The sequence below is a fragment of the Centroberyx affinis genome, unplaced genomic scaffold (assembly GCF_046629955.1).
Source record: "Centroberyx affinis isolate AG114_WGS23_722 - 3 ecotype Tasmania unplaced genomic scaffold, CSIRO-AGI_Caff_v1 ptg000697l_1, whole genome shotgun sequence".
Taxonomy (NCBI): domain Eukaryota; kingdom Metazoa; phylum Chordata; class Actinopteri; order Beryciformes; family Berycidae; genus Centroberyx; species Centroberyx affinis.
This window is the reverse complement of record NW_027279316.1, coordinates 31,275-98,699: the sequence shown is the minus strand read 5'-3', so window position 1 is coordinate 98,699 and position 67,425 is coordinate 31,275. Positions and strand designations below refer to the sequence as shown.

General features: G+C 38.3%; 4 protein-coding genes across 22 annotated transcripts in view; 1 reads left to right on the top strand and 3 right to left on the bottom strand.

The window, feature by feature from the left end:
- Nucleotides 1-7,166: 7,166 nt before the first annotated feature.
- On the bottom strand, nt 7,167-9,517 carry LOC139644066 (leucine-rich repeat-containing protein 4B-like). Of its 3 annotated transcripts, none has more exons than XM_071519442.1 (3): nt 9,275-9,517; nt 7,346-9,158; nt 7,167-7,309 (listed from the first exon to the last, which is right to left on the bottom strand). In XM_071519442.1, the coding sequence occupies exons 1-3, from the start codon at nt 9,515-9,517 to the stop codon at nt 7,167-7,169; spliced, it is 2,199 nt and encodes a 732-aa protein (XP_071375543.1). The 3 variants fall into 3 exon arrangements, with proteins under 3 accessions (XP_071375543.1, XP_071375544.1, XP_071375542.1); XM_071519443.1 differs by having other exon boundaries at nt 7,167-7,256; nt 7,386-9,158; XM_071519441.1 differs by having other exon boundaries at nt 7,167-9,158.
- Nucleotides 9,518-20,689: 11,172 nt separating this feature from the next.
- Nucleotides 20,690-26,332, bottom strand: LOC139644069 (ribonuclease Y-like). Of its 5 annotated transcripts, none has more exons than XR_011695120.1 (8): nt 26,268-26,332; nt 25,722-25,737; nt 25,183-25,497; nt 24,828-24,896; nt 23,052-23,249; nt 22,707-22,891; nt 21,948-22,112; nt 20,690-21,387 (listed from the first exon to the last, which is right to left on the bottom strand). XR_011695120.1 is itself a non-coding variant. In XM_071519445.1 (7 exons), exons 2-7 carry the CDS (start codon nt 25,735-25,737, stop codon nt 22,098-22,100), a joined length of 798 nt encoding a protein of 265 aa, XP_071375546.1. In that variant the 5' UTR covers nt 26,268-26,332; the 3' UTR covers nt 20,690-22,097. The 5 variants fall into 5 exon arrangements, 3 of the variants coding, with proteins under 3 accessions (XP_071375546.1, XP_071375548.1, XP_071375547.1); XR_011695121.1 differs by having other exon boundaries at nt 20,690-21,338; XM_071519445.1 differs by having other exon boundaries at nt 20,690-22,112.
- Nucleotides 26,333-26,888: 556 nt separating this feature from the next.
- Nucleotides 26,889-59,182, bottom strand: LOC139644054 (interaptin-like). Of its 13 annotated transcripts, none has more exons than XM_071519415.1 (35): nt 59,103-59,182; nt 58,875-58,918; nt 58,167-58,370; nt 57,846-58,030; nt 56,872-56,887; nt 56,136-56,573; nt 55,156-55,359; nt 54,823-55,007; nt 54,085-54,100; nt 53,645-53,842; nt 53,413-53,481; nt 53,144-53,311; nt 52,898-52,966; nt 51,877-52,050; nt 45,123-45,167; nt 44,811-44,981; nt 44,581-44,649; nt 44,290-44,463; nt 44,055-44,123; nt 43,110-43,313; nt 42,778-42,962; nt 42,268-42,283; nt 41,912-41,977; nt 41,717-41,761; nt 40,763-40,966; nt 40,431-40,615; nt 31,635-31,650; nt 31,136-31,345; nt 30,982-31,005; nt 30,162-30,365; nt 29,830-30,014; nt 29,001-29,016; nt 28,521-28,754; nt 28,324-28,358; nt 26,889-27,688 (listed from the first exon to the last, which is right to left on the bottom strand). In XM_071519415.1, exons 3-35 carry the CDS (start codon nt 58,357-58,359, stop codon nt 27,659-27,661), a joined length of 4,302 nt encoding a protein of 1,433 aa, XP_071375516.1. In that variant the 5' UTR covers nt 58,360-58,370; nt 58,875-58,918; nt 59,103-59,182; the 3' UTR covers nt 26,889-27,658. The 13 variants fall into 13 exon arrangements, with proteins under 13 accessions (XP_071375516.1, XP_071375520.1, XP_071375522.1 ...); XM_071519419.1 differs by having other exon boundaries at nt 28,521-28,742; XM_071519421.1 differs by having other exon boundaries at nt 44,605-44,649.
- A 4,515-nt stretch (nt 59,183-63,697) lies between these two features.
- Nucleotides 63,698-67,425, top strand: part of LOC139644062 (heparan sulfate glucosamine 3-O-sulfotransferase 2-like) — a 5,165-nt gene continuing 1,437 nt past the window's right edge. Inside the window, exon 1 of the mRNA XM_071519437.1 lies at nt 63,698-64,200. Within this exon, the coding sequence (XP_071375538.1) occupies nt 63,698-64,200 (503 nt within the window). The remainder of the gene's footprint in view (nt 64,201-67,425) is intronic.

The window sequence follows — 67,425 nt, the reverse complement described above, 5'->3', positions numbered from 1 at the left end:
TAATTATTATATTATTATAATTGTGATCAGAAAGCAAGTTTTTCCTGATGAGGTTAAACCATCTTTCCTAAGATGAAGCTATTACCTGTTTCTTGGATATGAGAAAACATGTAACACCACTATCCAGAACCTGACATAATGCATCCAAAAACTACCCACGCAGACACAGGCACACACACGCACACACACACACACACACACACACACACACAGATACGCACTTATACGCACCAGTAACTCTATTGCACACCACTTTTGCAATATTTAGGAAAAGTAGAGTTGTTTTTTTTCCAGGTGACATGCCTTGTTGGTGGGGTTGAGTGTTGTATCCCCAGAGAGAGACTTCAGATGAGGTGAAGAACTGCCTGGGGTTACGAGTGCTCCTGAGGAGTGCTTGGGAAGTGCACTGGATGGCTATATGGGTTATGACTTATGTGTCAAGAGTTTGGTCTACCAAATGAAAACCAAAATAGCTTCCCTACCTCTGTGTATCCCCTCTCTCTAGATTATTAACTAAGATCTTTGGGTGAGGAAGGAAACAGTATTCCCAGGTCAGAGTGTTTAATGCATGGCTCTTAATGATATTGGGGAAAGATAGGGAAACTAAAAATAGACTGAACAAAAACAAAGTATGTTCAGTACAGTATGAAAAAGCCCTCTGAGAACAGCAGTAGTAAGCTAATAATTTGCCAACACAGTTTCGAGTAATAACAGTCAAAAACAGAATTTTTAAACAAAGAGCGGACTATAAATCAAAAGGCTTTTTGGTCCCTTTTATCCCTCTTACACAAATGAAGTCTCACTGGGTCATTGTCAGCTTTTCCCCCCTTACTTTCCATAATAGTTGGGATACTGAGTCCAAGCTGAGCCTGGTAAGGATACTGAGTAGTCAGTCCATATAAACAATGCCTAAATAGGCCACAGAATCTATACTTAGTTTTTTGCTACTACTGCTACCCACACAGCCATACCAAACACACTACTCTTGTGTAAGCGTGTGTTTCTCTCCGCAGCTTCTAAAGTATGGAGAAAAAAAGCTCAACATTTTTCATGGTGCCTCAATCAGAAGAGATGCAGCCCACAGACTCTGACACCTCTGCTTCATAGTGGAGTTCATGTTGTGTCAGGTTCCCCACAGACTCTGCAGTCTGTCTGTGGGCCAAGGGAGCCAGGGGATTCCCTGGAGAAACACACGGCTGGGAGGTTATTGAATTTGAAGGAAAAAGACAGCATAGGGAAGAGAAGGAGAGGATAGCGCAGCCAGGCACAGTATGTTTCTAGAAAATGACTGCACCATAACCGTGCTAAGGAAGCAGTCTAGGAACAGGGAGAAAGTTCCATTCTGCTCTTTTCATTTTAATATATATTGTTCAAAAATTGCAAGAGGGAAATTCTGTCATGAAACATACCTCCAATGGATACAACTGTTTCTTTCTGTGAGGGCTGAAAATGGCATTTTTAATTCCCAACATCACCCTACTCCATCACATATATTCATGCTACGATCACAGTGTGCTGTAAACGTATTTGCATTTGAGCATTTCCCTTTCATCTTTAGTGCATATTTGTGTTAAATATATTCTTTTCTGCTGCATACACACTCTTTGCTCACTTTCACCCCCCTCCCCCTTCATGAGCATTATCATTTGCAGTTCCCAAATCTACCCAGTTGTTCAAAGAAAGCCAGAAATAGCAAGAAATAGACAAATCCAAGTCGTTTTTGAGCACTCACCATATGTTTGCTCTCTATTAACCAAAGCTGAAAGCCACAACGCACAAATATTAGTAATCTGCTTGAAAATTAGAGTCCCCTCAAGGTGTTATGGGGCATTTGGCTTTATATCTTTCCTTAGCTCCAGGTTAGACTTTTCAGAAAACAGTACTTGGCAGCACAAGCTATAACCATAATGTAGCCGTCATCTGTATTGCTATTTCAGTGTGCAGGCCCTTTAACATTATGTCCAGGACGTCTCACGGGGACCGAGATCTCCGGAGACCGAAGAGTAAAGTACAATCACATTCAAGAAAATTAGTTTACATAACGCCCCCTAAGACATTTAAAACACAATCTCCCTGCACAAGCCCCTAACACTTTATCTAAACATATTATTCAAATTCACGGGTTATGGTTGCATGCTCAGTGCATTTGTTATTACATGAATCCCTTGAGGTTGCAGTTTTGTGATGTAAGTTGGACGTGGGCGGTGGACATCTGTGATGGCCTATAAAATTTAAACAAGTACCTCGGGGAAGTTAAAAACTATTGCATTCATAACCTGTGTGGATAAGGTTAAAAACAATATATAGCACACTGAGACAAAAATAAGCAAATACTATTTGGTCAACTCTTTCAAGATAGGAGTAGTAACTCTGGAGTACTGACCAGGACCCTGTTTCCTGCACAATGGTCTATGTCCATGTTTGCAAGTTAAATGGTAAGGAGCCGCAGTGCTACAGCATTCAGCAACAGAACCAAAAGCACAATGAGTTGCATTTACACTTGCCATGCATGGAAGATCTTTAGCTATCCAGCAAAATGAACCGATCTTTTGTTTTCCTTTAATCTATTTGTTAGAATTGCAAAAACACAACACATAATATGCAAATAATGAAAAAGGGCACCAAGGGTTAATTATACTAATGTAACGTTACGGACGGTTGATTTATTTAGGTACTTGCCATGTTGTAGTGATTATAGGATGTAAAGATATGGTCGTGAATTTGTTAAATTAATATTACTATATTCTACAGCTGCCCCCTCTTAGTCAATTAGTCAACTAATTTGTAATTAGGGTTTCAATCAGCTAAGACTATTAGGTCAATAAGATGTTTTTATTCCTGGAAAATTATTAGCCCCCCACTGGCATTACAACACATTTTCACAAATATGTATTGGTCTTCAATAAACATCTAATGTCAGTAAATCATTTTGCATGATTACATGCATTTACAGGTCAAAAAAGTGGAAAAAAAAAATCAGTTTTACATATTTGCAAAGGAAACAAACTATTTGACTGATCAACAAAAATGTATTTGTTAGCCAACTAGGACTTTCTTTAATTGTGGGCAGCCATATTTGCTGTATTACCATAACATTTGCGTGGGCATTATGAGATACAAACACTAGCTTTTACAATATAATTGTGCACAAAGCCATAAAGGGCCAACAATTGTGCACAGCAATTGTGTCCAGCAAACACCCTGCTTTGAACGCGTTTCTTTGAAAGTAAAAGTGTGTGAAGAAATAAAATGGAATAACAAAATACAGCATATACACAATTATTGTTCAGACATTTTTTTTTTCATTTTGTTTTATAAAATTTCACGCAATAACTTATTTGAAACATCAGCATTTTGAACCTGTTAACTCATTTCTCATTTAGTTAGTAGTGGTGCTCTGTAGGATGAAATCACAACAAAGAACAAAAGTGGTATATGTTTCTAATGGCAGAATAACTCCTTACAGCGGGCGAAAAGTTAAGTCACAGAAGTAGTAAACAGTGAAATAATATACCTCTCAGTCATTGTATGACAGTCATTGAAGTGGAAATACAGCACGTGTTGATTTTGCTATAATTGGATTGAAGAAGTACAATCTTCAAAACTTTTAAATCTGCCACATTGTGTACCTGGATTAATGCGTGGAAAAATGACATTTAATGACAGTACATAAAGACCCAAATCGATAATATCACATACTGAGATACAACCAACAACTGGGAAAAAACACAAAATGACATTTTTTATTATTTTGTATTAAAGAAATCTATATTTTTCTAGAGCTTAACACTGTTCTCTCATTCCTTTTAAAAAGCTTTCAAAACAGGTTCAGATTCTTTTCATATTGTTTTATCAAACAGAACAGCTTACCTTTAAAGTACCAAAAGGTCAGTCCACCATTTAAATATATCACACTCCATTTTCTTGTCTTGCAATTTGGTGTCTTTCATTAAGGACTTTTGCTTCCGACAAACCGAGAAATGCCATCTGGGCTGAAGCATCCATTCTAAGCGAGGGGTGGTGCAGAGGATACACATATGCCAGTACTCCATCTGTGGCCAAACTGCGTCAATCACCACCATATTATACAGTGAGGTATAGTGGTATAGGTACAGTTGCCCAGTATGCACATATTCAAAGTACAGTCTCAAATTTGTGATCTTCATAAAAGGGGGCATACATTTGTAAACGTTACTAGAGTGTGCCTCCTTTTGGGTAGTATCAAGTTCTATATCTACGATGGCAGCCACTACACTAAGATGCCACAAAGCCCTTCTTCTTTGCTCAAAATTCCTTGTTAGTAATAACGATGATAACAGTGACAAATTTTCTGCATGTTATGGATGTCCAGTTGTATGAAAGGAACACTTCTGTGATTAATGACTGGGTGATTCATAGTCGTCATCAAACACTTCCACACTAGTGTTTTAGTGCAGGAAAGAGAATTTGTTACATGGTTAACATGCAGAAATTTACCCTCACACACAGCACACTAGGAGGTATCTAATATGCTCTTTGAAATCTGACGACAGAGTTACCAAATGTAGCACATCAAGAGAGCAGCCATATGTTGTGTCTTTAGCCTTCATTTATATTCTAGTTGCGTCTCTGTGGGGCTACAATTGAACCCTGCCCACTAGATCTGTCTGTTGGGTCGCAACCCACATTTACTACGGTGTTATGGTTTTGAAAGAAGAGAGATCCACAGCCAACAATGTTGATACCAAGTTGAGCCAACACACACTTGCATTTTAAACAACCTGAGAGTTATTTGATTAATCAGATTATCTATCAGTTTCCATGTGATATTGTAGGTGCCGAATAACCAGACGTGACTTAATGCAGGGCTTAGTTGTTTGGCATTAAACAGAATGGCCGTGGTGTGCAATAATCTCAAAGCTGTTCCTTTCATAGAGTTGTATTAATATGTGTTACCTCTAAGACTATAGACTCTATGACTATGAATGCATTTTGGCTGATATCATCACTCATATTATCATCATCATTATTACTAGTCCTCAATGTGAATCCTTTTCCTCCACTGACTGTGGGCTCATTGCTGATAAGAAAAACCATCATCACTCACATAAAGCAGCTCCTATATATATGCAGGTCTGAGGGAGGGGTGCAACAAAAAAAAATTGCAAAATCACATACAGAGCTGCATTATAGTCAAAAATCTTGTTCATATGATTTTGTTGATAATCCTATCTCAGTTCCATTTATCTGGAATAACTGGTTGCATGTCCAGTTTGTGCTCAATTGCAACAAACATTTTAAGATCCCCCTTGAAGCATACAATCTTGTATCCAAAATAGGTCATTCATTCAATGTGTCTCTTTCCTCAGTCCATCTTGTATATTGTTTTAAAATGTTTCAAAACCAGTTTTGAACCCATATAAAGAATCACCATGGGAGAAGCATACTGAAGAGTAATCTGGGTGAAAAGTGCCTTCATTAAGAATAAGAACAGTTATTTCTGTTGAAAAACACTCGTTTGGCGAGACCAGTAGTGCCAGTAGAGCTTCCTTAGGACAATGACTAAAAACCTGTCAGAACATGTTAATAGAACAGATGGCACCTATCATTACCAAGATGACTAATGGCTAAACCACAAACCATACATTCAATCCAGGTTTAGCACAGAAGCCTGCATAATGTCTCACTCTCTACAAATGTTACTTATGTGGTTGCCATATTGACCCGCCACAACCCAATATATGATTGATTTATTTCACACGTAATGATACATGGCTAGACAACTGTACACATTATATCAAACTAACAAAAATAAAGAAATACATAGTTGAAACGCAAGAAGCGTAAATGGCATTTAACATATGAAAGTTACACTGTAAAAATGTGGATCTTACAATTGTCATACAACCAGACATTACTATTATTATTATACTGTACATTTCCATTCATTCCAGTCATCCTAAGTTGGATGTCAAATCCCTTCTTGAATGCTGCTGTAGATAGATAGATGTCTAATCATCTGTATGACAGCATTGTATGGCATGACCATGGTAACCATGAGCAAGGAGGTCATATCAAATTCCTATCTAAAAGCAAATATCTGGCTACTGATCTGATTCAAATAACACATTGTCAACACTTTATTTTACCCATACAGGTCTTTGCATTGGATTACCTTACTGTGTTTGTGGAACATCATTTTACCATTATTTGATGCTGGCATTTAAGTATCAGAGCTGTCAAATTCAAATACCAAGTAGCTGGCTTTTACAAAATACATAATATACTCTCAGAACACAAAAGTTTGTAATGATTACTACTGAAGCAACAGACGAAAGTTTGTCAAACAGAGATTTGCATTTACTGTTCTACAACCTAAATGGAGTTTATGTCACAAAGCCAATTCAAAGATTCACAATGAGTGTTGCAATTGAGCCCTTATGTTTCTGAGAAGTAGCCAAACTCAAAACATGTATCATATAACCAACCTCCACAATCACCGCCCCTGATTATTCACAAAGAAACAAACTATACCAGCTTATACATCCACCCCAAAATATCTCTGCATTGGAGTCTGCAATGTTACATATTTAAATGAAAATATATTTATATAATTTGTGGATTTTTCACAGTAGTTTGTACTGCACTGTACCTTTTTGTCCTTCTATTTCTGCCTACATAATTGTCACCTTGAGGGAGTCTATTGAGTCACTTGAGAGAGAGTGTGTCTTGTGTTTTGTGTGAAAAATGTCTCTTGAATTTTGTTCTGTAATGTCTCCGATCTTCAGTGTGGTAAGTGCTGTGCATGTCTTTCATCTCAGCTGGCCAACAACGATTTGGGGATTGAGTATTCTGAAAGGCTATTTTTTCCCTATGAGAATACAGCTTGTAGAAACTGCAAGAAACATTTGCTTTGGCACAGATTTACATTGTAGTAATGTCCATTCCTTTATCTCCATGGCCATGATCGTTACTACAAACACAAGTGGCCCATTGTGGTAATCCTTGGCTCAGTACACTGTCACTGACCAGTCTATGTGTTTGTGTATTGCCGTGTCAGTCTATCCTCTCTCCTGGTGTAATGTCAATGCACTCTAGTGTCTAATCGTTCCGCGCATAAACCCAACATCAATCCCCTCTCTGTCTTCGGCTCTTGCTCACTCTCTCTCTACACTCTCGCTTTGTTTTTAGATCTGAGTCTCTTGGACGTTTTCCTTCGAGCTCCCCTTGAAGAGAAGAGGCTCCATTTGGGGATTCTGGTTCTGGCCCATGAAACCCTTGATCGATCCATGTAATCCCATGGTAGGCATGGGGAGTGACATCGGCAGCGGTGGAGACACAGAACTGGGGTTGGAGTTGGTGCCATTGCCAGACGTGGTTAGCAAATTGGATGTGGAGATTGGGACTGAAGTACAGGAGATGGGGATGTCCTGGCCTTGGATGTTCTTGTTATTGAGGATGCCTCCTGGACCCATCCCTTCAGAGCCAATACTAAGACCCATCACATTGTTGTTGAAATGATGGGTCTTGTAGTAATGGTTGAGATTATCTGATCGGCCAATGTTAGGAAGGTTGACTATTTCTGGATGATGTATCCGTAGGGTTCCTTCTCCACCACTACCAGAATTCATGGTTGATCCACCTGAGATGCCACTTCCGGTTCCAGCTCCAATCTCATCTTCTACATTGATGATTTCAATGGCTCTGGCAGGGCCGTGGTGCTTGTGCAGCTGGTGCTGCTTCCGAAGCTTATAGAACACCACCAACATTACGGCCGCCATAAAAGTAATGGCCACAAAGCAACCAATGATGATCTTAGTGGTTTTCATTACGTCATCTAGGCCTGGAATGTTAGTTACATCCATTATAGACACAGTCACTGCCTTTTCAGTAGCTCTGTTGGCTCGTGGGGACAGTGAGGAAAGGGAAGAGAGAGAGGGTGATATGGTGATACCAGGTCGGCCTTCCAATACTCCTCCTTGAACAGTAGGACCCGGAAATTCTATGAAGGTCTCATTAATATACTGCCTTGCTGAATTCTCCTCTTGCACTGTCTCCACGGTTTCCACAGTGACAGTGGTGAAATAACTATAGCTGTTGCTGGGGTCTGAGGCAGACACGTTGAGCACGGCTGTTGCGGTGGTATTTCCAGCGGAGTTGGTTACCATGCAAGTGTATTGGCCAGTGTCTTGCACGGTCACGTTGGTGAAGTTCAGTGTTCCGTCATGAAGCACTGAGATTCGAACTCGGTATGACCCATGGGTCATCAGAGTGCCGTTCGGAGTGAGCCAGTTCACTGAGGTCATGGAGGTTCCAGTGCGACATTTCAGCTCAGCAGCCATGCCCTCAGTGACATTGAGGTCGGTGGGTGGTTCCACAATCACTGGAGCGTAGCAGGTGAAGTGGCTCTGGTCCAGTTCTCCAATATACCTGCCCTTTAGACCTGGGGGTGCATGGCAGCGAGCACAGCATGTGGTGTTGCTGGGCACTGTTTCCTTCAGCCACCAGCTGAGCCACAGGACATCGCAGTTGCACACCCAAGGGTTATGGTTGAGATGCACCCTCTCCAACTGGTGCAAAGGGGTGAAGAGGTCATGGGGCAGGGAGTGCAGAGAATTGTGGGAGAGGTTAAGCTCCTCCAGGTTTTTGAGGTCATCGAAAGCATTGCGTTCAATGACTGACACCCTGGAGTGCATTAGCCACAGCTTGCGAAGTGACACTAGGCCCTGGAAGGATCCAGGTCGGACTATCCCCAGCTGGTTCCCTGACAGCTCCAGCTCCTCTAGTCGCACCAGCGGGGTGAGGTTGGGGATGTCCTTCAAGCCACACATGCCCAGGTTCAAGAAGCGCAAGTTGACCAGGCCTTCAAAGGCAGCCTCGGAGATGAAATCCAACTTCCTGAGTTCCCCTAGATCAAGACGGCGCAAAGAGGGAACACGGTGAAAGGCAAAGGCCGGCAGCGTCTCAATGGGGTTGTTTCGTAGCCATAGCTCCCGTAGCTTGCTGAGGTACTCAAAGGCTTGTGACGGTACCACTGTGAGACGGTTGTCAAAAAGCTCCAGTGTGTTGAGGTTGGGAAGGCCATTAAAAGCTCCCACCTCAATCTGCCGGATGTGGTTCTTGGAGAGCTGGAGGATTTCCAAATGCCGCAGGTGCTTAAATGTGTCAGACTTGATCACCTGGTGTGGGCAACAAAAACATGGAGGCATGTTGTAGCAATATCAGATTTATTCCTATAAAAATATATTCCTTCAGTGTGAATGTATGCCCTGTTTGTAGATTAAGCCATATTTACCTGAATGGAGTTCTCTTGTAGATTGAGGTATCTTGTGTTCTCTGAAATACTGTCTGGGACTTGCTCTAAACTCTTCCTTGTACAGATGACACGGCTCGCCTGATTGGAGCAGGTACAGGGGGTGGGGCATGGGGGTGCTGCCTCTGTCAGCTGAGGTCCATGGTTGTGAAACCACAACAAAAGCTGGACCAACCAGAGGAGGGGGGAAGGGGTACAGGGGTTGGTCACCATGACAACACGCATGGCAACTGAGTCATGACCCACCCCTATTTCTATGATGTTGATAAGTCACGTCCAAACAAGGAAATTTAAGTGCTTTTCTTGATATTCATATTTTATGCTCTTATTCTCTTTTTCTCTTTCAAACAGTCACTTTAAAAAACTGAAAGAGTGTAATGTTATATTAAACACTATTTATCATTAATGGATTCTTATTTTACTTTGCTCATGTTTGTTTGACTATCGAACACCGTATATTTTTCAACATGTCATTTTAAGGAACTGCGTATTTTTAGTTCCCATGACAATTATTAGAATAGAAAATAAATTTGGGGGAAGATTTGCTCTTGAAAGCGGTGTCTCTGTACAGGCTGATGCTCCTCACTGTAAGGGAGAGAGAGAGAGACAGAGGGAGGGGGTCAAATAAGTGCACAGTGCAATAGCTTTAAGATATTAGCCTAGCATACACATACAAGTATTCTCAGCACTTAATCTCAACTTTAAAACAATTCATTGTCCTATTGTCATGTGAATACATATGTGCCAGATTGCATTAGACAGGTTTGCATTAAAGGTTGGGTTTTCTGTTAAGACTAAAGCATTGGCTCTCAAATCATGGCCTGCAGTCTAACTGGTGAGTCAGCTGCCATTTTCTTCATAGGTTGAAGCTAACATCTGGGTCATGGTTTGAAATGGCCACAAAAGTCGAAAAGCTCAAGCAGGGTCGCAAGTGTCACAGCAGACCCATTAGGATGACAGCAATATTAATTTTAGACTGGAGTCTCATCATATACTGTATGATATGTATATGCTATTGGTCAGATAATTGTACACAGTGCTAGTATCTCATGTTTAGAAGAATGCAAAGTTGTGTTGAAAGAATGAAAAGCATGACAACTGACTCCTTGTAGACAAATGCCAATGAGAATCATCTAGGCCTAGGTCTAATGAACTTTGAGATGCAGAGATTCACATAATCCACCATAAGGCAGAGGCACAGCATTATAACTAAAAGTGGTGTGCACTATTTAGTATTTAAGAAAATAAGGGATGGTATTTGACTCCTGAAACTATGCTGCAAATGTAGTATACATTGCATACAATCAGCCATGGATCAATCACATCAGATTCCTAATCACTAAGTTAATGAATCAAATATGAAAATAATAACTAGATTTTGAAGAAGAAGAAGAAGAAGAAGATGCAAATTCTTTTGCTTTTCTGTAATATATAAATGGCACTTCTGTATTAGGTTTTTCAAATGGGAATGTGTGTTTGGCTGAGAGAGAGTTACACACTTCTAGAAACAGAAATGGCTGCAAGCATCAGCAGACTCACTAAATTTAGAAATGGTTGGGCCGTTTCCCTTGTAATGATTAGACCAAAGAGAAAGTGTTCATTGTTTCCTCAAACATGTCGTTTTCTACCCAAGACTCTTCCAGTCACAAGCCTATGCCGTCTGTTCAAAACAAATAGGGGAATCTTTGTCATCTTTGTCAGTTACTTTTGTCCACTATGTTAACATTCTCTACAGGCTGTTGTATTTTTTATGAGAGAACTTTTGGTTGGATTTCTCTAACAATTTTGCTCTGTAATAAACATGGTATTTTAAAAGGTTTCATGCCAGCCCTTAGCATCCCCTCTCCTATGCAGCGACGATGCATGCGCTCCTAGAAACACGGTTGCTGTGGCAACCTGCTCACTCACCATCTTGTGTTTCACTGTCCAGTGCCCTATTCCACATTACTGTGTTTAGCTGAGCTTTATGAGCATTCGTTCTTCAAAACTGATCAGCAACACCTTTTTGGTCAATATCCACCTACATCTGAGTTAAAATATTACATTTATTCCCTTCTCTAGCCTTTGACATTAAACCAGAAGTAATGGTTTAAAATCAACTGTCTTTACCTCAGTAGAAATACGACAAAATAAAATAGAGGGATAACCTTCAGATAAATATGCCTTCAAATGAGAAGAATGCCAGTAAGTTTTGTAAATCAAAATATACATTGCTCATAGCGTAGAAGTTCAGGGAATCTGAAAAAAAATTGCACACAGAGCTTGAACCTTGGCCCTCACTATAACAACAAAGGCAACAAATGTGCCATGAATCTTAATATCTACAAGGTCTGAGGATTAGGTCAACATCAGTGTTTATTAAAACATAGCTCTGAGAACTCTTAAAGCGGCCATTAAGAAAGCTCATAAGGGAATGCATGCTAAAAATAGACTTTTTGAGATGCTCTACTCCACACATCCCACAAACACTCTCCCTCTCTAACACCCACACACTCACACACAAGAACATTCACACATATACACACATACACACAAACAAACACACACACACACACACACACACACACACACACAATCACACATCCATATTGTCAGCCATCCTAACTGTAACTGCAACAGAGAAGAAACACAGTCAATCTTTCATAAAATACCCAGAGAAATAATAGACTCATAAATGCAAATGATAGACCTAAAGGTTATGCAGCACCTTTGCAGCATTACTCATTATGGTGTTCCTCACACATTGTTGTCCTTCCTTGAAGAGTCCTGTTCTCATCCCTATCCACCAGGTAATTATACAATCCATAAATTTGACTGTGTTGGAAAAATGTTTCTATGTCTGTCCTATACTTCAGTGTCATTTCTGTTAAAGTTTATCATCCAGAATCTGATAGTTAAAATGATTAGCTCTTCAGAAAAGTGACTCATGGAAGCATAAAAAAACAATCATTGGTATTCAGTTAGTCAAAGACTTGGTCACACCAACGATCTCAAAACTGAGAGATTTGCATACTTAGAAATTAGCTGCATGGAAGTTCATCCCCACACAGGATGAATGGCCAAAGACATTACCTTAACCCCAAGAATGATTGTTTTTTGGGGCTTGAAGATTCAAGGCTGTGGCTGTAATAGCAAGGATCCTAATCCCTAATTCCTCCCTCCCACCATTCTTGAAAATAACAAATACACAGGTAAATGGTGACGTTTGCACAGATACAAATCTTACAGATGAACTGTTGCATTCAGCAGAGCTAAAGGTGTTTCATTATATTGCAGGTATATTGCAGGTTTGATATTTGTTAAACTGGATTTTTTTTCTAAAATTCACCTCCACTGCAGTTATTTCTCAAAGTAACATCAATGAGGGAAATAAACTGAACTTTCTCTTTGCATTTTATATGGCACAAAACTACAAGAGAATAACCCTATGCAAAATATCACACAGTAAGATTCTATTGTGGTGAAACCTTGAATCTGGAAGCAGGCTGCCTGTTGCCTTGACCTCTCATCTTCACAAGTTCTCCACTTGGATCTTATATCTACACCACATGACAGCAAAAGAGCAATGATGAACCGTCTCTGTTGTTAAAATATTGCTACATCTTGACTTATCTGAAGGCCAAATCTGTTGCCTATGGCCTTGATCCTCTGTTATCAATGTGCATCATGTGTTTTCTTTGCGGCTGGGTTACTGCATGGCTGAAATGTATATTTTTTAACCCATTTCACTCAAACGTATTTCTCTTTCTTGATCTTAGTAGTTTTCTCATGTCAAGAGCAGATTGCAACCATGTAGATATTGATTACTCAATCAGGCCTGAGAGAGAGCGCTCAGTCGTGAAAAGACAAATTAGCTGCAAGCTGCTGACCAATTGCTACAAACCAATCACATCATCATGGTCGCCTGATTGTATCAATGCCTTTTTCTCCACAATTGACTCATTATGGTTTATATGGAGGCAAGCATTGTGTGGTGTTTTTGATAAACACTGAGGCTCCAGGCTGTGGGAAGTTTCCTGTAGCCTACAGAAGGCCCAATTAGACCTGATGTATTTACAGCTGGTCTAGATGAACACAAAGCGACACAGGTGCAGCAGGGCTAACATCATCTACTGTAACTATGACAACACTAAATTGATTCAGGACGTGGGAATCAGGGGAAGATGGGACGCATTTCACCAGTATAGTAGCAGCCAGCGCTGTTAGAGAAAGGGAATTACAGGTTCATGCCAAATAATTCCCCCAGTTTCAACTGATGACAAGTTAGATATTTTCTAATTCCTCAGATATCAACACATAGAAATAAAAAAAAAACCTACCTAACCATTCCTTTAGCAGTCGCAACCTCTCATCTGCAATCTCTCTTCATCATATAGCCTCTAGCATAATATCTCCCACAATTCAGAAATAACAGAATGGCCTTATTCATCTATGCAGCTGCGCTCACTACGGCGCACCTTCTCTGGAACGCAATTGAAATTCTGAATAGGCCTAATTCTGCACATGCTGCATTACAAAATGGCTTGCATCCATTCTCTCTTCAGGGTAATGACAACATGACTGCACCCAAAAAGAATGCATAGCCTCAATCTTTCTTGGGAAATAATTTCTGTGGAAATGTGGAATCATTACGCTTACATAAGGAACCGTGTTATTTCATTACATTTGCAGGGACTATCATGTAAATTCCACTGACATCGACATGGACTGTATCTTTTCGCAATACAGACTGTTTTTCTAGAATTGTTACATACATATTTGCAATCTTGGCACGTTCAGTTATTTAGTCATTCTCATATTCTCATCTAGCCTAGTGATTGATTTCAGCGTCAAAGCAGATGAGAAATGAGAAATGCAATAATTACGCCGGCCATTTCAGTCCCTTCTACCTGTACATCCAATATACACGTACCTTAATGTCTCAGCGGCTGCGGCGTAAGGTCGATGTTTTCTCTCCTCTCGTTCCCTCTCCTCTCGTCAGTTTTCCAACCTCGCTATCTATCTCTCCTTTTCTCTTCCCTAAATTGATTCGCTCGTTTCCACGGCTATGAGCTGGCTCTTGTTCTTGTATTCCGCAGCGCCAACGCAACGCGGGTGGCTACAGTGATGGCAGGTTAAAGATGAACACAATCCACACACACGGGAAAATACAGAGATCAGGCTGAGGGTGTTGGAGAATATGATGTTATTATTATTATCACACTCAGGAGCGAGGTCTGGGACGAATGCATCCAAGCGCCTTCTCATCCTTGGAGACGAGCGCAGGCAGCAAACGCGACGGCGCCCGCTGGGCAGAGCATTTTGCGTCCAGCATAAGCGGCTCTTTACGCACATTCCGTATGTTTCAGTCTGAATCCCACTAAGACAGCATTAGAAGAGTAGATGAAGGACCAGCGGTTCATGGATGTACCTGAGTTCATCTGATGCTTTGAATGATTAAGCTCAACATCCAGTGCCATGCAGAAGCGTTATGTTTTACTGAGCTAATTAATGTTTGCTTTGTTTTCAGTTTGTAGTCTTGGTTTGTGATTCGGCCCAGATCACTGCTGCAACATAAGCTCTAGGCATGTAATGAGCATGTGGTCACAGAGCATATTCATTAATATGACTCAGCAGCACTCCATGATCAGCAGGATGAATTGAGTCAGTTTGTTTTCAAGAGTGTTTTCAGTGAGGCTATTAATCTGTTACAATCATGTAATGGACAACTGTTTTACCACTGTTGGACCAATAGGACAAAATCAGCAATAGGAAATATTTCTGGCTATTGCAGTCTTTGAGAAGGTGTGAAACTCTTTAAACCTGATTATTTACAACTCTGCATATTTCTAATAAATGGTCAGTTATGCACTGGCATTTTGGTAATGACCAGATTAAATCTGGCAAACTAATAAGGTCTGTTTTCTGCAGACTTTGTAGTGATATGATTAATTATTTTTCCCCAAACAGTTCTCAGCTGTGGATTTAAACCACATAATGCAACCACTGTCACCACTGACTTGCCTAATACACCATTCAGAGTTGGAGAGCAAGCCTTCTGCAGCCCTGCAAGGCTGTAGCCTATGTTATTAAAAACCCAACCCTCAAATATTCGCAAAACCTGTAAATGTACTTAAGAAATATTTAGTGAGCATTATAACAGCTTCCAGTTCCATGTAGATCTTAGGTCAGTTCCTTGGAGCCTACTGTTTCAAGTCATCATCTGAATGCTGTTCCAAGTTATCATTTGTTTTCCTCCAAGTTCATCTATGTTCTGATATTTAGTATTTCCTTTGGCTGGTCAATGGCATCTGACAGGGTTCCAACAGGGGGATGTAGTCACTACTCGTCTCTTTCCAGTAAATTACCAAGTTGATGATTACCCAATGTGGCCTAGAGAGAGGAAGTGTTGTAGGCCAGGCTGCATCCTGTTAACATGTAGCTAGCCCTATAAATATTACTGCAGAGAGAGAGAGAGAGAGAGTCGGGATGACCTGGCTGCATCTCCCTGTTGGAACCCTGTCAGAGGCAAATGACCAGCCAAAGAAAATATATAAATATCAGAACATAGATGAACTTGGAGGAAAACAAATTATAACTTAAAACAGAAACCAGATGATGACTTGAAACGGTACGCCCCAAGGAACTGACCTAAGATGTGCATGGAACAAATAAACTCGATGAATAACATTGCTTCACCATTTCAACAGTCTGCTGTCTGTGAAAAAAAAAATACTCAATGCTTCTTCACTCTATCTCAGCTCATACTAAAGGTCAAAGGACAGAGCAGACCATGCTTCAGAAAGACCCCCGAGATATATACTCTCTCTCCTCTCTCATCTCTCTCCTTCATTCCTTCACCCTCTCCCTTGCTCCTCGGCTCCTCCCCTCCCTCTCCGTGAATGCCGTAGTGAGCATTGTTCACAACCACTAGCTTTTGCTGAAAGCCGCACAGCAATGAGGTCTCTGTGCCTTTTGCCTCTCTCTCTTCCTCTCCCCTCCCCCTCCTCCGCCTCTCTCTCTCTCCCCCACCCCTCTACCTCTCTCTCCTTCCCTCTCTGTCTCCCTCTCTCTCTCTCTCCCTCTATTAAATTTCCAGTCACACAGTGGTGCAGAGGATATTCCTCCTTTCCCTCTTTCTCCCTCTTCCCTGGCTCCCTCTCATTCCCTCTCACTCATGCTGAAATCTTAGCCCACATCCACTCTTGCTCCCATCCTGGCTCCCTTTCAATGCTTTCCCTCGCTCTCTTCTTCCCTCTGTACATCTTTTTGCCTTCCAACCCCCGCGCCATTTAAAATGATTCCACGCCGCCCATGCCAAACCCACCCAGTGCCTCTGCTTCCCCCCTTCTTTCAACACTATGTCCTCACTGTGTCATTGCACATTGAATCTGATATTCCTCTTATGCATGTTTTCTATGCATGTGTGTATGCACGCAGCCTTGAGTGTGTGTGTGTGTGCATGGGGGCAATGGAGTGAGGGTGGGAGTGAGGGAGGGAGGGGGACATGTATTTGTGCACAGTAAATGAACAAACACTCATCGCTGTATTGCTTGTGTCATCAGTACGGGAAAGCTCTTGGAGTAGAAATACAGCGGAGGGCACTAATCCCACTATCGAGAGAAGGAGTGCACGGCGTTTCCAATACACCCCAAACCCCATAAACTCTTAATGCTGTGTTAGGAGCCACAGGGGAGGAGAAGGGGAGGGAGATGAGGATTTGGCAGCGACATGCTATTGCCAAGACATATGTGGCATGCTGATAGCACCAGAGAGGTGCAGCTCACACTGTGAAGAAGCATAGGAGGGGTGCTGATACACATCCATCACTTCCATCGTTTCGGGATATTGGATACAGGCCTCACCAGGCTGGTGGTGGGTGGTTGAGTCATCGTAAAAAGTTCAAAGCAATGATTAAGAATATGGGTGATATTTGTAGCAGTAGCGCTGATCTTAGATTTGGGTGAAGGGAATTAGTGATCTGTTTGATGGCCGTAGGCATCCAATAGGGCTTGTGAACAAAATGATATTTTCTATGGTTATTTTTAGAAATGTAACTGAAAAGTTGGAATGGTGCTCATTGCCATCTGTGCTAGAGAGTAAGAGAGATACTTGGGAGAGTTTAGAGTTATTCATGGTGACAACGCTATGTGTGTATGTGTGCGTGTGTTAGAAAGAGAGAGAGAGAGACAGAGACAGAGAGAAAGAGAGAGAGAGAGAGAGAGAGAGAGAGAGAAATCCTAGTGTCACAGTATCTTAGCAACTGCCTCCATCTCCTTGGAGACAAGAACTGACATCATTTCCCGTCTGTGAGAAATCACTTTTGGTTTGTACACAGTGTGTTTGTGCTTATGTGTATGAGGGCATGTGTGTGTCTGTTTGTGTATGTTTGTTTGTTTGTGTGTGTGTGTGTGTGTGTGTGTGTGTGTGTGTGCGTGCGTGTGTGTGCGCCTACATTGGCGTGTGTCCACGTTCATGTGCAGATGTGAGCCTGCAGTATGTGCACCGATGCAGACAGGATGAATTCCAGTGTTCCAGTTGGGGTACATGCAAGAATGTCACTCATTTTGTCTGCAGTCTGCAAAAAAAGTAATGTAGCAAAAATTTGATTGACATTGACTTCTACTTAAAAAAAAATACTTCTTGTTCATACGTGGACTTTTATTTTAGAATAAAACAGAAGTTTAAAATGACATAGTTAAATCATAATATTAATACTAATACTTCAAACGTTCCAAAGGGTATTTTTGCTGTGAACCATTTCAAAGCCATTTTCTTGATTAGTATGAAGTTAGGTCCTTCAGCATAGTTTACACCCTGAATTTGAAGTGGTGGAATGTGTGTCTGTCTTACTGCAGGCCATTTTGTTTCATCATAGCCAGCATTCCGCATTTGTGCTATCAAGTTTGTCAATAACAGGGTATCTAGAGAGTCCGCAGTTGATGTACCAAGTAGCCTCCGTGTTGTCATGTAGAGAAATGCTGTCCTCAACTGCCATCTTGTGAGGAGAGTAGTGAACCACAATCAGTAAGAATAAAAAAAATATCTAGTATAACCTGAACTGTCATAAGTGGAAAAAAGATCCAGGAGGGTTATAAGGAAATCAGCAGTGCTATTGACTCAAAGCCTCTCTTGTCCCCAAATCTATATCAAGTCACCAGTCACCTGTGGGAGTCACTTCATCAACTAATTACACTCTAATTCCATGTAATGTGTGGTACATTTGACTCTGAATCACCGTCAGATAATGTTTTACCTTGTTACACAATTCTGTTAAACATTTAAAAGATAAGCACCAAACCTAAATTAATTTCCCCAGACTGTTAACGTTGACAAGGATTTAGGCTTTTTAGCAATGGAATATAGACTCAAAACAGAGTCAGGATTGACTGGCTCATTCTTGGGTTGATTTATGCCAGTCCCTCATGGCTAACTCACCACTTTCCCCCACAACAGAGCAAGTATGGTACTCACTATTTTGAACAAGTAGACCTAACAAATTATTTACTTGAAAGCTTTTTGCTGTGGTTCAATAAATCACTGTTTGTATAAAATATGACCTACATCATTAAAATTTTTGCAGTAAGGCCAACAAGTTTTCATTTTCCTCAGAGTTTGTTAGAAACCTCCCTCACTGATTTCACATGGGATAGACGGGGAAGTAAAGTCATCATGTTGGCACCTTTTGATTACTCTCCAAGCTCTGTGAGAAAAAGCTTGACCTCGCCGTAGGGAATAAGATATAAAATTATGCTACACTGCACATGAAATGTAGTGGTGCTTAAATTCCATATTAGAACAGTCGTCTTTAATTGACTATGAATTTTCTCAAGAGTGAAGTGGCTTTTAGAGGCACTAGTTTGTCACTTCCCTTTAAAGTTTAACATGAACCTTCAAACTCCACCCAACATAAGACTTATTATGCCCCCTAGTCAAGGAAGACAAATTCCCAAATGGGAAGGCCGAAAGACAGCGTAACAGTAATGCCGATAACACTCAACCATATGCACTAGTAGAGAAGACACTGCAACAAGAGGCATTATGTCACTGCACTCATTTAAGTGATAGATCACCGCACACCAGAACAAAAAAACACACCAACCTACTTAGCTGTTTTAATTTGAAGTCCAAACTGGCCATAAACCCATGGAAATGACAATGAATAAACCCCTGGCTGAAACCTCACTCAGACTCCAAAAGATGCTACTGAAGCTATAGAAATACATGAATGTGAAATGAAGAAAACCAAAGGAATTCTATGTAGCAGATGCCTTGAGCAGGAACTACCGAAAACACACAGAGGCAGAGATTGATGACACTATTAAAGTGTGCACAATCTTGTGTTTACCAATCACAGAAACAGAAAAGGACTGTGCACTGAAAAAAACTGAAAAGCCTCATTATGAAAGGCTGGCCTAAAGAGCAACAAAGAGCCAGAGGAAGCATGGCTCTTCTGGGATTACAGGAGGGAATTGACAGTAGAGAACAAACTGATACTCAAAGGTAACTGAACAGTAGTTCCAGACATTCAAAGAAGCTTAATGCTATAGAAAATACATGTCAGTCACTAGGACATAAAATAGACAAGAAGGCTGGCAGAAGACATCATGTTCTGGCTAGGTATTTCAGCACGATGACTCTGTTACATGATTACAAGATGCCAAACACGCAACAATGACAGACGCCAAAATAGCGAAGAGTACAAGATAGATCATGACATACCACAGAGAACCCGGCAAAAGGTCGGATCAGACATATATGAGTTTGATACAAAGCAGTACCTTCTACTAGTGGATTCCAGCTTCAGAGGAATCAACAAAGTCAGCAAAACAAAAGAGTTAGACCATCATACAGATATGCAAGCAATTTGAAAGACATCGGCATCGAGACTTAGTGTCCGGCGACAATGGTCCAGCTTGTGCTTCATGCATGCTTCAGCAAAGAGTACCGATTCAAGTACACAACTTCATAATCAAAGTACCCTCAGTCATATGGAAGAGCAGAAGAGGAAGGCAGCAAAGTGACTGCTCAAAAAGGCAAAGGAAGACAACCGAGACCCACATTCATCCCTGCAAGACTACTGTTACACTCCCTTAGATCAGTGGTTCTCAACCTTTTTGGCTCGTGACCCCCATCACAGGTTGCATATGCAGAGTGGTGAACAGTTCAATCAAAGAATAACTGAACTTGAGTCAAATCAGCTTGATGCCCCTGATGCTGATAAACTAGAGTTCCCTGGCCACCTCTGTTCCCCCGGTTTTCAATGCAGCATCCTACAGAAACTGCCGCTGACAACTCCAATAAAGAGGTGTCACAGTTTAACATGAACATCCAGACTCCACCCCGGAACAAAAAAGACCAGGACAAGCGAGCATGTAAATATTTATTAGAGATTTTACAAGCATACATTTACCTCCATCCCATATTTTTTCTTTCCTGTGAAACAAAATGTGCAATTTCACCAAACCGAGCAAAAAGAATGTCTCAGGAGCACACTGTACATTCACATAGACATCAACAGCACAGCACATGCTGAATCAGCAGTCTAACAAAATGCAAAAATTACAAATAATGATAAGCAAACAAGCATTTACATCATTTATTGAAAGTCACACAAAACAACTTAGAAAATAAGACAAAAAGTGAAATGATCTTAGCTGGTGTAAAACAAATAGAAAGAATCCAGCATGATATTCCAAATAGGTTAAACAGAAATAATTAAAAACAGCCAAAAGGTAGTAAAAGTAAATGAAAATAATATCAAGATCTCAAGGAAGGAGAGTTGATGTGATAATAGAATATAAAGGACTCTATTGTAATTATGAGATTGACATTCATGAATACCAACATGTAAGCCAGTCACACAGGATTGCATATTTGTAATAGCATCGCAAAACATCAACCAGTAATCTTCCATTAACTCATTTTGATAATAAACAGCACTAAAATATCTTCATTGCAAATGTGGAAATCAACTGCAACTGTGACATCGGCTGAGTTTCTGGACACCACCATCACCCTCAAATGGGACAAGAACATGAGGCTGGCCCAATGTACGATGTTCCTCCTGAGGAAACTCAACATCACACAATCAATACTGGTCCAACTCAACAGATCTGAACAATTAAATGGTGTACAAACAGAACAGCTGCGTAAGCAATAAACTGTGCAGTCACAACATTAATTTGTGTGCATGTGGTGGAAGGAAATTGTGGGCCTGTTTTGGATATTGGGCGCACATTATGTATGTATATTGTCCACAAGCATTAGCATCTAACACACAAACAATACTTTGTTACAAAAAACCCTTGTTTTAACCTCAAGTACAGCCATTCTAGTTATTTTTATTCATTCTATTATTGTTTGTTATTCCATACTAATGAACCAAATACCATTGCAGAAATCCTTACAATATACAAAATAAGTTGTTCCGAAAGTTCCGAAATGAAATGTGAGGATAGTGCAATCTCATCAGCCTATTTTAACTGTTGTATTACTGCTAGAGTAAGTGACATTGCAATAGGTGACATTCAAATAATAGACAAGTGAAGTGAAGAAGATCTCTGGGCTATAACCAGAGAATCAAAGTCACAGTTGGCAATGGTATAAAACAGTAGACAACAGTAGATTCTCAGTATTGATGTTCTCCAATTTACTGTGTATTCCAGTTGCCTACCTTAGTATTGAATGTGCTTGTTTCTCTCCTCCACTCATTTGTTGTTCATGTCGGGGTGTTTATGTTTTTCTTTGTCCTTTTCTGCGAACGGATTGTGGTTTGGTTCTTTGATTTTTGAAGTCCAAGAAAATGATGGGACTCATTGTGTGTTCAGTAGGGGCAGAGCTAAAAAAAAAAAAAAAAAGATTTACCCTTTGGAAGAGTCACATGCAAAAAAAAAAAACAGCATTGGTGTCAATATAAAAATGCCATTTTGCTAAAATCTTTGCAAACAATACAAAAGTCAATAATTTATTATAGATCATTGATATAGTGCAAACAAATTATTGTCCTGGCTGGTCTTGTTTAGATAATGATCAAATGATCAAATCTCTGTTTATTCATGTGATATATACAGTAGGTGAGTGTGGGTCAAAAACTGGAATGCAGCAGCAAATTTAAGCATCTAATGCTGGGTGAATGGGAGTAATAGGAGCAACTGCAACATGTTTCAAAATTTAGGGAAATATCACTATCATTTAGTATAAAACAAGATTATTATTATTACCAGTATCACGTACAATACCTGTAAATACTGTAAGTAATTGTTTTAATTATATTGTCAGTTACCCTTATGATTTAACTGGAACCAAACCATATTATACTCTTCATCTTAGTTTGAAACCACTGGCCCTAAGAATATGACATGAAAACAGGATTATGTTTCAATGATTGGATTTTGACTCAAGGTTAATCAAGATGCTCAGAAAGTGTGATTACCTTCTTAAGAACCTCACTGACTGCATCTTTATTGCGTTGGCAATCAAAAAGTCCCCTGGATTCATAGAAGAGACAGTCCACAACGAGTACAACAGAACTGTTGTTCACCACTCTGCTGCTGTTTGGTACAGTGTAGTTTGGGTTGAAGGTGTGGTGCATCACCACCAGTATCACTGGATTAAATCCTAAGAGTTATGTAAAGACAAACAACACAGATCATCCAGTTTGCAACAAAAAGCTAAAAAATAATAATACCCATGGGTATTACCCATGTCACTTCATGTGCAATGAATGGCAGTTTTATGTTTATGTTTTAACTAATCCTTGGGATTTCTGCATGTTTACCTGAGATGTTAGATAATGCTGCAGCAATGTTAGTCTGAACAGAACTGACAATGGGACAGAAGACTATGGTCACATCACTGTTGTCAGGTGAGTCAACTTCAGTTGCACCTCCTTGGATGAGTTGACGAACAAATGTCTTATGAGATTCCAAAGTTTTGCCGGTTACAAGCGTATCAAATTTTTCCATTGTTGGTTTTTCTGAAAAAGAATAGCTTCTTAAAGTCAAAGGACTTACTGGTACAATCACCTAAAGCTCAAGAAAAAAAACAGTAAAGGCCCATTCACACTTAGAGCAACAACTATAAAGATAACTATAAACTATAACGATATGCTGTTGCTCAAGCGTTCACACTACAACGATATCGACACTGAATAGTCTGAGAAAAAAAATGCAGCATGATTACTTTAACATGCTTTTATTTTACTCGCTCTCTAAAGTAAATAACGACATAGCCGAAGGTTTTGGGTTCATGGATTGTGGCAAAAGAGGAGATGGCAGATGATAATGCTCTTTTGCAGTGTTTTCATGACGTTATTGTCCTTTGTTTATATATCTAGTGGTAGTCACCAAGTGAAGCTTTTCATTTCTTTACCAGTAGGTGACTCTGAACACCACATCTACTGTGGATCAAAGAGTCATGTCTCCTGTAGACCATGTTGAGAGAAACACCTGTAACTTCACCGTGGCTAAATGGGTTTCAACCATGGTTTCAACAGGCTACAGGAGGGACACATGTTGTTACCTCCCGGTCATATTAAAAACATAGGATAATAGCGCATTTGCGGTCACGTTGGCCAAGAGATTATGCTATTTTCTTGGCATCATGCTAGCAAAAGTTAGCAAGTTAACTAGCTCCCAGGTCAGTAAACACGCCTTACCGCTAATCCCAAGAGCTCTTCCGATCCCGACCGGTATGTCACGTTTCTTTTCAACATTTTTAGAAGCGATGGTCTTTGTCAAACAGCGCTGGGTTCCTCTGGACTTGCTCAGCAAGCAGTTCCATCACTGGAGTGAACTACTGAATTCTCCCACCCCGTCCTTTGTAGAACTTTAGTTTGATAGGTTGAAAATGTTTTAACGTTGTCTCTACCGTCAGAAAAATCGCTCTGAGATGGAACCAAGAATATAGTTATAGTTGTCGTTTTGGATGTTTTTATAGTTACAGTTGTGGTGTGAACATAGACATTCTATTTACTTAGAATGATTGAAATCTTTTTGTAGTTGTCTTTATAGTTATCGTTATAGATGTGAATGGGCCTTAAACGTATGCTTTGGTGCATGAGGCTTGCTGCGGTTCAGTGTGATGTTTTACCTCCAACTGGCCACCAGGTGGTAGTATTTTTCATACTACTTTATTAAGATTTTTAAACAGCTATAACTAGAGACTGTAGGTCAAAATTGGCAATGGTCTAGAACAGTAGATAATAAAATGATATACAATATCAACAGCCACTCTGCCTTTAGCAAGACACCAAATTCATATCTGCGCAGTAATTGTAAAACACTCTGGACAAGACCATCAGCTAAATGCCTCCACTGTAAACAGTAGTATCCTAAATGTTTCCATGTTATGTAAATGACTGGAGGGTGTGGAAGTAATAGCAGCAGAGCATTTGAGAATTAGACCTTTTCCTGACAAATAAAAATCAAGTGTATACAATTTACATTCACTTAATTTTAAAAATGATTTCATTCTTATTAACGACTAACTTAGTTTTGAATGGTTAATGGTTTTATTTTCACTACAAAAACCGAGATCATCATCATCTACTCACCAGGTGTCGGGGCTGAATTTTCACCATTTAGTCTCTCTATTTCAGTCATGAGATCATTTATCTTCTGTCCTGAAATAATATTGGAAATTGTATTATTTTTATATTAACTGTTAATATATTCATTTAAGCGCTAAATTAGTTAATATACAGATTGTAATGTCTGTATATAATCTATATAATAATATAATATTGTAATAATATTAGACATAGTATTATTTTTATATTAATGAACATTGATATGTGAATTTCATCATTAAATGAGTTAGGTTCATTTGCTTAATATGCAGATTGTCACAAAAAGTTTTGATTCTCTGTACTGATGTTCTCCAGTTTAATGTGTATTCCAGTTGCCTACCTTGGTGTTCAATATGCTTGTTCCCCTCCTCCACTAGTTTGTCTTTTATCTCAAGTTGTTCATCTTTCTCTCTCAGTTGTTCCTTCATTTTCTTTAGTTCATTCTGCAGCTGCTTGTCCTTTTCCACCAACAGAGTGTGCTGATGTTTGTTCATTTTCAGTAGCTCATCTTTCTCTCTTAACATATTTTTGGTCCTCTCCAGTTCTTTGTCTTTATCTTGCAGTTGTCTGTCCTTTTCTGCCAACAGAGCGTCGTTTGGTTCTTTGCTTTTTGAAGACCAAAAAAATGATTGAACCCATCGTGTCGCAGATGAACCTGTGTCCAGTAAAACGAAAGATATGCTGTCACAGGAGGCTAGCTAAATATATAATTGGAGTTGGAACAGGAGATTAACCACAGTAAGGTCCAAAGTGACCAACATATGAATATAAATCATTAAAAACTATGGGAATTTCAAGAGAACTATAACTCATCTCCCCTTTGTTGAAGGATGACAGGCAACATATTGAGAATTTTTTCAGAGATTGGTTCAAATTTACCTTTTGGAAGATCCATCTGCAAAAAAAACAGTATTGGTGTCAGTATCAAACTCTTTATAAAATCTGTCTTATATAGGTGAATATGGAATCCTACTTGTTGTAATATAAACTGTAAAAACTGGGGGAAGTCAGGCATTTTTGACATGAAGAAATCACAAACTCAGTCACTACTATCATTCTCAGACCAATAAAAGTGAGCAAAATGTCCAAAATTATTTCTGATCAAAATGTCCAGGATTATTTTTGATGAAAAATATGCTTATCACAATTCTATTACTGCTCTGTCTTTTTTGCTAAAATGTTTACAAACGATACAAATGTTAACAATTTATCATAGTTCATTGTTTTAGCAGTCCATCAATCAGTTTGAGTGCAAACAAATTCTTATCCTGGCTGCTGTTCTTGATCAAATTTCTGTTTTTTCATGTGATATAGCCTATAGTTGAGAGTGGGCCAAGAACCATCAAAAACTGGAATGCATTTAATCAGCATATATTTTCACTCAGCTACATGATAAAGTTAATTTCAAATGCAACTTCACAGTACCTTTTAGGCGTCAAAATGTCCTCTTGTTGGGATTTTCAAACAATGACTTCAAAGCTCCAGTGGATAGTCACCCCTTCTGCATTCACGGGAAATCACAATGCCCCACGCTTTCACTTTCCCTAAGCACCAAGTTAAAGTGACACACACACGCAGATGTATTACAGGTTGATGCATTGTCATAATGTTACCACCAGGTGTCAGTATTGCTCTATTGTTTACAACTCTCAGGACAATCAAAGCATCGAAACCTGCTGATAGTATGTTAGACACCAACTACTCGTTAGCAATGCACTTGCAAGTCAATGGGGATTAAAAATAACTTCTCAAAATGCTCACATGCAGGCTATCTATTATTACTGATATATCATCTATCAGAATTGATCGTCCTCTAAGTAGCTACAAAACTCCACCTGTGCCCAAGTGTGACACTACAACATAAACACTGCTGAATCTGTTCTTAATCACTATCAGCATTTGGACTGCTGGACTGTCTTTGGTCATCAGAATAATATCGGCTTGTGCAAATCATTAATATGAACAGTTTTCCCTCTTAAGCTGCATTCATAACCTAATGAGGTGTCAAGTGACATTTTGATTGACGCACAAACATCAAAGATTGGTAACATTTATTAGACTTGGGTGGGCACTGATTTACAACAGAGTGTGTACAGTTTATGATCCACATTACACCATGTGCTATCTGTGAGACTGATTCTACATGAATCTGTAAAGATTCTGTATCAGCTGTATCTGCAATGAGCATCTGATCAGAGTGAGTGAATAGAGATAGACAAATAGAGACCACATCCTCATAAGGCAAACAACCAGCAATATTTTGTATTTTGCAAGTGCACACTTACTACAATCCTATATTCTACCTGCCCTATATTCTTACCTGTGAAACAAAATGTAAAGTTCCATCAAACCGAGCAGAAAGAATATCTCTCATGAGCTCACTGCACATTCACATGGACATCAACAGCACAGCACATGGTGAATCAACAGTCTAACAAAATGCAAAAATTACAAATAATAATAAGCAAACACAACTACTTGCATCATTTATTGAAAGCCACACAAAATAATCTATGAAATAAGGCAAAAAGTGATAACAAGCCAATCTTTACTACTTCAGTTTTGACAGGCGGTCATTAACACGGTTAAATTGAGCTCACTTCATTATTAAGTGACCCTGAATATGTGATCTACTTAAACATTTGAAAGATGATGATGATGATGATAATGAAGACTTTGTTTGGTTCTCCATATCTCGGTTGTCTCTTTTCACACAGTGGGAACTAGTCAGACTATAAGATGCCGTCCAATAAGGCGATGCAGAGTTTCCATGAAGGCTCTTCAGGGTCTGACAGCTTTGTACCTCCATCATCACATTAGACTTGCTGACAGCTGCTCTCCTCCCCCTGTGCAACACATTACAGCGCTCTGATCAAGACATTGAAATGATCTTAACTGGTGTGAAACAAAATGGAAAGAATGCAGCATGATAGTCCAAATAGTTTCAACAGAAATAATTAAAAACAGCCAAAGGATAGTAAAAATAAATGATAATATCAAGATATCAAGGAAGGAGAGTTGATGTGATAATAGAATATAAAGGACTCTATTAGATTATGAGATTGGCATTCATGAATACCAACATGTAAACCAGTCACACAGGATTGCATATTTGTTAAATAAAAAGTATTGAACATTCATATTTTCATATTCATCTAAATACTTTATATAGAGAGCAACAACCTAAATGTGCAGCCAGCCTTCCACAATGAGCCAAAGACCACTGCAAAAATCCTTACAATATACAAAATAAATTCTGCCTACAGCTGGTACAAACATAGCTCAGATTTATTATGAGTGAAATGTGAGGATATCACAATCTTATCAGCCTATTTTGACAGAGTTTTGACAGAGTGACATACTAGATAATATTAAGAATGACTTCATTCTTACTGATGAGTAATTATATTTTTACCTGTTAAAACAGTTATTTGTTTATTATTTTCACTACAAAACACTGAGGTCATCATCATCTACTCACCAGTTGTCTGGTCAGGAGATCATTTATCAGCTGCCCTGAAATCATATGGACATAATATTATTAGTATATTTATTAACTGTTAACTATCATATTAATTTAAGCATTAAATGAGTTTATTTGCTTAGTATGCAGATCGCCATAAAGTTTTGACTCTCAGTATTGTGTTCTCCAGTTTATTGTGTATTCTAATTGCCTACCTTGCACTTCAATTTGCTTTTTCCCCTCCTCAAATAGTTTTTCTTTATCTCTAAGTTGTTCCTTCATTTTCTTTAGCTCATCTTCTTTCTCTCTTAACTTATTTTTGATCCTCTCCAATTCTCTGTCTTTATCTTGCAGCTGTTTGTCCTTTGCTGCCAACAGAGTGTGGTTTGGTCCATTTCTTGATGGTTGGAGCTGTGGCATGTTCGGTAGGGACAGACCTAAAAAAGATGCTTTAAATGATATAATAATGAGCACAAAAGCTAATGAGGAAAGATGAACTTGTGTCCAGCAAAAACAAGGAGGAAAGACAGATATGTTGTCACAGGAGGGTAAATAAATATATAATGGGAGTTGTAACAGGAGATTAACCACAGTAAAGTATTTCTAGACACTGTAGCTCATCTCCCCTTTGTTGAGGGATGACAGGCAACATATGATAATAGTGAGAATTATTTCAGAGGTTGGTTCAGATTTACCTTTTGGAAGACCCATCTGCAAAACAAACAGTATTGGTGTCAGTATCAAACTCTTTATAAAATCTGTCTTATATAGAAGATAGATATGTAGCCCTACATATTGTAATATAAACTGTAATATAAATAGGAAATCATGCATTTTTGACATGATGAAAACACAGACTCAGTCACTACTATCATCTTCAGAGCAATAAAAGTGAGGAAAATGTCTAGAATTATTAGAGATGGAAAAATATGCTTTTCACAATTTTATCATGCCACTGGAAATTACATTTTATAGCACTTTGTCAATCAATTTGAGTGCAAACAAATTCTTATCCTGGCTGTTCTTGTTTAGATAATGATTCAATTATCAAATTTTTGTTTACTCATGTGATATACAGGTGAGAGTGGGTTAAGAACCATCAAAAACTGGAATGCATGGTTTGGGTAGTAAGCATACAAACATCAGCAGAATTAAGCCTCTAATGCTGGGTGAATGGGAGTACAACTGCAACATTTTTCCAAATTTAGGCAAATATCACCCTCATTTACCAGTATGACTTACAATACCTGTAAATAGTGTAAGTAAAATTTAAATGGAAATGTCATTTACCCCCATGATTTCATAATAGAAGTTATTATTTATTTCTTCATTTATTTATTGTTTGTTTGTTTGTTTGTTTGTGGGACAATCAGCATATAGGCCTTATTTGGTCAAGCCCAGGCTATAGTCTAAAATTGTCCTCTCTAATAGAATTTGAATGGAGGCTGATGGAGGCTGTACAGACAGCAGCTGAATACTGTTGTGACTCAAATGCTTAACTTCCATTAATGGAAGTGTGATTACCTTGTTAAGAACCTCACTGACTGCATCTTTATTGCGTTGGCAGTCAGAAAGTCCCCTGGACTCATAGAAGAGACAGTCCACAACGAGTACAACAGAACTGTTGTTCACCACTCTGCTGCTGTTTGGCACAGTGAAGTTTGGGTTGAAGGTGTGGTGCATCACCACCAGGATCAATGGATTAAATCCTAAGAGTTATGTAAAGACAAACAACACAGATCATCCAGTTTGCAACAAAAAGCCAAATTATAATAATATTCTGTTGTCCATGTTACTTCATGTGCAATGAATGGCAGTTATGTGAGTACTAATCTTTGGGATTTCTGCATGTTTACCTGAGATGTTAATTGATGATAATGCTGCATTTATGTCAGTTTCAACACGACTGACAATGGGACAGAAGACTATGGTCACATGACTCTTGTCAGGTGAGTCGACCTCAGTTGCACCTCCTTTGATGAGTTGTTGAACAAATGTCTTATGAGATTCCAAAGTGTTGCCGGTTACAAGTGTATAAAATGTTTCCATTTTTGCTTTCCCTGAAAAAGAATAGTTTCATTTAGTCAAAGGTTTTACTGGTACAATCACCTAAAGCTCAAGATAAACAGTAAACATATGTACTTTGGTGCATGAGGATTGCTGCTGTTCAATGTGATGTTTTACTTCCAACTGACCTCGTGGTGGCAGTATGATCTCTTACCACTTTGTTACGGTTTTTAAATCGCTATAACCAGAGTAGGTCAAAGTTGGCAATGGTATAAAACAGTAGATAACAAAATGATATTGCCTACAATATCTACAATAACATTCTTGCAGGTTAAGGTCACAGCAGCCACGTGTGTCCATCAACAGTCATGTGTGATGCTTAAGTTTCCTTTAGTGAGAAAATCAGCTAAATGCCTCAAATTTAAATAGTAGGAAATGTTTCCATGCTGTAAATTACTGAAGGTCATGGAAGTGAAGCAGCATAGAGGATCTGAAAATTAAAAATGTGTAATTTTCCTAACAAATGAAAATCATGTGTATGCAATTTATATTCACTTCATTTTAAGAATGATTTCATTCTTATCGATGAGTAATTTCATTTTTAATGGTTACAACAGTTATTTGTTTATTTTCACTACAAAAACACTGAGGTCATCATCATCTACTCACCAGGTGTTGGGGCTGAATTTTCACCTGGACATAGTATTATTATTATATGAATGTAAACATTAGTTAGATTTATTTGCTTAATATGCATAGTCACAAAAAATTTTGATTCTCAGTATTTATGTTCTCCAGTTTACTGTGTATTCCAGTTGCCTACCTTGCACTTCAATTTGTTTATCTTTCTCTCTCAGTTGTTCTTGCATTTTCATTAGTTCTTCTTTCTCTCTTAACATATTTTTGTTCGTCTCCAGTTCTTTTCCTTTATGTTGCAGCCGTTTGCCCTTTTCTGCCAACACAGCATGCTTTTCTTTGTTTTTTGAAAACAAAGAACGTGATGGGAGCTGTGGCATGTTTGGTCGGGGCAGACCTAAAAAAGATGCATTAAATAATGTAATAATTAACAGAAAAGCTAAAAGCTGAACTTCTGTCCAGTAAAACTAAAGAAAGACAGATATGCTGTTACAGCTAACTAAATATATACAAGTTGTTCAGAACATTAACCACAGAAAGGTCCAAAGTGACCAACATCTGAATGAAAATCATAAAACCTATGATTATTTCTAGACAGACTACTGTAGCTCATCTTCCCTTTGTTGAGGGATGAAAGGCAATATATGATGTATTGAGAATTTTTTCAGAAGTTGGTTCAGCTTTACCTTTTGGAAGATCCATCTGCAAAACAAACAGGATTGGAGTCAGTATCAAACTCTTGATACAATCTGTCTAACATAGAAGGTAAATAATATGTATACCTACTTAATATGAACTGTAAAAACAGCTGAAGTCAGGCATTTTTGACCAGAATTATTTCTGAGGAAAAACATGCTTCTCACAATTCTATTATGTCATTGTACAAAATCACTGTTATAGTGCCCTGTCAATCAATTTGAGTGCAAACAAATTCTTATCCTGGCTGCTCTTTACATAATGATCAAATGATCACATTTCTGTTTATTCTGTTTATTCATCCCTCACTACTTGTCTATTGGCTATCAATGATTGGATGAACACAACTTTCTTAAAACTGAATGAAGATAAGACAGAAATACTTTTGGTCGGCCCCAAAGCCAAAAGAGAAGAACTCTCCACAAGACTTGGGAACCTGAATCCCTCGATCAAATCAGAAGTAACAAGCCTGGGTGTTATCTTAGATTCTGATCTAAGTTTTAATTCCCATATAAACAAGGTGACCAGAACAGCATTCTTTCATCTTAGAAATATTGCCAAGGCTCTTCCTAACCCAGAAAGATGCTGAAAAGCTAACTCACGCGTTTGTTACAAGTAGACTGGACTACTGCAACGTCCTTTTTACCGGCCTCCCTAAAAAGTCTATCGAGAGGCTTCAGCTTATCCAAAACTCTGCAGCTAGACTGTTAACAAAAACAAGGAAGCAAGAGCATATCACTCCGGTTTTAGCTGCATTGCACTGGCTCCCAGTGTCCTTTAGAATTGATTTTAAAGTTCTTTTACTTGTATACAAAGCTCTTAATGGTTTAGGACCGGCCATCACAGAATCCCTGCTGTTCTACATTCCATCAAGAGCCTCTTCAAATGCTGGTTTGTTAGAAGTACAAAATCCCACTCAAAAGAAGATTGGGGATGCAGCCTTTTTTAACTATGCTCCTGAACTGTGGAACACCCTGCCAAAGAATATTAGAGAGGCGGGCTCTGTAAGCATTTTCAAACGACTGCTAAAAACATATCTTTTCATCTTAGCTTTTAAATAGCCTTCATTTTAACTGTTTACGGACAGCAAACCTGTCTTTATTACAAAATTATTCATCGATTGGCGTCACGAACAGGATCCCAACAGGAGTTGAGAGGAACTCCGGTGAGCAGTTTCTCTGCTCTGACGGGATCCACAAACCTATATTGAGAATTGAAGGATTGCTTGAAGTTTATAATTGTAATTGCTTAGCTGCTCTGTGTATTGTTGTAAAGGAACATTTGACAAGTCCTATAAGGGCTGTGGGGCCTGCCTATGCGGCGGGGTAAGACCACCGGAAAGAATATGCTCCTTCTAAGAATCCTTCATGATCTCATCAAAATTGATTTCCTTTTGAAAGGAAGAATTGAGGGAGTTCACAAGTTATAGTGCTATACATATTTTTGTCCGGTGACGCAGACAAAAGGTCTTTTAAGTTGTGATTATCTTTGAAGAGGTAAGGCACACTTAATCGTATACTGGTTGACAGTGTCACCAATGTGAGAGTGACTACTCAATACCAAGAAGTAACGCCGCTTGATTCTGTGTTTCCTTTAAGGGGGTAAAAATATCTTTCCATTTTACTTGATTTGATTCTTTTAATGCAATGCATTTTGCTTGTTCTTTTATATGAATTTTACCTTTTTATCTGTCTTTTATCTGCCTTCTATTGATGTAAAGCACTTTGAGCTGCATGTTGTGTATGAAAGGTGCTATAGAAATAAAGATTATATACAGGTGAAAGTGGTCAAATTTAGGCAAATATCACCCTCATTTAGTATGAAACAACAAGATTATAATTACTAGTATCACTTAAAATATCTGTAAATACTGTAAGTACAATTTAAATGGAAACATCATTTACCCCCATGATTTCATAACAGAAGTAAGTTTTTATTTATTTATGTATTTGTTTGTTTGTTTGTGGGGCAATCAGCCTATGGTCTTATTTGGTTAGGCCCAGGCAATAGACTAAAATTGTCCTCTGACTAGAATTTGAATGGAGGCTGATGGAGACTGTACAGAGAGCAGCCGAATACTGTTGTGACTCAAATCCTTAACCTTCATCAGTGGAACCAAACCATTTACTCTTAGTTTGAAACTCCTGTCCCTCTGAATATGACATGAAAACAGGATTATGTTTCAATGATTGGATCTTGACTTCATGTACAAGGATCTTCAAGATGCTCAGAAAGTGTGATTACCTTCTTAAGAACCTGACTGACTGCATCTTTATTGCGTTGGCAGTCAAAAAGTCTCCTGGACTCATAGAAGAGACAGTCCACAACGAGTACAACAGAACTGGTGTTCACCACTCTGCTGCTGTTTGGCACAGTGTAGTTTGGATCGAAGGTGTGGTGCATCACCACCAGGATCACTGGATTAAAACCTAAGAGTTATACAGAGACAAAAAACACAGATCATCCAGTTTGCAACAAAAAGACAAATTATAATAATACTCTATTGTCCATGTCACTTCATGTGCAATGAATGGCAGTTAATCCTTTGGACCTCTGCATGTTTACCTGAGATGTCAGATAATGCTGCAGTAATGTCAGTCTCAGGACGACTGATAATGGGACAGAAGACTATGGTCACATCACTCTTGTCAGGTGAGTCGACCTCAGTTGCACCTCCTTTGATGAGTTGTTGAACAAATGTCTTATGAGATTCCAAAGTTTTGCCTGTTACAAGTGTGTAAAATTTTTCCATGTTTGCTTTCCCTGAAAAAGAATAGCTTCATTTAGTCAAAGGTTTTACTGGTACAATCACCTAAAGCTCAAGAAAAACAGTAAACGTATGTACTTTGGTGCATGAGGCTTGCTGCTGTTCAATGTGATGTTTTACTTCCAACTGGCCACCAGGTGGCAGTAATGTTCATACTTCTTTAAAGTTTTTAAATGGGTATGATGCGTTAAAACTCTTATTATGCAGGCAAGAAAATTTTAATTGTTAATAATAACAATAATAACAACAATAACAATAATAATAACAAATGTAACAGGCTGTGGGGCAAATGAACATACAACATTTTGGTGAAAGATCTCAAACTGCAGGTGAAATGTTGACTGACATTATTTCCGCTTGAAAAATTGCCAATTTATCCTGATGGTGGTGCTATTCAACTTGACCAAATGTGGTGTGACACACCTTGTGGCCCTTCGCAAACAGGCAGGCCTCAGTGAAGTTTGTATGGTCTAGCATTAAGCATTTAGGCATCAAACTTCATTTTCGCACAACGGCCATGGTTTGGATTTTTTATATTCTGAGTAATAGCCGTAATCTAGGAAGTCCATATGTGCTGTGTGCAAAATTCTGTTGAGATTAGATCAACTTGGTGAGAGACATAGTGTAAGATAGATGTCTCATGAAATTCCAAATGGCAGAAAAACTATCATGGCGTAAATGAAAAACCCTAATATGCAATGGATTTTTCTCGAACCAAGGAATCTGAGGAAGAAAAAAGATTCTAGACTAGCCGTTCATAAGTTATTGACCAAAATGTAAAGTTGCTTGTTATAGCGCCACCATCTGGGCAATGGGTGTAATTTTGAAAAGTGGAGGAGATTTCACATCTATCCACCATATTTGGTTGCTCTAGGGTTGTTTTAGGGCAGAAGAACAACAAGATGAAATACTATGACAAAGACAAAGAACAAGAATGGCAGGACAGGGAAATATTTTCAACCCAAAACCATCCGTTCAAACGTTTTAAACCTGCGTTCAGCATTTAATCTGCATTTTTGCCACTCAGCTACAAGAGAAACTGCATTTCAAATGTTACTTCACGGTACCTTTTAGGCGTCAAAATGTCCTCTTGCTGGGATTTTCAAACAATGACAGTGCTCCATCCGTGGATATTCATCCGCAGCTTCTGCATTTACGGGAAATCACACGGCTCAACACTTTCACTTTCACTATACCCAATCAGCACCAAGTTAAAGGGACACACACACACACACACAGCCGGCATTACAGGTTGATGCATTGTCATAATGTTACCACCAGGTGTCAGTATTGCTCTATTGTTTACTACTCTCAGGACAATCAAAACATCGAAACCTGCTGATAGTATGTTAGACACCAGCTACCCGTTAGCAATGCACTTGCAAGTCAATGGGAATTAAAAATAACTTCTGAAAATGCTCACATGCAGGCTATCTATTATTACTGATATATCATCTATCAGAATTGATCGTCCTCTAAGTAGCTACAAAACTCCACCTGTGCTAAGTGACACTACAACATAAACACTGCTGAATACTGTCTAAGCATTGATTCTGTGTTCTACCATTACATTAAAAAGAGGGTAAAGTTGGCTTATCTTAAGACAAAATCAACAAAATTAAAAGTTGAAGGGATAAGATGACTGACTAAAGGCATTGACACCACAACCAGTACACTATAATATGAAGCTCAGAGACTTTGTTCATGTTCTAAGGATTTACAAAGTCATTCTTCCATTCATTGTCAATGAAGAAGCTTGAGGCTATAGTATAAGAGTAGCCTAGTGGTTCTTTAGTCTCTTATTTTGGGGAATCTGTTCTTAATTGCTATCAGCATTTGGACTTCTGGACTGTCTTTGGTCATCAGAATAATATCAGCTTGTGCAAATCTTTAATATGAGCAGTTTCCTCTTTTAAGCTGCATTCATAACCTAATGAGGTCTCAAGTGACATTTTGATTGACGCACAAACATCAAAGTGATTGGTAACGTTTATTAGACTTGGGTGGCCACTGATTTACAACAGACTGTGTACAGTTTATGATCCACATTACACCATGTGCTATCTGTGAGACTGATTCTACATGAATCTGTAATGTAAAGATGTCTGTATCTGCACTGAGCGTCTAATCAGAGTGAATAGAGATAGATAAATAGAGACCACATCCTCGTAAGGCAAACAACCAGCAATATTTTGTATTTTGCAAGTGAACATTTAACATCCTATATTCTACCTACCCTATATTGTTACTGTGAAACAAAATGTGCAGTTACATCAAACCGCACAGAAAGAATATCTCTCATGAGCTCACTGCACATTCACATGGACATCAACAGCACAGCACAGCACATGGTGAATCAACAGTCTAACAAAATGCAAAAATTACAAGTAATTATGAGCAAACACAACTATCATTTATTGAAAGCCACACAAAATAATCTATGAAATAAGGCAAAAAGTGATAAGCCAATCTTTACTACTTCAGTTTTGACAGGCGGTCATTAACACGGTTAAATTGAGCTCACTTCATTATGGTTCCTATAAGTGACACCTGGATATGTGATCTACTTAATACATGTGAAAGATGATCATGATGATGATGATGAAGACTTTGTTTGGTTCTCTTTGTCTCTTTTCATGCAGTGAGAATTAGGCAGAAGATCTCGTCCAATAAAGAGATGCAGAGTTTCCATGAAGGCTCTTCAGGGTCTGACAGCTTTGTACCTCCATCATCACATTAGACTTGCTGAGGAGCACCGGACGGCTGCTCTCCTCCCCCTGTGCAACACATTACAGCGCTCTGATCAAGACACTGAAATGATCTTAACTGGTGTGAAACAAAATGGAAAGAATGCAGCATGACATCCCAAATAGAAACCATTAAAAACAGCCAAAAGGTAGTAAAAATAGATGAGAATCAGATTGAGATATCAAGGAAGGAGATCTGATGCGATAATAGAATATAAAGGACTCTATTAGATTATGAGATTGGCATTCATAAATACCAACATGTACACCAGTCACTTTTTATTTGTAAAATAAAAAGTATTGAACATTCAAATTTTCATATTCATCTAAATGTTTTATATAGAGAGCAACAACCTAAATGTACAGCCACTCACTAATGAGAACACTGCAAAAATCCTTACAATATACAAAATAAATTGTGCCTACAGCTGGTACAAATACAGCTCAGATTTATTATGAGTGAAATCTGAGGATGTCACAATCTTATTAGCCTATTTTTACTGTTGTATTACTGCTAGAATAAGTGATATTGCATTAGATGACATGCTAGACAACAAGAATGATTTCGTTCTTAATGACAAGTAATTCGATTCAATTTTTTACCTGTTAAAACCTTATTTGTTTATCATTTTCACTACAAAACACTGAGGTCATCATCATCTACTCACCAGTTGTCAGGGCTGAATTTTCACCTTCCAGACTCTCTAGATCATTTATCTTCTGTCCTGAAATAATATATATATTGGACATAATATTATTAGTATATTAACTGTTAATTATGATATTAATTCAAGCATTGCATGAGTTAGGTTTATTTGCTTAATATGCAGATTGTCCCAAAATGTTTTGATTCGTATTGATGTTCTCCAGTTTACTGTGTATTCCAGTTGCCTACCTTGGTGTTCAATTTGCTTGTTTCCCTCCTCCACTAGTTTCATCTCAAGCTGTTCATCTTTCTCTCTCAGTTGTTTCTTCATTTTCTTTAGTTCATCATCTTTCTCTCTTAACTTATTGTTGAGCCTCTCCAGTTCTTTGTCTTGCAGCGGTTTGTCATTTTCTGCCAACAGAGTGTGGTTTGGTTCTTTTTGATGAGTAATTTGATTTTAAATGGTTACAACAGTTGTTTATCATTTTCACTACAAAAACACTGAGGTCATTATATTAATTTAAGCATTAAATTAGTTAGGTTTATTTGCTTAATATGCAGATTGTCCCAAAAAAGATTTGATTCTCAGTATTGATGTTCTCCAGTTTACAATGTATTCCAGTTGCCTACCTTGGTGTTCAATTTGCTTGTTCCTCTCCTCCAGTAGTTTGTCTATCTTCTCAAGCACTTTATCTTTCTCTCTCAGTTGTTCCTTCATTTCCAGTAGTTCATCTTGCAGCTGCTTGTGTTTTTCTGCCGACAGAGTGTGGTTTGATTCGTTGCTTGAAAAACATGATGAGGGCCGAAGCATGTTCAGTGGGGTCTGACCTAAGAAAAAAAAACATGCATTAATGATATAATAATGAGCACAAAAGCTAATGAGGAAAGACAGATATGGTGTTCCAGCAGGCTAAATAACAGGTTGTAACAGGAGATTAACCTGTTAGGAGAATTAAAATCATAAAAACTACAAGTATTTCCAGACAGAGTAGCTCATCTCCCCTTTGTTGAGGGATGACAGGCAACAAATGATGTATTGCGAATTTTTTCAGAGTTTGGTTCAGATTTACCTTTTAAAAGATCCATCTGCAAAACAAACAGTATTGGTGTCAGTATCAAAAAATAAAAATATGCTTCTCACAATTCTATTATGCCACTGGAAATGAAATGTTATAGCACTCAATCAATTTGAGTGCGAACACATTCTTATCCTGGCCTGCTCTTATTTATATAATGATCAAATGATCACATTTCTGTTTATTCATGTGATATACAGGTGAGAGTGGGCAAGAACCATCAAAAACTGGAATGCATGGTTTGGTTCTCGGGTATTAAGCATACAGACATCTTTTCCTTTATGTTGCATCCGTTTGCCATTTTCTGCCGACCCAGCATGCTTTTCTTCTTTGCTTTTTGAAAAGAAAGAATGTGATGGGAGCCGTGGTATGTTCAGTCGGGTCAGACCTAAAAAAGATGCATTAAATAATGTAATAATTAGCAGAAAAGCTAATGAGGAAAGATGAACTTCTGTCCAGTAAAACTAAAGAATAAAGACAGATATGCTGTAACAGGAGGCTAACTAAATATACAGTATAATACAAGTTGTTCAGGACATTAACAACAGTAAGGTCTGAAGTGACCAACATCTGAATGAAAATCAGAAAACCTATGATTATTTCTAGACAGACTAGTACTGTAGCTCATCTCCCCTTTGTTGAGGGATGACAGGCAACACATAATGTATTGAGATTTACCTTTTGGAAGATCCATCTGCAACAAAAACAGCATTGGTGTTAGTATCAAACTCTTTATAAAATCTGTCTAATATAGAAGGTAAATATGTAGCCCTACTTATTGTAATATGAATTGTAAAACAAGGGAAGTCAGGCATTTTTGACCAGAATTATTTCTGATGAAAAATATGCTTCTCACAAATCTAATATGTAATTGTAAATAACAAAATCATTGTTATAGCAGCCCGTCTATTAATTTGAGTGCAAACTAATTCTTATCCTGGCTGCTGCTCTTTACATAATGATCAATTTTCTGTTTTTTCATGTGATATACAGGTGAGAGTGGGTCAAGAACCATCAAAAACTGGTTTGGTTCTTGTGTAGTTAGCATACAAACATCAGCAGAATTAAGCCTCTAATGCTGGGTGAATGGGAGTAATAGGCGCAACTGGAACATGTTTCCAAATTTAGGCAAATGTCACCCTCATTAACTATAAAACAAAATTATAATTACCAGTATAATTTACAATACCTGTAAATACTGTAAGAACATTTTTAATGAAAATGTAATTTACCAACTTATTTGTTGTTGTTTTTTGTGGGCCAATCAGCCTATGGTCTTATTTGGTCAAGCCCAGGCTATAGTCCAAAATTGTCCTATCTGAATAGTCGTTGAATGGAGGCTGATGGAGACTGTACAGAGACAGCAGACGAATACTGTTGTGTCTCAAATGCTTAACTTCCATCATTGAAACCAAAACCACATTATACTCTTCATCTTAGTTTGAATCTCCTGTCCCTCTGAATATGACATGAAAACAGGATTATGTTTCAATGATTGGATCTTGACTTCATGTACAAGGATCTTCAAGATGCTCAGAAAGTGTGATTACCTTCTTAAGAACCTGACTAACTGCATCTTTATTGCGTTGGCAGTCAAAAAGTCCCCTGGACTCATAGAAGAGACAGTCCACAACGAGTACAACAGAACTGTTGTTCACAACTCTGCTGCTGTTTGGCACAGTGCAGTTTGGATCGAAGGTGTGGTGCATCACCACCAGGATCACTGGATTAAATCCTAAGAGTTATGTAAAGACAAACAACACAGATCATCCAGTTTGCAACAAAAAGCCAAATTATAATAATACTCTATTGTCCATGTCACTTCATGTGCAATGAATGGCAGTTATGTGAGTACTAATCTTTGGGATTTCTGCATGTTTACCTGAGATGTTAATTGATGATAATGCTGCATTTATGTCAGTCTCAACACGACTGACAATGGGACAGAAGACTATGGTCACATGACTCTTGTCAGGTGAGTCGACCTCAGTTGCACCTCCTTTGATGAGTTGTTGAACAAATGTCTTATGAGATTCCAAAGTGTTGCCGGTTACAAGTGTATAAAATTTTTCCATGTTTGCTTTCCCTGAAAAAGAATAGTTTCATTTAGTCAAAGGTTTTAGTGGCACAATCACCTAAAGCTCAAGAAAAACAGTACATGTATGTACTTTGGTGCATGAGGCTTGCTGCTGTTCAATGTGATGTTTTACTTCCAACTGACCGCGTATGAAACGTCACGTGGTGGTAATAGACACCATTGGAGCCATTTCTAGTGTGCAGACTCTATCTTGTAATAATTGACTGCTTTTCTGTCCAGCACCTAGTATTAGTTTGGATGTGCATGCTTTTGTGTATCTTTAGTTTATTTTTTAAAATGGCTAATAAAACAATATACAATATCTACATTAACTTTCTTGCAGGTTAAGGTCACAGGTTTCATAACCTCAACAGCCGCTGTGTCCATCAACAGTCATGTGTGCTGCTGAAGTGTCCTTTAGCAAGACACCAAACTCCTATCTGCTCAGTAATTGTAAGTCACTCTGGATAAGACCATCAGCTAAATGTAAACAGTAGTAAAAGTTTCCATGCTGTGAAAATGACTGGAGGTCGTGGAAGTAAAGCAGAGGATTTGAATATTAAAAAATGTGTCCTTTTCCTGACAAATGAAAATCAAGTGTATGTAATTCATATTCACTTCATTTTATGAATAATTCATTCTTATTGATGAGTAATTTAATTTTAATGGTTAAAACAGTTATTTGTTTATTTTCATTACAATAACAGTGAGGTCATCATCATATCATCGTCTACTCAGTTGTCTTGGCTGAACTTTCACCTTTCAGTCTATCCCTTTCAGTCATGAGATCATTTTTCATCTGCCCTGAAATAATATATTGGACATAGTATTATTGTTATATTAATGCCAACATTAAATGAGTTAGGCTTATTTGCTTAATATGCAGATGGTCACAAAAAGTTTTGATTCTCAGTATTTATGTTCTCCAGTTTACTGTGTATTCCAGTTGCCTACCTTGGTGTTCAATTTGTTCATCTTTCTCTCTTGATGGGTGCCGTGGTATGTTCAGTCGGGTCAGACCTAAAAAAGATGCATTAAATAATGTAATAATTAGCAGAAAAGCTAATGAGGAAAAATGAACTTCTGTCCAGCAAAACTAAAGATGAAAGACAGATATGCTGTAACAGGAGGCTAACTAAATATACAGTATAATACAAGTTGTTCAGGACATTAACAACAGTAAGGTTTGAAGTGACCAACATCTGAATGAAAATCAGAAAACCTATGATTATTTCTAGACAGACTAGTACTGTAGCTCATCTCCCCTTTGTTGAGGGATGACAGGCAACACATAATGTATTGAGATTTACCTTTTGGAAGATCCATCTGCAAAAAAAACAGTATCGGTGTTAATATCAAACTCTTTATAAAATCTGTAATAGGAGCAACTGCAACATGTTTCCAAATTTAGGCAAATGTCACCCTCAGTATAAAACAAGATTATAAGTATCACTTACAATACCTGTAAATACTGTAAGTAAAATTTTAATGAAAATGTCATTTACCCACTTATTTGTTTATTTATTTAGTGGGCCAATCAGCCTATGGTCTTATTTGGTCAAGCCCAGGCTATAGTCCAAAATTGTCCTATCTGAATAGTCGTTGAATGGAGGCTGATGGAGACTGTACAGACAGCAGCCGAACACTGTTGTGACTCAAATGCTTAACTTCCATCAATGGAACCAAACCACATTATACTCTTCATCTTAGTTTGAAACTCCTGTCCCTCTGAATATGACTTGAAAACAGGATTATGTTTCAATGATTGGATCTTGACTTCATGTACAAGGATCTTCAAGATGCTCAGAAAGTGTGATTACCTTCTTAAGAACCTGACTAACTGCATCTTTATTGCGTTGGCAGTCAAAAAGTCCCCTGGACTCATAGAAGAGACAGTCCACAACGAGTACAACAGAACTGTTGTTCACCACTCTGCTGCTGTTTGGCACAGTGCAGTTTGGTTTGAAGGTGTGGTGCATCACCACCAGGATCACTGGATTAAATCCTAAGAGTTATACAGAGACAAACAACACAGATCATCCAGTTTGCAATAAAAAGACAAATTATAATAATACTCTATTGTCCATGTCACTTCATGTGCAATGAATGGCAGTTATGTGAGTACTAATCTTTGGGATTTCTGCATGTTTACCTGAGATGTTAATTGATGATAATGCTGCATTTATGTCAGTCTCAACACGACTGACAATGGGACAGAAGACTATGGTCACATGACTCTTGTCAGGTGAGTCGACCTCAGTTGCACCTCCTTTGATGAGTTGTTGAACAAATGTCTTATGAGATTCCAAAGTGTTGCCGGTTACAAGTGTATAAAATTTTTCCATTTTTGCTTTCCCTGAAAAAGAATAGTTTCATTTAGTCAAAGGTTTTACTGGTACAATCACCTAAAGCTCAAGAAAAACAGTAAATGTATGTACTTTGGTGCATGAGGATTGCTGCTGTTCAATGTGATGTTTTACTTCCAACTGGCCGCGTATGAAACGCCATTTCTAGTGTGCAGACTCTATCTTGTAATAATTGACTGCTTTTCTGTCCAGCAGCTAGTATTAGTTTGGATGTGCGTGCTTTTGTGTATCTTTAGTTTATTTTTTAAAATGGCTACAACCAGAGAATGTAGGTCAAAAGTAGCAATAGTATAAACAGTAGATAATAAAACAATATACAATATCTACATTACATTACATTTTCTTGCAGGTTAAGGTCACAGGTTTCATAACCTCAACAGCCGCTGTGTCCATCAACAGTCATGTGTGCTGCTGAAGTGTCCTTTAGCAAGACACCAAACTCCTATCTGCTCAGTAATTGTAAGTCACTCTGGATAAGACCATCAGCTAAATGTAAACAGTAGTAAAAGTTTCCATGCTGTGAAAATGACTGGAGGTCGTGGAAGTAAAGCAGAGGATTTGAATATTAAAAAATTAGTCCTTTTCCTGACAAATGAAAATCAAGGGTATGCAATTCATATTCACTTCATTTTATTAATAATTCATTCTTATTGATGAGTAATTTAATTTTAATGGTTAAAACAGTTGTTTATTTTCACTACAAAACACCGAGTTCATCATCATCTACTCACCAGTTGTCGGGGCTGAATTTTCACCTTGAAGTCTCTCCATTTCAGTCTTGAGATCATTTATTTTCTGCCCTGAAATAATATTGGATATAGTATTATTTTTATATTAATGAACATTGACATGTGAATTTCATCATTAAATGAGTTAGGTTAATTTGCTTAATATGCAGATTGTCACAAAAAGTTTTGATTCTCATTATTGATGTTCTCCAGTTTAATGTGTATTCCAGTTGCCTACCTTGGTGTTCAATTTGCTTGTTCCCCTCCTCCACTAGTTTGTCTTTCATCTCAAGCTGTTCTTCTTTCTCTCTCAGTTGTTCCTTCATTTTCAGTAGTTCATCGTCTTTCTCTCTGAACATATTGTTGAGCCTCTCCAGTTCTTCATCTTTATCTTGCAGCTGCTTGTCCTTTTCTGCAAACAGAGTGTGGTTTGGGTCTTTTTGATGAGTAAATTGATTTTGAATGGTTACAACAGTTATTTGTTAATCATTTTCACTACAAAACACTGAGGTCATCATCAACTACTCACCAACTGTCTGGGCTGAATTTTCACCTTGAAGTCTCTCCATTTCAGTCTCCAGATCATTTATCTTCTGCCCTGAAATAATATTGGACATGGTATTATTTTAATGAACAGTTAATATGTGAATATAAGCATTAAATAAGTTAGGTAAATTTGCTTAATATGCAGATTGTCACAAAAAGTTTTGATTCTCAGTATTGATGTTCTCCAGTTTAATGTGTATTCCAGTTGCCTACCTTGGTGTTCAATTTGCTTGTTCCCCTCCTCCACTAGTTTGTCTTTCATCTCAAGCTGTTTATCTTTCTCTCTCAGTTGTTCCTTCATTTTCAGTAGTTCATCGTCTTTCTCTCTGAACATATTGAGCCTCTCCAGTTCTTCATCTTTATCTTGCAGCTGCTTGTCCTTTTCTGCAAACAGAGTGTGGTTTGGTTCTTTTTGATGAGTAATTTGATTTTGAATGGTTACAACAGTTATTTGTTCATCATTTTCACTACAAAACACTGAGGTCATCATCATCTACTCACCAATTTTCTGGGCTGAATTTTCACCTTGAAGTCTCTCCATTTCAGTCTCAAGATCATTTATCTTCTTCCCTGAAATAATATTGGACATAGCGGTTAATATGTGAATTTAAGCATTAAATAAGTTAGGTTCATTTGCTTAATATGCAGATTGTCACAAAAGGATTTGATTCTCTGTACTGATGTTCTCCAGTTTAATGTGTATTCCAGTTGCCTACCTTGGTGTTCAATTTGCTTGTTCCCCTCCTCCACTAGTTTGTCTTTCATCTCAAGCTGTTTATCTTTCTCTCTCAGTTGTTCCTGCATTTTCAGTAGTTCATCTTTGTTCCCTCTGAACTTTTTGTTGGTCCTCTCCACTTCTTTGTCTTTATCTTGCAGCTGCTTGTCCTTCTCTGCAAACAGAGTGTGGTTTGGTTCTTTTTGATGAGTAATTTGATTTCGAATGGTTACAACAGTTATTATTTGTTCATCATTTTCACTACAAAAACACTGAGGTCATCATCATCTACTCGTCATCTACTAGTTGTCAGGGCTGAATTTTCACATTTCAGTCTCTTTATTTTAGTCATGGAATTATTTATCTTCTGCTCTGAAATATTATATATATTGGAGATAATATTTGTATTATATCAATTAACTGTTAATTACTTATTATAATAAAGCATTAAATGAGTTAGGTTTATTTGCTTAATATGCAGATTGTCACAAAAAGTTTGATTCTCAGTATTGATGTTCTCCAGTTTACTGTGTATTCCAGTTGCCTACCTTGGTGTTCAGTTTGCTTGTTTCCCTCCTCCTCTAGTTTGTCTTTCTCTCTCACTTGTTCCTGCATTTTCATTGGGGCACTCTGAAATTTTTCAAGTTGTTCATCTCTGTCTTGTCCCTCTCTGCTTGGTTCTTGCTGTGGAACTTCACAAAACACGTATTGGTCGTCAATATCTCGATATTTTTTCTGTAGTTTGATTTCCATCTTCTTGTTCTCTTTCTTCATTTGATTTAGTTGATGCTCATATTCAGTCAGTTGTGTTTTGAATTTTGTCACTTCATCTTCTGTCTCTCTTAATTTGTTTTTGGTCCTCTCCAGTTCCTTGTCTTTATGTTGCAGCTGTTTGTCCTTTTCTGCCACCGGAGTGTGGTTTGATCCTATATTTTTGAAAGGGTTATATCTTGATAGGCCCCATCCTGGGTTACACTGCGGCAGAGCTTAAAAAAAAACAACAAAAACAAATGTATTAAATGATATAATAATTAGCAGAAAAGCTAATGAGGAAACATGAACTTGTGTCCAGTAAAACTAAGGTGGAAAGACAGATACGCTGTCAAAGGAGGCTCGCTAAATATATAATTCAAGTTGTAACAGGAGATTAACCACAGTAAGGTCTGAAGTGACCAACATCTGAATGAAAAAACTATAAGTATTTGTAAATACTGTAGCTCATCTCCCCTTTGTTGAGGGATGACAGGCAATACATGATGTATTGAGATTTTTTTCAGAGGCTGGTTCAGATTTACCTTTTGGAAGACCCATCTGCAAAAAAAAGTATTGGTGTCAGTATCAAACTCTTTATAAAATCTGTCTTATATAGAAGCTAAGGTTTAGCCCTACTTATTGTAATATGAACTATAAAAACAGGGGAAGTCAGGCATTTTGACCAGAATTACTTACTTAAATATGCTTCTCACAATTCCATTATGTCATTGTAAATAACAATAAAAAATGCCAATTTTGCTAAAATGTTTGCAAACAATACAAAAGTCAACAATTTATCATATTTCATTGTTATAGTGCCCAGTCAGTCAATTTAAGTGCAGACAAATTCTTATCCTGGCTGCTCTTATTTACATAATGATCAAATTTCTGTTTATTCATGTTATATACAGATGAGAGTGGCCAAGAACCATCAAAAACTGGAATGTATGGTTTGGTTATTGGGTAGTAAGCATACAAACAACAGAATTAAGTCTCTAATGCTACATGTGAATGAGAGTAATAGGAGCAACTGGAACATGTTTCCAAATTTAGGCAAATATCATCATCATTTACTAAACAAGATTATAATTACCAGTATCACTTACAATACCTGTAAATAAAATTTTAATGGAAATGTCATTTACCCCCATGATTTCATAATGTAAGTTATTAATTATATATTTTTGTTTGTGGGACAATCAGTCTATGGCCTTATTTGGTCAAGCCCAGGCTATAGTCTAAAACTGTCTTCTCTGACTAGAATTTGAATGGGGGCTGATGGAGACTGTACAGACAGCAGCCGAACACTGTTGTGTCTCAAATGCTTAACTTCCATCAATGGAATCGAACCATATTATACTCTTCATCTTAGTTTGAAACTCCTGTCCCTCTGAATATGACATGAAAACAGGATTATGTTTCAATGATTGGATCTTGACTTCATGTACAAGGATCTTCAAGATGCTCAGAAAGTGTGATTACCTTGTTAAGAACCTCACTGACTGCATCTTTATTGCGTTGGCAGTCAAAAAGTCCCCTGGATTCATAGAAGAGACAGTCCACAACGAGTACAACAGAACTGTTGTTCACCACTCTGCTGCTGTTTGGCACAGTGCAGTTTGGATCGAAGGTGTGGTGCATCACCACCAGGATCACTGGATTAAATCCTAAGAGTTATACAGAGACAAAAAACACAGATCATCCAGTTTGCAACAAAAAGACAAATTATAATAATACTCTATTGTCCATATCACTTCATGTGCAATGAATGGCAGTTAATCCTTGGGATCTCTGCATGTTTACCTGAGATGTTAATTGATGATAATGCTGCATTTATGTCAGTCTCAGGACGACTGATAATGGGACAGAAGGCTATGGTCACATGACTCTTGTCAGGTGAGTCGACCTCAGTTGCACCTCCTTTGATGAGTTGTTGAACAAATGTCTTATGAGATTCCAAAGTTTTGCCGGTTACAAGTGTATAAAATGTTTCCATGTTTGCTTTCCCTGAAAAAGAATAGCTTCATTTAGTCAAAGGTTTTACTGGTACAATCACCTAAAGCTCAAGAAAAACAGTAAACGTATGTACTTTGGTGCATGAGGATTGCTGCTGTTCAATGTGATGTTTTACTTCCAACTGACCACCAGGTGGCAGTAATGTTCATACTTCTTTAAAGTTTTTAAATGGGTATGATGCGTTAAAACTCTTATTATGCAGGCAAGAAAATTTTAATTGTTAATAATAACAATAATAACAACAATAACAATAATAATAACAAATGTAACAGGCTGTGGGGCAAATGAACATACAACATTTTGGTGAAAGATCTCAAACTGCAGGTGAAATGTTGACTGACATTATTTCCGCTTGAAAAATTGCCAATTTGTCCTGATGGTGGTGCTATTCAACTTGACCAAATGTGGTGTGACACACCTTGTGGCCCTTCGCAAACAGGCAGGCCTCAGTGAAGTTTGTATGGTCTAGCATTAAGCATTTAGGCATCAAACTGCATTTTCGCACAACGGCCATGGTTTGGATTTTTTATATTCTGAGTAATAGCCATAATCTAGGAAGTCCATATGTGCTGTGTGCAAAATTCTGTTGAGATTAGATCAACTTGGTGAGAGACATAGTGTAAGATAGATGTCTCATGAAATTCCAAATGGCAGAAAAACTATCATGGCGTAAATGAAAAACCCTAATATGCAATGGATTTTTCTCGAACCAAGGAATCTGAGGAAGAAAAAAGATTCTAGACTAGCCGTTCATAAGTTATTGACCAAAATGTAAAGTTGCTTGTTATAGCGCCACCATCTGGGCAATGGGTGTAATTTTGAAAAGTGGAGGAGATTTCACATCTATCCACCATATTTGGTTGCTCTAGGGTTGTTTTAGGGCAGAAGAAGAACAAGATGAAATACTATGACAAAGACAAAGAACAAGAATCCTAATGAAAACAATAGGGTTTCACTTCCACAGGCTTGAACCCCTAATAATAACTTTATTTAGTAGCCTAGCACAGAAGCAGACAAGTGCTTCACAAAAAGGTGTAATAGCAAAGAATAGTTAAATAGCCTATATAAAATCATGGCAGGACAGGGAAATATTTTCAACCCAAAACCATCCGTTCAAACGTTTTAAACCTGCGTTCAGCATTTAATCTGCATTTTTGCCACTCAGCTACAAGAGAAACTGCATTTCAAATGTTACTTCACGGTACCTTTTAGGCGTCAAAATGTCCTCTTGCTGGGATTTTCAAACAATGACAGTGCTCCATCCATGGATATTCATCCGCAGCTTCTGCATTTACGGGAAATCACACGGCTCAACACTTTCACTTTCACTATACCCAATCAGCACCAAGTTAAAGGGACACACACACACACACACAGCCGGCATTACAGGTTGATGCATTGTCATAATGTTACCACCAGGTGTCAGTATTGCTCTATTGTTTACTACTCTCAGGACAATCAAAACATCGAAACCTGCTGATAGTATGTTAGACACCAGCTACCCGTTAGCAATGCACTTGCAAGTCAATGGGAATTAAAAATAACTTCTGAAAATGCTCACATGCAGGCTATCTATTATTACTGATATATCATCTATCAAAATTGATCGTCCTCTAAGTAGCTACAAAACTCCACCTGTGCTAAGTGACACTACAACATAAACACTGCTTAATACTGTCTAAGCACTGATTCTGTGTTGTACCATTACATTAAAAAGAGGGTAAAGTTGGCTTATCTTAAGACAAAATCAACAAAATTAAAAGTTGAAGGGATAAGATGACTGACTAAAGGCCTTGACACCACAACCAGTACACTATAATATGAAGCTCAGAGACTTTGTTCATGTTCTAAGGATTTAAAAAGTCATTCTTCCATTCATTGTCAATGAAGAAGCTTGAGGCTATAGTATAAGAGTAGCCTAGTGGTTCTTTAGTCTCTTATTTTGGGGAATCTGTTCTTAATTACTATCAGCATTTGGACTTCTGGACTGTCTTTGGTCATCAGAATAATATCAGCTTGTGCAAATCATTAATATGAGCAGTTTCCCCTTTTAAGCTGCATTCATAACCTAATGAGGTGTCAAGTGACATTTTGATTAACGCACAAACATCAAAGTGATTGGTAACGTTTATTAGACTTGGGTGGCCACTGATTTACAACAGACTGTGTACAGCTTATGATCCACATTACACCATGTGCTATCTGTGAGACTGATTCTACATGAATCTGTAATGTAAAGATGTCTGTATCTGCACTGAGCGTCTGATCAGAGTGAATAGAGATAGATAAATAGAGACCACATCCTCGTAAGGCAAACAACCAGCAATATTTTGTATTTTGCAAGTGCACATTTAACATCCTATATTCTACCTGCCCTATATTGTTACTGTGAAACAAAATGTGCAGTTACATCAAACCGCACAGAAAGAATATCTCTCATGAGCTCACTGCACATTCACTTGGACATCAACAGCACAGCACAGCACATGGTGAATCAACAGTCTAACAAAATGCAAAAATTACAAGTAATTATGAGCAAACACAACTATCATTTATTGAAAGCCACACAAAATAATCTATGAAATAAGGCAAAAAGTGATAAGCCAATCTTTACTACTTCAGTTTTGACAGGCGGTCATTAACACGGTTAAATTGAGCTCACTTCATTATGGTTCCTATAAGTGACACCTGGATATGTGATCTACTTAATACATGTGAAAGATGATCATGATGATGATGAAGACTTTGTTTGGTTCTCTTTGTCTCTTTTCATGCAGTGAGAATTAGGCAGAAGATCTCGTCCAATAAAGAGATGCAGAGTTTCCATGAAGGCTCTTCAGGGTCTGACAGCTTTGTACCTCCATCATCACATTAGACTTGCTGAGGAGCACCGGACGGCTGCTCTCCTCCCCCTGTGCAACACATTACAGCGCTCTGATCAAGACATTGAAATGATCTTAACTGGTGTGAAACAAAGTGGAAAGAATGCAGCATGACATCCCAAATAGAAACCATTAAAAACAGCCAAAAGGTAGTAAAAATAGATGAGAATCAGATTGAGATATCAAGGAAGGAGAGCTGATGTGATAATAGAATATAAAGGACTCTATTAGATTATGAGATTGGCATTCATAAATACCAACATGTACACCAGTCACTTTTTATTTGTAAAATAAAAAGTATTGAACATTCAAATTTTCATATTCATCTAAATGTTTTATATAGAGAGCAACAACCTAAATGTACAGCCACTCACTAATGAGAACATTGCAAAAATCCTTACAATATACAAAATAAATTGTGCCTACAGCTGGTACAAATACAGCTCAGATTTATTATGAGTGAAATCTGACGATGTCACAATCTTATTAGCCTATTTTTACTGTTGTATTACTGCTAGAATAAGTGATATTGCATTAGGTCACATACTAGACAACAAGAATGATTTTGTTCTTAATGACAAGTAATTCGATTCAATTTTTTTACCTGTTAAAACAGTTATTTGTTTATCAGTTTCACTACAAAACACTGAGGTCATCATCATCTACTCACCAGTTGTCAGGGCTGAATTTTCACCTTCCGGACTCTCTATATCAGTCTCTAGATCATTTATCTTCTGTCCTGAAATAATATATATATTGGACATAATATTATTAGTATATTAATTAACTGTTAATTATTATATTAATTCAAGCATTGCATGAGTTAGGTTTATTTGCTTAATATGCAGATTGTCCCAAAAAGTTTTGATTCGTATTGATGTTCTCCAGTTTACTGTGTATTGCAGTTGCCTACCTTGGTGTTCAATTTGCTTGTTCCTCTCCTCCACTAGTTTGTCTTTCATATCAAGCTGTTTATCTTTCTCTCTCTCTTGTTCCTTCATTTTCAGTAGTTCATCTTCGTTCTCTCTGAACTTTTTGTTGGTCCTGGCCAGTTCTTCATCTTTATCTTGCAGCTGATTGTCATTTTCTGCCAACAGAATGTGGTTTGGTTCTTTTTGATGAGTAATTTAATTTTGAATTGTTACAACAGTCATTTGTTTATTATTTTCACTACAAAAACACAGAGCTCATCATCAACTCCTTACTGGCAGGGCTCCCGGCCTGTACTTTCAAACCTCTGCAGATGATCCAGAACGCGGCGGCGCGTCTGGTCTTCAACCAGCCCAAAAGAGCACATGTCACTCCGCTATTCATATCCCTCCACTGGCTCCCAGTTGCTGCCCGCATCAAGTTCAAGTCCTTGATGCTCGCCTACAAAACAATAACCAAAACGGCTCCGACCTACCTGAACTCCTTCATTCAGGTCTACGCTCCCTCCCGCTCACTACGCTCTGCCATGGAGCGGCGTCTGGTGCTGCCACCTCAGCAAGGCCCTAAGTCTCTAGCCAGACTCTTCTCTTCTGTGGTTCCCCGGTGGTGGAACGAGTTGCCAAACTCCATTCGATCCGCAGAATCCCTCTCTATCCTTAAGAAAAGGCTAAAGACCCAGCTCTTTAGCGAATACCTCCTTTCATTAAAAAAAAAAAAAAAAAAAAAAAAAAATTTGATGCACTCTATGCATTACCTCATAGCACTACCTTGTAGCACTCCCTCGTAGCACCTATGTCCTGTTGGACCAGAACTTAGCTTGTTGCACTGTCTCGTAGCACCTATGTCCTGTTGGACCAGAACTTAGCTCTATAGCACTTACTCTCGTTGTTCTCTCCTATCTAGAAACTTGCTTGTGTTGTATGCAAATCTCATGTGTAAGTCGCTTTGGATAAAAGCGTCTGCCAAATGTGAAATTGTAATTGTAATTGTAATCATCTACTCACCAGATGTCTGGGCTGAATTGTCACCTTCCGGACTCTCTATATCAGTCTCAAGATCATTTATCATCTGCCCTGAAATAATATATATATCGGATATAATATTATTAGTATATTAATAAACTGTTAGTTATTATATTAATTTAAGCATTACATGAGTTAGGTATATTTGTTTAATATGCAGATTGTCACGAAAAGTTTTGATTCACAGTATTGATGTTCTCCAGTTTACTGTGTATTGCAGTTGCCTACCTTGGTGTTCAATTTGCTTGTTCCTCTCCTCCACTAATTTCATCTCAAGCTGTTCATCTTTCTCTCTCAGTTGTTTCTTCATTTTCTTTAGTTCATCTTCTTTCTCTCTTAACTTAATGTTGAGCCTCTCCAGTTCTTTGTCTTTATCTTGCAGCTGCTTGTCCTTTTCTGCAAACAGAGTGCAGTTTGGTTTTTTGATGAGTAATTTGATTTTGAATGGTTACAACAGTTATTTGTTCATCATTTTCACTACATCATCATCTACTCACCAATTGTCTGGGCTGAATTTTCACCTTGAAGTCTCTCCATTTCAGCCTCCAGATCATGTATCTTCTGCCCTGAAATAATATTGGACATAGCATTATTTTCTATATTAATGAATTTTTCATATGTGAATTTAAACATGAGTTAGGTTAATTTGCTTAATATGCAGATAGTCACAAAAGGATTTGTTTCTCTGTATTGATGTTCTCCAGTTTACAATGTATTCCAGTTGCCTACCTTGGTGTTCAATTTGCTTGTTCCTCTCCTCCAGTAGTTTGTCTATCTTCTTAAGCACTTTATCTTTCTCTCTCAGTTGTTCCTTCATTTCCATTAGTTCATCTTGCAGCTGCTTGTGTTTTTCTGCCGACAGAGTGTGGTTTGATTCATTGCTTGAAAACCATGATGAGGGACAAAGCATGTTCAGTGGGGTCTGACCTAAGAAAAAAAAACATGCATTAATGATATAATAATGAGCACAAAAGCTAATGAGGAAAGACAGATATGGTGTTCCAGGAGGCTAAATAACAGGTTGTAACAGGAGATTAAGCTGTTAGGAGAATTAAAATCATAAAAACTATAAGTATTTCCAGACAGAGTAGCTCATCTCCTCTTTGTTGAGGGATGACAGGCAACAAATGATGTATTGCAAATTTTTTCAGAGTTTGGTTCAGATTTACCTTTTAAAAGATCCATCTGCAAAACAAACAGTATTGGTGTCAGTATCAAAACAGAAAAATATGCTTCTCACAATTCTATTATGCCACTGGAAATGAAATGTTATAGCACTCAATCAATTTGATATACAGGTGAGAGTGGGCAAGAACCATCATAAACTGGAATGCATGGTTTGGTTCTTGGGTAGTAAGTATAAAAACATCAGCAGGATTAATCCTTTAATGCTGGGTGAATGGGAGTAAAACTGCAACATGTTTCAAAATTTAGGCAAATATCACCCTCATTTAGCATAAAACAAGATTATGATTACCAGTATCATTTACAATACCTGTAAATACTGAAAGTATATTTTTTACGGAAACGTGATTTACCCCCATTATTTCATAATAGATAATAATATGTATTTATTTGTTTGTTTGTTTGTTTGTTTGTAGGACAGCTTATGGTCTTATTTGGTCAAGCCCAGGCTGTAGTCCAAAATTGTCCTCTCTGACTAGAATTTGAATGAGGGCTGATGGAGACTGTACAGAGAGCAACCAAATACTGTTGTCTCTCAAATCCTACTAAAACTACTGTCTACTACTGCTTAACTTCCATCAATGGAACCAAACCATATATTCTTCATCTTAGTTTGAAACTCCTGTCCCTCTGAATATGACATGAAAACAGGATTATGTTTCAATGATTGGATCTTAATTTCATGTACAAGGATCTTCAAGATGCTCAGAAAGTGTGATTACCTTCTTAAGAACCTCACTGACTGCATCTTTATTGCGTTGGCAGTCTAAAAGTCCCCTGGACTCATAGAAGAGACAGTCCACAACGAGTACAACAGAACTGGTGTTCACCACTCTGCTGCTGTTTGGCACAGTGAAGTTTGGATCGAAGGTGTGGTGCATCACCACCAGGATCACTGGATTAAATCCTAAGAGTTGTGTAAAGACACACAACACAGATCATCCAGTTTGCAACAAAACAGACAAATTATAATAATACTCTATTGTCCATGTCACTTCATGTGCAATGAATGGCAGTTATGTGAGTACTAATCTTTGGGATTTCTGCATGTTTACCTGAGATGTTAATTGGTGATAATGCTGCATTTATGTCAGTCTCAACACGACTGACAATGGGACAGAAGACTATGGTCACATGACTCTTGTCAGGTGAGTCGACCTCAGTTGCACCTCCTTTGATGAGTTGTTGAACAAATTTCTTATGAGATTCCAAAGTGTTGCCGGTTACAATTGTATAAAATTTTTCCATGTTTGCTTTCCCTGAAAAAGAATAGCTTCATTTAGTCAAAGGTTTTAGTGGCACAATCACCTAAAGCTCAAGATAAACAGTAAACGTATGTACTTTGGTGCATGAGGCTTGCTGCTGTTCAATGTGATGTTTTACTTATAACTGACCACCAGGTGGCAGTATTATTCATACTATGTTAATAAGGTAATCGCTATACCCGGAGAATGTGGGTCAAAGTTGGCAATGGTATAAAACAGTAGACAATAAAATAATTTACAATGTCTATAATAATTTTCTTGCAGGCTATTGAAGCTGAGTGTCAGGATGGTCTAGTAGTTGGAGACCCGTAAGTTCACAGGTTTCATAACCTCAACAGCCGCTGTGTCCATCAACAGTCATGTGTGCTGCTGAAGTGTCCTTTAGCAAGACACCAAACTCCTATCTGCTCAGTAATTGTAAGTCACTCTGGATAAGACCATCAGCTAAATGTAAACAGTAGTAAATGTTTCCATGCTGTGAAAATGACAGGAGGTCGTGGAAGTAAAGCAGCATAGAGCATTTGAGAATTAGTGCTTTTCCTGACAAATAAATTCAAGTGTATGCAATTTATATTCACTTCATTTTTAGAATAATTTCATTCTTATTGATGAGTAATTTAATTTTGAATGGTTATCAATTAACTGTTAATTACTTATTATAATAAAGCATTAAATGAGTTAGGTTTATTTGCTTAATATGCAGATTGTCACAAAAAGTTTGATTCTCAGTATTGATGTTCTCCAGTTCACTGTGTATTCCAGTTGCCTACCTTGGTGTTCAGTTTGCTTGTTTCCCTCCTCCTCTAGTTTGTCTTTCTCTCTCACTTGTTCCTGCATTTTCATTGGGGCACTCTGAAATTTTTCAAGTTGTTCATCTCTGTCTTGTCCCTCTCTGCTTGGTTCTTGCTGTGGAACTTCACAAAACACGTATTGGTCGTCAATATCTCGATATTTTTTCTGTAGTTTGATTTCCATCTTCTTGTTCTCTTTCTTCATTTGATTTAGTTGATGCTCATATTCAGTCAGTTGTGTTTTGAATTTTGTCACTTCATCTTCTGTCTCTCTTAATTTGTTTTTGGTCCTCTCCAGTTCCTTGTCTTTATGTTGCAGCTGTTTGTCCTTTTCTGCCACCGGAGTGTGGTTTGGTTCTTTATTTTTGAAAGGGTTATATCTTGATAGGCCCCATCCTGGGTTACACTGCGGCAGAGCTAACAAAACAAAAATTATTAAATGATATAATAATTAGCAGAAAAGCTAATGAGGAAACATGAACTTGTGTCCAGTAAAACTAATGAGGAAAGAAGGATATGTTGTCACAGGAGGCTAACTAAATATATAATACAAGTTGTAACAGGAGATTAACCACAGTACGGTCTGAAGTGACCAACATCTGAATGAAAAAACTATAAGTATTTGTAAATACTGTAGCTCATCTCCCCTTTGTTGAGGGATGACAGGCAATATATGATGTATTGAGAATTCTTTCAGAGGCTGGTTCAGATTTACCTTTTGGAAGACCCATCTGCAAAAAAAAGTATTGGTGTCAGTATCAAACTCTTTATAAAATCTGTCTTATATAGAAGCTAAAGTTTAGCCCTACTTATTGTAATATGAACTGTAAAAACAGGGGAAGTCAGGCATTTTGACCAGAATTACTTCTGATGAAAAATATGCTTCTCACAATTCCATTATGTCATTGTAAATAACAATAAATACTGGTCATTTTGCTAAAATGTTTGCAAACAATACAAAAGTCAACAATTTATCATATAGTGCCCAGTCAGTCAATTTAAGTGCAGACAAATTCTTATCCTGGCTGCTCTTATTTACATAATGATCAAATTTCCATGTATTCATGTTATATACAGATGAGAGTGGCCAAGAGCCATCAAAAACTGGAATGCATGGTTTGGTTCTTGGGTAGTAAGCATACAAACAACAGCAGGATTAAGCCTCTAATGCTGAGTGAATGGGAGTAATAGGAGCAACTGGAACATGTTTCCAAATTTAGGCAAATATCACCCTCATTTACTTAACAAGATTATAATTACCAGTATCACTTACAATACCTGTAAATAAAATGTTAATGGAAATGTAATTTACCCCCATGATTTCATAATAGAAGTTATTATTTATTTATTCATGTATTTATTGTTTGTTTGTTTTTTTGTTTTTTGTTTGTTTGTTTGTGGGACAATCAGTCTATGGCCTTATTTGGTCAAGTCCAGGCTATAGTCTAAAATTGTCTTCTCTGACTAGAATTTGAATGGGGGCTGATGGAGACTGTACAGAGAGCAGCCGAACACTGTTGTGTCTCAAATGCTTAACTTCCATTAATGGAATCAAACCATATTATACTCTTCATCTTAGTTTGAAACTCCTGTCCCTCTGAATATGACATGAAAACAGGATTATGTTTCAATGATTGGATCTTGACTTCATGTACAAGGATCTTCAAGATGCTCAGAAAGTGTGATTACCTTGTTAAGAACCTTCCTGACTGCATCTTTATTGCGTTGGCAGTCTAAAAGTCCCCTGGACTCATAGAAGAGACAGTCCACAACGAGTACAACAGAACTGTTGTTCACCACTCTGCTGCTGTTTGGCACAGTGCAGTTTGGGTTGAAGGTGTGGTGCATCACCACCAGGATCACTGGATTAAATCCTAAGAGTTATGTAAAGACACACAACACAGATCATCCAGTTTGCAACAAAAAGACAAATTATAATAATGCTCTTTTTTCTATGCCACTTCATGTGCAATGAATGGCAGTTAATCCTTTGGATTTCTGTATGTTTACCTGAGATGTTAATTGATGATAATGCTGCATTTATGTCAGTCTCAACACGACTGACAATGGGACAGAAGACTATGGTCACATGACTCTTGTCAAGTGAGTCGACCTCAGTTGCACCTCCTTTGATGAGTTGTTGAACAAATGTCTTATGAGATTCCAAAGTGTTGCCTGTTACAAGTGTATACATTTTTTCCATTTTTGCTTTCCCTGAAAAAGAATAGCCTCATTTAGTCAAAGGTTTTATTGGTACAATCACCTAAAGCTCAAGAAAAACAGTAAAGGTCTGTTTTTTGGTGCATGAGGCTTGCTGCTGTTCAATGTGATGTTTTACTTCCAACTGACCACCAGGTGGTAATATGGTAATATTGTTCATACTGCTTTAACTCCTACTGTGCAGGCAAGAAAATGAAAGTTAACAATAATAATAATAATAATGATAAGGAAGAAGAAGAAGAAGAAGAAGAAGAAGAAGAAGAAGAAGAAGAAGAAGAAGAAGAACTTTAGGAGCACAGAAGTAGTGATTTGTTAGTGATTCACAAAAATGCATAATAGCCTTTTTTAAAAGAATAGTTAAATATGTAATATATCATGGTGGGGTAGGGAAATTAAATATTTTCAACCCAAGTGTTTTTAGCATTTAGGCCTAATCAGCATAGCCTATATTAGCCTATCACTCAGCTACAAGAGAAATTGCATTTTACTTCACGGTACCTTATAGGCGTCAAAATCCACCAGTGGATATTCACCGGCAGCTTCTGCATTTACGGGAAATCACAGGTAGCCTAGGCTATGTTTTCACTTTAATTATACCCAGTGAGTCAGCACCAAGTTAAAGTGACACGTTCAGTTGTAAACATGTTTTCAGCATTTAATCAACATAATAGGCTATTGTCAAACAGTTACAAGACAAATTGCTTTTCAAATGTTACTTCACGGTACCTTTAAGGCGTCAAAATGCCCTCTTGTTGGGATTTTCAAACAATGACGATGACTTCAATGCTCCACAAGTGGATATTCACCCGCAGCTTCTGCATTTACGAGAAATCAGAAGTAGGCTAGCCTACTTTCACTTTTACTATACCCAGTCAGCACCAAGTTAAAGTGACACACACACACGGGTGGGCATTAGCCTGCAGTTTGATGCATTGTCATAATCTTACCACCAGGTGTCAGCATCGCTCTATCCTACTGTTTAATAACCAAGCATTATCTTAAGACATTCAAACCATAAAACTTGGGCCTACAAAACTCCACCTGCTCTAGGTGTGACAACTCTGTAACACAAAATAAACACTGCTTAATACTGTCTAGGCTTATTTATGTTTCATTTCATTACAGCAGATATACAAAAGAGGAGAAAGAAGGCGTATCTGGAGACAAAATAGACTAAATTAAAGGTTGAATGGATGACTGACTAAAGGCAAACCAGGTTTATTTAATGGAGACAGGGTTTGGACTTAACACCACTACTCTTTGAAGCTCATCTGGGTGTTCTAAAGATCTGCAAAGTCATTCTTCCATTCATTGTTAATTAATCAGCTTGAGTATATGATTAATCAGGCTTCTGCAGATCATTAATTTGAGCAGTATTCCCTTTAAAGCTGCATTCATAACCTTATGACGTGTCAAGTGACATTTTGATTGACGCACAAACATCAACATGATTGGTAATGTTTATTAGACTAGGGATGATTTACAACAGGGTGTGTACAGTTTATGATGCACATGACACCATGTGCTATCTGTGAGGCTGATTCTACATGAATCTGTAATGTAAAGATGTCTGTGTCATGCTGTATCTGCACTGAGCTCTGATCAGTCAGGATGAGCTGAATAAATAGAGATAGATAAATAGAGACCACACGTTAGATAAATAGAGACCACATGTCCCCCCAGGCTCAACTTTGAGAAATGTGTGGTGCCAGTGATGGAGCGGTCAATAAAAAGGTGGGCAAACTATGACCTCCAGTCACTGGTTCTTATAAAGCAAATGACCACCAATATAAAGAAAAATGAATTCTTCTTTTACAAAGGCATTAATATGTTTTACATTAGTTCGTACATTAGTTTGATTACTGTGCATACCAGGGGTTCCCAAACTAAATTGTATTTTCTGTTAAAATATATATATAATTAGAATATCAATATTATATGTAAGCTAATTTAGAAGATAATTCAATCATAACATTGTTATTAGGCTATAATACAAAACAAAACAAAAAAAGAAAAAAGGGGCATCTACCCCAACTCCCCCAATCAGATTATGTTAATCTCATTAATGTTATTTTCAAATTTTCATTTTTTGTTTTTATATATATATAAAATACATATATATGTAAAATCTTCTTCGTTTGATTGTTGTCTATTTGAAGTCCTACCTCGGGTCTTGCTCCGGGTTACCCAATGCATTCCTGTATAATTCCCTCACTTAACTTCAAGTGACTAAAATGAGTGACAGTAAACTATTCTTCATTTTGCTGGACACTGTGGAGCCCCCTGCTTTAGTTTATGCCAGTATTAAGACGTGGGTAAGCTCTGTTCCGCAAATTAAAATGTGGGTAAAGTGATTTTTAGGTGGGTTTACCCTCCACTACATCCCTGGTGACAGTGGAACAACAAGCTGCGCACTCAGCAGAGGTGATTATAACATTTAATCACCGGCGCTATCGCCACGCTGCCGCAGTCTGGGCAGGCTTCTCGCCCGGAGGTTTGATTTACCCGCCCTCTTCCCGAGGAAAAATCTCATTCACTAGACGGATTGCTGAGCGGGCCTCTCCGACCTGCCCCTATAAATCATTCTTTAATCAGAGGGCTCTGAGATTGGGCGCAGGCACCCACGGGAGCACCGGTGACACCTCAACTCCTCCCTCTCTGCAGCCCTGGGAGTTTTCCCCCTTCTCTTCTCCCCTCTGGCTCGTCTGCGCTTGTATCAGTCATCTTGAAAGAAAGAAAGTAAGAGGGATGACCCGCCCTCCACCCTCTGCTCACACCGACACACTCAGGTCCTCTACTAGGAGGGGAATGAACTTCAAGATGAGGGACAAGATTGCCGATTTAAGGACGCTAGGGGACGCAAACTACCAGGTCTCCTAAATCTGCACTTTCAGTTGGGTCCAGTGGTTCCCAAACTGGGGCCCCCTGCTTTCAAGAGGTCCCAGCAATGGATTAGTTCAATTTCACTATTACTTCATTCACTATAGCCAAATGAGAGTATGTTTAGAAATAACTACTCCGATCAAGAGGTTTCACTCTACTTTGTTATCTCCACACTTGCAGAAAGACAACAAAACTCTTCTCAGATGGTGGTCCCTGGAACAAAACCTTTATCAAATGAAAGTCTGCAGTCTAAAGTACATCACAATGCTTATCTTGGTTGTCTGTTATTCTCACAAATAGGCCTATTCCTGGATGGGTTGAGATTGGTTCTTCTGTCAAGTCAGTGGTCAGAGGGAACAAAGTTAATCATGACTATCTATAAAGTGGTTTGGGAAATGGTACTGTTGTGCACTTCAGTACTACCAACAGAACTGCTCAGGCTCGTAAATGTATTGCAGCTAAGAGTTCTATTTCAGTGCAATAACGTTAGGTTAGTAATGAAGTAACTCATGGGGCTGGTTGGATTAAGCCTAGTAGACTGAGATTTCAGTTTCAGTTTCAATCAATTGGTGTTAAGCTTTTAGTTCAAAAGACATACAGGTCAGGTTGAAGTGAAGACTCTAAATTGTCCATATGTTTGTGTGTAGTATGTTGTATGATGTATATGATCTATATGATGTATAGTATGTATATGTATGTAGTAAACAATGTATATGGAGTATTCACATAGGTTATGTGACCTAGTGTAGGATGTATATGATGTGTATGTATATGTATTATGTAGTATGGAATATAACATGTATATGATAGTATGTAAAGCCCCTTGAGACTTGACTGTGATAAAGGGCTATATGAATAGACTAGACTAGTCAGGGACTAGGCTTAATCCATGTCCCAGCAACCAGCCCATAATGTCCTAAATTATTATCCCTATCTTTCACATTGGTAATCATTCTATTATTTCCAGTTATAGCCTATACATTAGGCATAAAGTCATGCATAGGGACCCATGTTTCCAATCAATAACACAAAGTACATTGAGAGCAACGAAAAACCGGAGTCAAATTCCTTGTATGTGTACATACTTGGCCAATAAAGCTGATTCTGATTCTGATTCAAAGGTCAGCGGTTCCCAAAGTGGGATCCGGGGACCACCAGGGGACCTTGAAAGGGTTCCAAGAGGTGCAACAGTTTAAAGCTGCATTAGGCAACTTTGTAAGTCAGCAGCTCCAAATGACATGAATGACTTTGAAAATCAAACATCAATACCCAGAAATCATGTACCATGAGGTCAGTAAACTGCACTGCACAGCAAGCTCATGTTTACCAACCCAGCAGGTCTGTGATCACTTACTAAAGGGACGAGAGAGGCAAAAGATCTAATGTTGGTGAGTCCAGCTTTCTCACTCGCTGCTGTTTAAGAGACCCCTTTTGTATTTCGCTTTTAAGTTTCGATTCATCACTTCCTGTGGGCAGAGAAGTGTCTACACCTGACACCAGAATTTAATTTGGGCAAATCTACAGGGTCTCAATTAGTTGGGATGGGACGCTCTTCTCTGCTGCAGCTCCACTTTGTGATTTAGCTTGCCTTGGCTGATAAGATGGTTGTATTTTTATCTTACAATTATAGGTTTCACTGCCCCCTCTACACCTACAGGCCTACACAAAGTTATGGAAATAATATACTAAATCATATCTAACCACTTAAATCCTCCCACATGGTTCCTTAGGACAAAATCCTATCAAATGGGGTCCATTGTCAAATGTGCATCTAACAGGGGTCCTTAGCATGAAGTAGTTGGCATAGACGAACAGTCCCGTTTTAAATAGCAGAAAGCCTTTATCCCAATATGCTGTTTATGTAGGCTAAGCTTTCATGGTTAGAAGAAGGCTAAAAAACTATGCAGCAGCCACTCTATGGTGCGGCAAAAAATGTCCCTGCTTGATAGGAAATGTGTGAAGTGAGATGAGTGAGGTGAGATAGCCTGGAAGCTGAATAGGCTACTTTTTGAAATGCAAAGATGCTCTGACGTCACGCTGTTGAAATATTTTTCTGTCGCTCAGGCGTTTGGAGCTGACAGTCCGGTGAAGTTGCCAGAGAGCGCACTTCCCTTGTTTTCCACCCGTGCGTAATGGCCATGGTCATGTCCAGGACTTCCACAGGAGGATATCATTTCCAAACTCATTGCGCAGTGAAGGATGGCTTTTTAATTAATGAACCGAAGAGAGAGGACACAGATGGACTGGGTTGGCATGATCCGCGATGAAGTGATGGAAGTGTAGCCTACCAATTGACAAAACGCAGAAGTGCTCTGATGTATTTTTTTCTTCAGTAGAGACAGCGCACAGTGTTCAGGCATAGAAGCGATTAAAACAATCAGAAAGCAAGGAACGCAAAATCAATTAGAAAAACATGCACTATTCGTATCCATGGAGCGATGGCATGCGTGCTCCTCCTCAGTCGAGTTCTGCCGTCCTCACACAGGCTCACAAGAACATCTGTTTGTTTATTATCCATCTTCCTTACATATTTGTGCTACTGTGTACTATTCTCTTCCGATACCATCATGCAAAAGTCAGGTGATCCAACGCCCAGCTGTCGGCGCGTCCCGGCTGATGGAGGCAAAAGGCGCCTTCAAAAATCTCTCTCTTGCGTTTTGCCTTTGGATGCAAGGCAGAGCAATGTGCACACATCTCAGCTGAAAACCGACCAGAGACCCCTTTCGTATTTCAACACTGTTCGGAATGACACGCCGAGTCCTTCGATGGGTAATTTAAAGTTTGGGAATAAAAAGTTGCCCAATGCCATAATAGTCGGTGTGAAAAAGGGTGGGACAAGGGCTGTGCTGGAGTTTATCAGAATTCATCCAGACGTGCGAGCAGTTGGCACCGAAACACACTTTTTCGACAGGAACTATGACCGAGGTCTAGACTGGTACAGGTAAGAGCACGGCTTACCTGCACAGGTGTATGTCTGAAGTCTAGTCCAGTGGTACTCAAACGTGTTCATGTCACGGACCACCAAATAGATAAATTACCAAAACGATAAATTAAGCAATGGCCACAATATGATAAGATTTTGTCTCATATGGGAAGATATGTTGTTATTGATTTGTTATTAAATTGTAAAACTCACATGGATGGAGAGATAATGATGGAGAGTGAAACTTATTGATTACAATAGTCATTGTTATACAATTCTCTAATTGGAATGATTACTAGTAAGTTAAATTGCAGTGGAATCAAAGTATTATCCTACTCATTTTGCTGGGGGACCCTCTCAAATCCCCTCAAGGACCCCTGGGGGTCTCTGGACCCGACCTTGAGAACCACTCCTCTAGTCTACTGTGCTTGCTGGATCTTGAACGCATGCACCCTATAGCTTATTTTAGGACTGATAAGACACAAGTTTATAAGATCATGTAGGCTAGGTATCCCATGTAATCTATATGATGATTTTGACCAATGTCAGTTTTGGCAAATTCAAATTGAATTCCAAATTTATTAAAACAAATATATAATTCCCATGGAACTCAGAGTTCAGTTTTGGTTTGTTTATACATCAATATATATGTTGTTTTATAAGTCTTGAGTACCTTGGTGGTCTTCCACATATAAGTGTATGTGTGTGTATGTGTTTGTGGTGGGCTCTTGGCCTCTATTCATAGGTATGCTTTCTTCTTTTCTCTTGTTTTTTTTGGGGGGGGGTGCTGCTTTACTGAATTGTGATTGATATTGTCTAATGTTAGAATTTGTTCTCTCTTAAAATAAAAAAAATTAAGAACACATTTCCCCATAAACCCAGCTGCTGCTCCCTGTCACAAAGACAATGCTGATACTGCAGCTAAAAGTTCCCCCTCCCTTTCCCTGGTGTTGCTCTGTGTGTGTGTGTGTGTGTGTGTGTGTGTTTTCTCTTTTTCACTTTACTCAAGTGGATAAACATGTTGGAAGTGCTTTCCACCGGCCTTCCACTCGTTCCGCCATCTGCCATTGCGAAAAACTTTGAAAGCTTTAGCTCTGTTTGTACTGAAAGAACAGCGGCCCTCTTCTTGTTTTGTGATGTAAAGCTATTCAGCAGTATTCGCAAAATCCGTCCTGGTGGTACATAATGTAAAATGCAGTGTAGAGGCAGGTAGAGGCTGCCAGTCTTCTCAGCAATTGTCTTGTTTGTTCATGGTAATTATACTTATGTCTCAAAATTAATGTTAAAATGAATGATTTATTGATGTTAAAATGCTACATGTAGCACCCTAAACAAAGTGCAGTCATATGACACCATCAAAATGTATTGCCAGAAATAGTTGGCAATAAATTTTATGGACAGTTATGTTCCCATACCTATATTAAACATTCCCATCATCATTCTTTACGGTAAATATATACTGGAAAATACCTGTCTGTCCATAAGATTTTCAGCAGCACTTGAACTCCGGTGTGTTACACATTCATGTTACTGAATAAGGGCTTCATAACAATTGCATGGCACATTCAAACTCACATGAAATTACTATTTTAAACTTGAAATATGTTTTGGATTTAGCCATGAAGCAGCAAGGCTTTTAACTAAATCTAAAAGGCGTGACCATATTAGCCCTATTTTAGCTTCTCTACACTGGTTGCCAGTAAATATTAGAATTTCAAGAGTTTACTGATCATCTGTAAGGCTTGCATTGGACTATCACCCTACATCTCTGACCTTTTAATGCCCTATGAGCCAAATTGCAGCCTGAGATCCTTGGCCAGTACAGTACGTGGACTGTTCCTAAATCCAGGCGGCTGAAAACAGAGGCATCGGCCTTCTCAGTAAGGGCACCATACTGTGGAACAAGCTGCCTCAGGAGATCAGGCTATCTGCTTCAGTCTCTTCTTTTAAATCACTCCCAAAACTGTACTTTTACAAAGTTACTTTTACATAGTTTTTGTAGTCAGAATGATTGATATCATATTCCTCTTTTACTGGTCACTTAACCAAGTGACCTTGTTTCAAAAAGTGCTCTATAGGCTAAATAAAGTTATTATTATTCTCGTTAGTAGTAGTATGAAAAGCTGCACACACACGCACACACGCACACACAAATACATTTAACACTAATGATTAGCTGTCATGTAGCCTGCTGTGGGGACTTTTATCAATAGTGTTATAAAATAATCTGAGACTGAAAAATATCTCCACTAATTGGTACTTCAGCACAGTAGGCTGCTGAAGCCCTTTCATCTCAGAGATATGTCTGAACCCTAGCCTATTACGGGTGTGTGATTGTCAGCTGTCAAACCTGTCAAAACAAGGTCAAAGGCTAAACCACTGACTTGTGAGGATTGCTTTCAAAATAAACATTTGCTTTTCAGTAAAAAACTCTCTTTTGAATAGTTAGACAACAACAAAGGCCAACTATTCTTTTGAGTAGTCATATTATTCAGTTTTTTTCTTCACAACCAGCTGGGTCCGTTATCAATCAACAGGTGATAGTAATCAAGCGGCAGGTGTCTGACTAGAGGCTTGGCAGTTGCGTCACAAATCACCTAACAACCGCGGCTGGCGCCATCATGGAGGTCCATTAGAGAATTGGCTGTGCATAAATAATGGCTAAATATAAAAGAGAACTGGCATGGTGAGAAACAGAGAAATACCTGAAAAAGATTGTTGTGGTGTGGGTGTAGATCCATTCAGTAGCGTGTGAGTGTGTTTGTCTGTCTCTCCATGTTCGCCCTGTGATGGTCTAGCAACTTGGCCAGGGTGTTCCCCTGCCTTCTGCCCAGTGCATGCTGGGATAGGCTCCAGCCCCCTGAGACCCTGAAAAGTAATAAGTAGGTAAAGATAATGAACGAATGAATTAGTTTACATTCAAAAACAGCACAGAAATTAACCCTATTGCATTCTGCTCTCCTCACTGCCACTGCTGCCCAACAGCTGTGGACCTCCACTGTGGCCACCAGAGGATGCGTTAGGGCGCCTAAAAGCCCTCCATAAGAGCTCATTATCAATACCAAGAATTCCAAGTCTTTGTGGGAAAATTAACTTCTCAAGAGCACAGATGAGCACAGAGAATGCATTACAGTTCGAGATGGGCTGTGTGCTTGAGCTTCAGTCAACTATGCTGTAGACTATAGCGCTGTTAATTTTTGCCAGCTAATTTAGACATGGTGCTTTGCTCTCACCATTTGTTCT

Coding starts and splice junctions, on each gene's coding strand:
- LOC139644054 (XM_071519415.1), bottom strand. CDS start 58,359: ATGGAAAAAATGTATACACTTGTAACAGGCAACACTTTGGAATCTCAT. Junction 44,124..44,289: donor CAAGCAAATTGAACACCAAG/GTAGGCAACTGG, acceptor ATATTATTTCAG/GGCAGAAAATAAATGATCTC. Junction 30,015..30,161: donor ATCATCAATTAACATCTCAG/GTAAACATGCAG, acceptor CATAACTCTTAG/GATTTAATCCATTGATCCTG.
- LOC139644066 (XM_071519441.1), bottom strand. CDS start 9,517: ATGCGTGTTGTCATGGTGACCAACCCCTGTACCCCTTCCCCCCTCCTC. Junction 9,159..9,274: donor TACAAGAGAACTCCATTCAG/GTAAATATGGCT, acceptor TGCCCACACCAG/GTGATCAAGTCTGACACATT.
- LOC139644069 (XM_071519445.1), bottom strand. Junction 24,897..25,182: donor CAAGCATATTGAACACCAAG/GTAGGCAACTGG, acceptor ATATTATTTCAG/GACAGAAGATAAATGATCTC. Junction 23,250..24,827: donor AAATTCAGCCCCGACACCTG/GTGAGTAGATGA, acceptor ATTCTTTTTCAG/AAAAACCAACAATGGAAAAA.